Here is a 72,089-nt window from a genome sequence, read left to right as displayed (position 1 = left end):
TGATAAGAAGGTGAGATAAAAAATTAAAATATTATATAAATAAAATAAATTTTTTAAAATTTTGGCTAATTATAACAAAAAAAAATTTTGTTATCAAACTTTTTTCAAAATCTAAATATATTATTTTTATATGTAATATCATTAATGATTAAAATTATTTAATTATATTTATTGTGCAACTTTAATTCCTCGACCCGACTATTACGATATCATTAAATAGTGTTGGTCAAAATTTTAATGGGATGATTTGATATGAATATATTTGAATATATATATAAAAGAGTAATTATTCAAATCAGTTCTCAAAAATTTTAAAAGTAGATATTTTAGTTCTAAAAAAAATTAATATATAGATTAATTTCTAAGATTTTATTCTTATAGACAAATTAGTTTAATTTTTAATAAAGTAATTACCCAGATTAGTCTCGAAGATTTTAAAAGCAGATATTTTAGTTCCCAAAAAAATTAATACACAGATCAATTTCTAACGTTTTTCTTTGTCAGACATAACAATCCCCGTCCATTTTATTTTTACTATATGTCGACCTCTATTATTATTAACTTAGCTTTGTGCATGTGAATATGACGACAATAGTATATTAATACACTCTTTTCTTTTAGAAAAAAATAACGTAAATAATGATGCTTTGAAATCTAAATTAAAATATTTTTTAATACAAATTAAATATGTTTTTTTTAATAGGACATCTTTTGATTATATTGAATACAAAAATATCAAATAGTTCAATCGTAAATTTCTTGTAGAATAATCTCTAATAATTTTATTGAATATTATTATTATTATTATTATTATTATTATTATTATTATTATTATTGAGTGACTCTATATATTTTTTTTATATTATAAATACATACATAAGAATCTAATGAATAAATTTATCATTACTTTTATTAAAAAAATACATTTATGGTACAATATTATTGTGCAATTGATAATAATAATAATACTTTTTTTTGGACGAAAGACTGTTATGTCTGATAGAAAAAAACGTTAGGGATTGATCTGTATGTTAATTTTTTTGGGATTAAATGTTCGCTTTTAAAATTTTTGGGGACTGATATGGATAATTACTCTACAAAAAAATAAACCGAAAACTGATTTGTTTACCGAAGTAAAACCTTGAGAAATAAGACAAATTTACTAATTTTAACTAAATAAGATAAATTTTAATTATTTTTTACTAATTTTATTTGTTATTAAACATTTTCGATAAAAAAATAACTTTTGTTAAATAACCTAAAGAAAAAGTTTAAGTATCATCACTTTTATTAAAATTTGGCAAGCACTTAACTAATAAAAGAAAAGTGAGTAATTATATACCATTAAAAATATTAATAATAACTAATTAATGACTACTAATCACAAACTTGCTAACACTCCTCTAATCTAATTATGGAATATCCATCATATACAACTATATATAAGAACTCATACCAAACCCAACAATTGCAACAAAACTAAAACGTTGAAATTAACATATACACCATGGCTTGTCATTTCAATGGTAACAATGTGAGACCATATTCCTTGATTTTAACCTTAGTTTTTGCCTTCCTTTTATTTGATGCAACTTCCAATGCACAAAAAATTGTGAAAGTAGAAGAAATTTGCAAGCAAACTAAAATTTTTGCATATTGTTCAAATCTTCTAAACTCAATACCCGGTGGTGCAGCAAGAGCAGACGTTGATTCCTTAGCACACTACACAATTGAAGTGCTTCGTTCAAAGCTTAAAAACACAGTAAACCTTCTCAACTCTTTGATTGCAAAAGCCACTGATCCTAAGGCAAAAGAACTCTACAATTTTTGCTTAAAAGAATTCACTAGTGATGATGGTGCACTTGCTGAAATTGACCCCATGCAACGAAGTTTGAAAGCAAAAGATTATAATAGTGTGAGTTTGCATTTAAATGATCTTGTATGGGACAATGATTTATGTATGTCTCATGGAAAAGATAAATCATCAACATCTTCTCACCATTTCACTACAGAATTCAAGGATCCATCACCGCTTCCGCAATTCACTGAAGATATATTCAAAGTTCTTCAGATAATTACGATCATATCTAATTACTGGTTCAAAATTTATTAGTTGACTAAATAATAAATTAATGCTTTATGTATTACTACCATAATAAATGTAAGAATAATAAATTTTCTATGTAAACACCTGGTGTTGCTAAGATCATTGATATATATAAAATATGGACTTTACCTATTATATATCATATTAAGATACGAATTTCGAAAATTTTTCTCAGTATAAGAAAAATCATTCAGACTTTTAAAAATGTGACATTTAATATTAGGTTACAAAAATGTGATGAATTCAAATTTAGGTTAAGTACCATGCATATTATGTCGCATTTTTTACACAATTTAAAATATAATAGAACTAGCTAGATAGATATAGTGTTGAGTTCTACAAGCAATAAATAGTTTAAATACAAATAACACTACATTTTTATGTAGTGTTTTGCTTAAAAAATTATTAATTAAATAGTAGGTTTTTTTACTAAATAAAATAAAAAAATTATTATTTCCCCAAACATGATTTTAATTTTGAACTTTAATTCCCTAAATACAATTTTTTTTTGGACAAGTTCGCCGTCTATAAAAATTAGCAAGTTTGTCTTATCCCCGGCAAACTCTATAAATTTTACAGTTCGTCGGGAGTGCGGCAAACTTGCTCTAAAAGAAATTGTATTTGAAAAATTAAAGTTGAAAAATGGGGTTTGAGAAAATAATTTTTTTATTTTATTTCAGAAAAAAAAAACCTTAAATACTAGTATTAAAAATAAATAAAGTTAGATCTAGAAATAGGTAAATGTAGAGTTTAAATACTTTTTTTTTCATTATATTATCTACTAGAGATGCATATATAATTTGATAACATGGGTGGTAGTCTCTATGATGATCATTTTTAAGAATAAGGTGTGCATTGCACTTTCTTTTCTGAGATTTGGAAAAAAATCAATAATATCTTCACAGTTTTCTCAAGAACTAGGATCCAACAACGCTTGAAGACACAGTTCAAAGTTTATAAGAAAACGACCACCGTAGCTGAATACCTTTCCACCATACTAAAGATTGTAGATTCTCTCCTTGCAATCGGTTATCCATTTCAAGAAGTTGACCATATCTAACTAATCTTGAACAGTCTCACAAAAGAATATCAAGGATATATTACTTTAATGATGTCTTAAATGATCAATTTTATATTTTAAAAGAGTAAACTATTATTTTTGCCCATGAAAGTTGAGCATGCTGACTAATCTATCCACGGAAGAAAGAAATTATCTAATGTACCTATTACTAATGACATCCGTAGGACGAAACTAATTAATCGTTATTCCGACATTGATTTCGTTAGTGACGCTTCCTACGTAGCACATCACGGCATTACGTGGTCTGGGGGCTTCTTACGTGGCCTGCTAAGTTGTTTGACCGTTATAATGAACCCTAAACCCCAAAATTTTTCAAATTCAAAACTTCTTTTATCCCAAACACGAACCTTAGCCTTAGATTGACAAAATTCTTGAAAAATATACCAATGTCGAGGCGAATACTCTTTACTCCACCTTTGAATGGGAGCTGTAGTGTATCTGGAAGCTCAATTTCAAAGCGGGTGCATAATAGGAAGTTCAATGGCAGGTACTTCTGTGGTTTGGGGGTGACGCTGTTGCAGTCGGGGACGGCGATGAATCCTGGAAGGTGGTTTGTCCATTGTCTCAATTGGAAGGTAAACCCGTTGTACACTCTGTATGGACGGCGATGAATGTGTGTCTGATCTAATTTTTTTGCCATTGATAGACCTCAGACTGCAGCTTCTTTGTATGGGTAGACGAAATCGAAGATCGGTGGGAGGGTTTGAAGAGAGGACTGCCAGAAAGAAAGATGCACGAAGATGTTCTCGAGGCTGAGGCTGAAGTGAATTGAAGACGCTCATGAAGTTAGGGAAGATTGAAGTTAGAATTAACAGACTTAGGTTGTGGCTTGTGATTATGTCAATGGTGGTGGTGTGTAACCTTGTGTGCCTTGTGTATCTGATTTTCAGTAGGTTTTGAGTTTGAGAAGTTGTTAGGCTATGATCATGACAAAAATAACCATGCTCGATTCAGAGTTTGATATTTGTGCACATTACAAATCCAAAAAATGTCAAATGTAGTCTTACAAAATATATAACTTGCAAAAAATATCCATTACTAGTTGGTATTTTTGTTTTATTTGTATGGTATTTGGTGGACGAAATTGTGATCACATCAATGTAGTATTCTTTGTTGTTGTATGGAATCATTATTATGGCACTTATGTGTGGACACAACTCCGTTCAACTAACCAGCAAGTGTACTGGGTCGTCCAAGTAATAAACCTTACGCGAGTAAGGGTCGATCCCACAGAGATTGTTGGTATGAAGCAAGCTATGGTCACCTTGTAACTCTCAGTTAGGCAGATTAAATAGTTTTGGTTTTCAAAAATTAATAATAAAAATAAAATAAAAAGGATAGAAATACTTATGTAAATCAAGAGTGGGAATTTCAGATAGGCGTATGGAGATGCTGTGCTCCTCTTGAAACTCTACTTCACTACTCGCTCTTCCAATTCTTCTTACTCCTTTCCATGGCAAGCTGTATGTAGGGCATCACCATCATCAATGGCTACTTTTAATCCTCTCGGGAAAATAGTCCTATGCGCTGTCACTGCACGGCTAATCGTCTGGAGGCATCACCCTTGTTGATAGCTACATCCCATCCTCTCAGTGAAAATGGTCCAAATGCTCTGTCACAGCACGGCTAATCATCTGTCGGTTCTCAATCAGGTTGGAATAGAATCCATTGATTCTTTTGCGTTTGTCACTAACGCCCAGCCTTCAGGAGTTTGAAGCTCGTCACAGTCATTCAATACTGGAATCCTACTCGGAATACCACAGACAAGGTTAGACTTTCCGGATTCCCGGGATCCTACTCGGAATACCACAGACAAGGTTAGACTTTCCGGATCCCCATGAATGCCGCCATCTATCTAGCTTATACCACGAAGATTCTGTTGGGGAATCTAAGAGATATGCGCCCGGCCTAGAGTAGAACGGAAGTGGTTGTCAATCACGCGCGTTCATAAGTGAGAATGATGATGAGTGTCACGGATCATCACATTCATCAAAGTGTTGTGCAACATATATCTTGGAATAAAAATAAAAGAGAATTGAATAGAAAGTAATAGTAATTATATTGAAACTTGAGGTACAGCAGAGCTCCACACCCTTAATCTATGGTGTGCAGAAACTCCACTGTTGAAAATACATAAGTGAAAGGTTCAGGCATGGCCGAATGGCCAGCCCCCATGATCTGAGAACTAAACGTCCCAAGATGTCTAATACACTAGTAAAAAGTCCTATTTATAATAAAGTAGCTACTAGGGTTTACATGAGTAAGTAATTGATGCATAAATCCACTTTCGGGGCCCACTTGGTGTATGCTTGGGCTGAGCTTGATCTATCCACGAGCTGAGGCTTTTCTTGGAGTTGAACTCCAAGCCATAACGTGTTTTGGGCGTTCAACTCTGGATCATGACGTTTTTCTGGCGTTTAACTCCAGACAGCAGCATGTATTTGGCGTTCAACGCTAAGTTACGTCGTCAATTTCCGAATAAAGTATGGACTATTATATATTGCTGGAAAGCTCTGGATGTCTACTTTCCAACTCCGTTGAGAGCGCGCCAATTGGAGTTCTGTAGCTCCAGAAAATCCATTTCGAGTGCAGGGAGGTCAGATTCCAACAGCATCAGCAGTCCTTTTGTCAGCCTTTTTCAGAGTTTTGCTCAAGTCCCTCAATTTCAGCCAGAAATTACCTAAAATCACAGAAAAAACACACAAACTCATAGTAAAGTTCAGAAATGTGAATTTAACATAAAAACTAATGAAAACATCCCTAAAAGTAGCTTGAACTTACTAAAAACTACCTAAAAACAATGCCAAAAAGCGTATAAATTATCCGCTCATCACAACACCAAACTTAAATTGTTGCTTGTCCCCAAGCAACTGAAAATCAAATAGGATAAAAAGAAGAGAATATACTATAAATTCCAAAATATCAATGAATATTACTTATAATTAGATGAGCGGGACTTGTAGCTTTTTGCTTCTGAACAGTTTTGGCATCTCACTTTTTCCTTTGAAGTTTTGAATGATTGGCTTCTCTAGAAACTTAGAATTTCGGATAGTGTTATTGACTTTCCTAGTTAAGCATGTTGATTCTTGAACACAGCTACTTATGAGTCTTGGCCGTGGCCCTAAGCACTTTGTTTTCCAGTATTACCACCGGATACATAAATGCCACAGACACATAACTGGGTGAACCTTTTCAGATTGTGACTCAGCTTTGCTAGAGTCCCCAGTTAGTGGTGTCCAGAGCTCTTAAGCACACTCTTTTTGCTTTGGATCACGACTTTAACCACTCAGTCTCAAGCTTTTCACTTGGACCTTCATGACACAAGCACATGGTTAGGGACAGCTTGGTTTAGCCGCTTAGGCCTGGATTTTATTTCCTTGGGCCCTCCTATCCATTGATGCTCAAAGCCTTGGATCCTTTTTACCCTTGCCTTTTGGTTTTAAGGGCTATTGGCTTTTTCTGCTTGCTTTTTCTTTTTCTTTCTATTTTTTTTCGCCATTTTTTTTTAGAAAGCTTTCTTTTTCACTGCTTTTTCTTGCTTCAAGAATCAATTTCATGATTTTTCAGATCATCAATAACATTTCTCTTTGTTCATCATTCTTTCAAGAGCCAACAATTTTAACATTCATAAACAACAAGATCAAAAGACATATGCACTGTTCAAGCATTCATTCAGAAAACAAAAAGTATTGTCACCACATCAATATAATTAAATTAAATTCAAGGATGAATTTGAAATTCATGTACTTCTTGTTCTTTTGAATTAAAACATTTTTCATTTAAGAGAGGTGAAGGATTAATGGAATTTATTCATAGCTTTAAGGCATAGTTACTACATATTAATGATCATGAAATAAAGACACAAAACATAAATAAACACAACATTAAAAACCGAAAACAGAAAGAAATAAAGAACAAGGAATGAATCCACCTTTAGTGGCGTCTTCTTCTTGAAGGACCAACAATGTCCTTAAGCTCTTCTATGTCCCTTCCTTGCCTTTGTTGCTCCTCCCTCATTGCTCTTTGATCTTCTCTTATTTCTTGGAGAATGATGGAGTGCTCATGATGTTCCACCCTTAATTGTCCCACATTGTGGTTCAAATCTTCTAAGGAAGTGTTGAGTTGCTCCCAATAGTTGTTGGGAAGAAAATGCATCCCTTGAAGCATCTCAGGGATTTCTTGATGATGAGCTTCCTCATGCATCTCTTGAGAACCGTGAAGGGTCTCTCTTGCTTGCTCCATCCTCTTCTTGGTGATGGGCTTATCCTCTTCAATGAGGATATCTCCTTCTATGATGACTCCAGCTGAGTAACACAGATGGCAAATAAGGTGAGGAAAAGCTAGCCTTGCCATGGGTGAGGGCTTGTCGGCTATTTTGTAGATTTTATTGGAGATGACCTCATGAACTTCTACTTCCTCTCCTATCATGATGCCATGAATCATGATGGCCCGATCCACAGTAACTTCAGATCGGTTGCTAGTAGGAATGATGGAGCGTTGAATAAACTCCAACCATCCTCTAGTCACAGGCTTGAGGTCCAGTCTTCTTAGTTGGACTGGCTTGCCTTTGGAGTCTCTCTTCCATTGAGCTCCTTCCACACATATGTCCATAAGGACTTGGTCCAACCTTTGATTAAAGTTGACCCTTCTAGTGTAGGGGTGTTCATCTCCTTGCATCATGGGCAAGTGAAACGCTAACCTCACATTTTCCGGACTAAAATCTAAGTATTTTCCCCGAACCATTGTGAGATAATTCTTTGGACTCGGGTTCATACTTTGATCATGGTTCCTAGTGATCCATGTATTGGCATAGAACTCTTGAACCATTAAGATTCTGACTTGCTGCATGGGGTTGGTTAGGACTTCCCAACCTCTTCTTCGGATTTCATGTCGGATATCCGGATACTCATTTTTCTTGAGCTTGAAAGGGACCTCAGGGATCACCTTCTTCTTTGCCACAACATCATAGAAGTGGTCTTAATGGCTCTTGGAGATGAATCTTTCCATCTCCCATGACTCGGAGGTGGAAGCTTTTGTCTTCGCTTTTCCTTTTCTAGAGGATACTCCGGCCTTAGGTGCCATTGATGGTAATGGAAAAACAAAAAGCTTATGCTTTTACCACACCAAACTTAAAATATTGCTCGTCCTCGAGCAAAAAAAGAAAGAAGAGAAGAAGAAGAAGAAGAAGAGAATATGGTAGAGAGGGAGAGATGTAGGTTCGGCTAAGTGGGAGAAGAGGGGTTTGTGTTGTGTGAAAATAAAGTAGAATGGAAGGGTATTTATAGGGAGAGGGGGTAGTGTGTATTCGGCTATTTAGGGTGGGAATGGGTGGGAAAATGTTTTTGAATTTTTGAAGGTAGGTGGGGTTTATGGGGAAGAGGGGATGGATGTGAGTGGTGAAGGGGGTGATTGGGAAGAGGAATTGAGGTGATTGGTGAAGGGTTTTGGGAAGTGTGACATGGGGAAGAGTAATCACAAAAACTAGGATTAGGAGGTAAGGTGGGAATATGGTAGGTGGGGATCCTGTGGGATCCACAGATCCTGAGGTGATCCTATGGGGTCCACAGGTTCTGAGGTGTCAAGGAATTCCATCCTTGCACCAAATAGGCATGTAAAATGCCTTGGTACACCATTCTGGCGTTTAAATGCCCATTGGTGCACGTTCTGGGCGTTCAACGCCCATGTAAAGCATGTTTCTGGCGTTGAACGCCAGTTTCATGCTTGTTACTGGCGTTCAGCGCCAGCTTTTCTTCTCTGGGCACATTCCTGGCGTTCAGCGCCAGAATGTTGCTTGTTTCTGGCGTTCAGCGCCAGAATGGTGCTCTGTTCTGGCGTTGAACGCCGGCCAGATGCATCTTACTGGCGTTGAACGCCAGCCTGTGCGTCCTCCAGGGTGTGAATTTTTTCTTCTGCTGTTTTTGATTCTGTTTTTAATTTTTATGATTTTTTTGTGACTCCTCATGATCATGTACCTAATAAAACACAAAATAACAATAAAATAAAAATTAGATAAATAAAATTGGGTTGCCTCCCAACAAGCGCTTCTTTAATGTCAATAGCTTGACAGTGGCTCTCATGGAGCCACAAGGTGATCAGGTCAATGTTGTATAGTCCCAACACCAAACTTAGAGTTTGGATATGGGATCTTAACACCAAACTTAGAGTTTGGTTGTGGCCTCCCAACACCAAACTTAGAGTTTGACTGTGGGGGCTCTTCTTGACTCTGAACTGAGAGAAGCTCTTCATGCTTACTCTCTTTTGTCACAGAGGGATGGCCATGTGCCTTAAACACAAGGTATTCCCCATTCAATTGAAGGACTAATTCACCTCTGTTGACATCTATCACAGCTTCTGCTGTGGCTAGGAAAGGTCTTCCAAGGATAATGCAATCATCCTCTTCCTTCCTAGTGTCTAAGATTATGAAATCAGCAGGAATGTAAAGGCCTTCAACCTTTACTAGTACGTCCTCTACTAATCCATAAGCTTGTCTTAATGACTTGTCTGCCAATTGTAATGAGAACAAGGCAGGTTGTACCTCAATGATCCCCAGCTTCTCCATTACAGAGAGTGGCATAAGATTTATCCCTGACCCCAGATCACACAGAGCTTTTGCAAAGGTCATGGTGCCTATGGTACAAGGTATTAAAAACTTGCCAGGATCTTGTTTCTTTTGAGGTAAAGTTTGCTGAATCCAGGTATCTAGTTCATTAATGAGCAAGGGAGGTTTACTTTCCCAAGTCTCATTACCAAACAACTTGGCATTCAGCTTCATGATAGCTCCTAAATATTGAGCAACTTGCTCTCCAGTCACATCTTCATCCTCTTCAGAGAAAGAATAGTCTTCAGAGCTCATGAATGGCAGAAGGAGATTTAATGGAATCTCTATGGTCTATATATGAGCCTCAGATTCCTTTGGATTCTTAATAGGAAACTCCTTCTTGCTTGAGGGACGTCCCAGGAGGTCTTCCTCACTAGGATTTTCGTCCTCCTCCTCCCTTGTGCATTCAGCCACATTGATCACATCAATGGCCTTGCACTCTCCTTTTGGATTCTCTTCTATATTACCTGGGAGAATACTGGGAGGAGTTTCAATGACTTTCTTACTCAGCTGGCCCACTTGTGCCTCCAAATTTCTAATGGAGGATCTTGTTTCATTCATGAAACTGAAAGTGGCCTTTGACAGATCAGAGACTATATTGGCTAAATTAGAAGTGTTTTGTTCAGAATTCTCTGTCTGTTGCTGAGAAGATGACGGATATGACTTGCTATTGTTCAGCCTATTACGTCCACCATTGTTAAAGCCTTGTTGAGCCTTTTGTTGATCCTTCCATGAGAAATTTGGATGATTTCTCCATGATGAGTTATAGGTGTTTCCATAAGGTTCACCCATGTAATTAACCTCTGCCATGGCAGGGTTCTCAGGATCATAAGCTTCTTCAGAAGCTGCCTCTCTAGTACTGTTGGATGCATGTTACCATCCATTCAGATTTTGAGAGATCATGTTGACCTGTTGAGTCAACACTTTGTTCTGAGCCAATATGGCATTCAGAGCATCAATTTCAAGAACTCCTTTCTTCTGAGGTATCCCATTATTCACGGAATTCCTCTCAGAAGTGTACATGAATTGGTTGTTTGCAACCATATCAATGAGTTCTTGAGCCTCTTCAGGCGTTTTCTTTAGGTGAATAGATCCACCTGCAGAATGGTCCAATGACATTTTCGAAAATTCAGAGAGACCATAATAGAATATATCTAATATGGTCCATTCTGAAAACATGTCAGATGGACATCTTTTGGTCAGCTGCTTGTATCTTTCCCAAGCTTCATAGAAGGATTCACCATCTTTTTGTTTGAAGGTTTGAACATCCACTCTCAGCTTGCTCAGCTTTTGAGGAGGAAAGAATTTATCCAAGAAGGCAGTGACCAGCTTATCCCAGGAGTCCAGGCTATCCTTGGGTTGTGAATCTAACCATATTCTAGCTCTGTCTCTTACAGCAAAAGGGAAAAGCATGAGTCTGTAGACTTCAGGATCAACTCCATTCGTCTTTACAGTCTCACAGATCTGCAAGAATTCAGTTAAAAACTGATAAGGATCTTCAGATGGAAGTCCATAAAACTTGCAGTTTTGTTGCATTAAGGCAACTAGCTGAGGTTTCAGCTCAAAGTTATTGGCTCCAATGGCAGGAATGGAGATGCTTCTTCCATCAAACTTGGACGTTGGCTTTGTGAAGTCACCAAGCATTCTCCTTGCATTATTATTATTTTCGGCTGCCATCTCCTTCTCTTGTTCGAAAATTTCTAAAAGGTTGTTTCTGGATTGTTGTAATTTAGTTTCTCTTAATTTTCTCTTCAGAGTCCTTTTAGGTTCTGGATCAATTTCAACAAGAGTGCCTTTTTCCCTGTTCCTGCTCATATGAAAGAGAAGAGAACAAGAAAAGAAAGAGGAATCCTCTATGTCACAGTATAGAGATTCCTTAATGTTAGTAGAAAAAGAAAGGGGAGAAGAATCCAAACACAAGGGATATAATGAGTTCGGATTTTTAGATGAAGAGAGGTGAAGAGAAGTGTTAGTAATTAAATAATTAAATAGAAGAAGAAAAGAGAAGGAAGATTTCGAAAATAATTTTGAAAAAGGATTAGTAATTGATGAGTTTGGAAAACTCTAAATTAATATTTGTGATGACTAAACATTATTAATTTGATTAATTGCAAAATTAATCTTTGATCTAATATTGATTAATTTAATTTTGTAATGCAGGTTTGCTTGGGCTGAAAAATTAAATAACATGTTGCAAGCCCAATGGAATAATGTTATCTCAGCTTTGTTGAATATTTCCCACACTATGAGGCTGAATTATTTTTCTGGGCCAGCATTACTTTTTTTATTATATAAGCCCAAATTTGTTTTATGCATGCTCCAAATCTTATAAGGAAAGCAAATGCTTATATTTGGGCCAAGAATAACCCTTATTACAATCAAGCCCAAAATTATTAATGTTTCCATGCAACAACCGAATCCATGAAGCAAATAAAGTAACTAAATGCTTCCAACGGATTCCACTTCATTATATTGAAGGATTTCAAACTCAATTAATGCATTGGAAACATAAGAAAGAGAGAGAAAGATTGATTTGATGGCAGCCATAATGATACACGCCACTCTAAGCTAGGGAAGTGGAATTTTTAATTTCATTTCATCATTGTCCATTAGTTTGAGTTCAAATTTCTCTCTTCTCTCTCTCACATTTGCCTCTCTCTTCGGTTAATACTCAGGAAACCATGGAAGCTACTTGGTGCTACCTAAAGAAAAGAAAAGCAAGGTTGAAGACCATCAAGTTGATGGCACGAAAAAGAAAAAGAAAAGTATGCTGTGGCTAAGATCTGCATCACTTATGGTAAGATTTGGTGATGAGATCCTGGCTTCTTCATACCCAAAAAAGAATGAAGAAGATTCGGCCAGCAGAAGGATCTTGGAGGCGTGACTTGTCTTCGTTTCTGATCAACCACCACAGGGAGTAGCTAGAGTGGCGAAGAGATGGTTGAAGGCAGAAGTTGAAGCAGATGAAGTCATCATCAACATGAAGCATCAAGGGCCAGAAATCCATCTTGGAGAGGAAGCCAAGGATGGAGCGCTCGGATTGATGAAGAGTGGTGACCAAGGAAGGACTAGAGGTATTTGCATGTTGGTTTTTGCATGAGCTACCTCTTCTCTCTGTATGGCCGAACCGGTTTTTGTTGAAGGAAAGGAAGCTGAGCTTGGGTTTGTGTGTCAAACCGTGAAGGCTTCACTTCTCTATAAAAGAGGTGAACAGTCATGGTTTGATTCAAGGAAAAGAAGTAAGATTTGAGAGTGCAAGGCACAGAGTTCTCAGAGCTACCTAAGCTAGCAGTTCTTCTTCTCCTTCAATGTTTTCTGTTTTGTATTTTTCTGTTTAATTTTGTCATGTCTTGAGTCTCATGGAAAAAGGCAAACTGTGAGGTTTGTAAGAAAAAGCCATAGAGCGGAAAAAGGCAGAGAGTGCAAAATTAAAAGAAAAAGCCATAGATGTCTTAGAGTTCCTTTGTACATCTGTGTTGTGTTTCATGATTCTGTGGGAATCCCCTTGTAAGTTGGGTTAGCACTTTACAAGTTGTAATCTGGATGATTATAGTGAAATTCCATCATTGTTGTGATGGAGACTGGATGTAGGCTGCACTGCACTTAGCAGCTGAACCAGGATATATCTGGGTGTTATCTTCTCTCTCTCTCTCCTACTTCAATTCTGTTCTTATTATTCAGGATGCAACATCAAAAATGTCTCATGCCAAGTGACGAGACAAAATGAAAATGTCTCGTGACTAGGGACGAGATAAAACAGAAAAGTCTCATCTAAAGTTCAGCAAGTGTCAGCAAACAAAAAAGGGGCTAAGATTCAACCCCCCCTTCTCTTAGCCACTGAAACCATCAATTGGTATCAGAGCTTGGTCTCAAAGAGATCAAGCTTTGCAGCTTGGAGTAAAGATCCTAATGGCGGAAAACAGTGGCGCAAATGTGGTGTCTTATAATCTGACAGAAGGACAATCAAGCAACAGACCTCCTCTTTTCAATGGGAAAAATTATACCTATTGGAAGGAGAGGATGAAGATATTTGTACAAGCTGTAGATTACAGACTTTGGAAGATCATCTTGGAAGGTCCTAAATTTCCGACTACCACAAATGCTCAAGGAGTAACCTCCCTTAAACCAGAAGCAAGCTGGACTGAGGAAGATAGGAAGAAGGTGGAGTTAAATGCCAAGGCAACCAATCTGCTCAATTGTGCTATCAGCTTTGAGGAGTACCGATGAGTATCACGATGCACAACGGCAAAGGAAATCTGGGATAAGTTGCAAATCACTCATGAAGGAACCACCATTGTAAAAAAGACTCGGACAGACATGTTAAACAGGGAATATGAAATGTTTACAATGAAGGAAGGAGAGTCCATTAATGAACTGTTCGAACGGTTCAATGCCATCACTATTGGCTTAGATGCTCTTGGAATCACACATTCAGAATCTGTGCTAGTGAGAAGAGTGTTGAGGTGTCTCACAAAAGAGTGGGAAACAAAAGCTCTAATTATCTCTGATAGTAGCAACTTAGATTCCATGACTCTTGATGATTTGAGAGGAAACTTACTTGCTTTTGAAAACTCCTATTTGAAAAAGGATTCAAAAAAGAAAGGAATTGCATTTTCTTCTGTGACTAACCCTCTGGATGATGAATCCAGTGATAACTCTTCTGAAAATGAGTTTGTGTTGTTTGCAAAAAAATTCAGGAAAATGGCAAAGCTCAAAGGCAAAGTCGACAGTTCCAGGAGGACGAAGAAAGATCTTAGCAAGGTAACCTGTTTCAATTGCAAGGAAATGGGGCATTTCAAATCTGACTGTCCCAAGTTGAAGAAGGAAGAAAAGCCGAAAAAAGGAAAGAAGAAAGGACTAATGGCTTCATGGGAAGATTTAGAAAATGACTCAGATGATGATGATGAAAAATCAGAAACCAAGTCCCAACAGTGTCTTATGGCAGATCATGTACATCAGGTAGTCTTTCATAACCCTGACACTGAAGATCTTCATCTTATGATAGACCACCTTTCTGAAAAAATAAGATGCTTTCTTCTAGAAAATCAAGAACTTGAACAACAAGTCACCATTCTTCAAGCTGAAAACAGTTTTCTAAAAGAAAAAGTGAGAGAGGCCGAAATCGCTTGTGATCTCGTTGAAGAGAATAAGCAGTTAAAAGCCCAAATTAAAAGTTGTGAAAGTGACCATTCAGTTCTTGCATATGTAAATTGTTTTAAGCAAAATGAAGAGTTGCTTAAAGAGGTTAACAGACTTAAAGAAGACTTAGCCAAGTTCACTCAAAGTTCTGAAAATTTGAATCAAATCTTGGCTAGTCAAAAACCTCTTTATGATAAAGCTGGGTTGGGCTTTTATAAATCTGAAAAATCACATTTTGAAAACATTGCTTCATCTTCAAATGATGCAAAGTATCAAGACCCAACTAGCTTCAACAAAACAGCAACTCCAAGATTTTGTAGACTATGCAATCGAAATGGACACTTTCCCATCCAATGTTTCTTTGGTGAAAGAATGATTGGTGACAAAGTCTGTAAAGTTGTTTTTGATTACAATGGCTTAGGACATAGAAGATGGTTTAACGTTAAAGGATCCAAAAAGATTTGGATACCTAAGGGTTCTTAAGCATTGTTTTGCAGGTGTGCCTAGCATCCAAAAGAAAAGAGAACACATGGTACATGGATAGCGGATGCTCTAGGCATATGACCGGAAAGACAGCCTTCTTCATAAAGCTTGATGAATATGATGGAGGATTTGTCACATTCGGTGATGATGCTAAAGGAAAAATAGTTGCTGTTGGGAAAGTGGGTAAAAATCTCTCATCTTGCATAAATGATGTCCTTCTTGTACATGGATTGAAACATAACTTGCTTAGTGTTAGTCAATTGTGTGATTTGGGTTTTGAAGTTATTTTCAAGAAACTTGTTTGTCTAGTAGTTTGTGAAAAAACTGGGGATGTTCTTTTTGAAGCTAAAAGATGTAATAATGTGTATGGATTAACTCTTGAGGATTTAAAGGAACAAAATGTAACATGCTTCACCTCTCTTGAATCTGAAAAATGGCTTTGGCATATAAAGTTGGGTCATGCTAGCATGTACCAAATTTCTAAGCTAGTTAAAAAGAATTTGGTTAGAGGAATTCCCAATATCAAGTTTGATAAGGATCTTACTTGTGATGCTTGCCAATTGGGCAAACAAGTAAAATCCTCTTTTAAATCAAAAGGTGGAATATCAACCAAAAGGCCATTGGAAATGTTACATATTGATCTTTTTGGTCCTACTAGAACTCAAAGTTTAGGAGGTAAATACTATGGTCTTGTGGTGGTTGATGATTACTCTAGATTTGGTTGGGTACTTTTCCTTGCTCATAAGAATGATGCATTTTATGCCTTCTCCACCCTTTGTAAGAAAATTCAAAATGAAAAGGATTTGAAAATTGCCCATTTGAGAAGTGATCACGGAAGAGAATTTGAAAATCAAGATTTTGAAAAATTCTGTGATGATTTAGGGATTTCTCATAATTTTTCGTGCCCTAGAACACCCCAACAAAATGGGGTGGTTGAAAGAAGGAATCGAAGCCTTCAAGAAATGACTAGGGCCATGCTATGTGATAATGAAATTCCCAAATTTTTATGGGCTGAAGCTGTAAACACAGCATGTTATATTTTGAATAGAACAATCATTAGAAAAGGGTTAAAGAAAACTCCTTATGAGCTATGGAAAGGAACCCCACCAAATCTTAAGTATTTTTATGTTTTTGGATGTAAATGCTTTGTACTTAACAATAAAGAAAATCTTGGAAAATTTGATCCAAAATCCTATGAAGGAATGTTTGTTGGATATTCCACCACAAGCAAGGCCTATAGAGTTTATCTCAAAGAACATAGGACCATAGAGGAATCCATACATGTTACCTTTTGTGATTCTAACTTAATTCCCAGTGCTGTAAAGGATAATGAATCAGATTGTGAAGAGGATGGAATAAGTAAAGGAAATTCCAAAACTGTGGAAAATGAAGAATCTGTCAGCCCTGTTTTATCTCGTCAGATTGAAGGAGAAACTTCCATTTTGTCTCCTGAGCAGACACGAGAAACTGAAACAGTGAGACCATCAGAAGATCATCAAAGCTCAACACCTGTCCGAAAACCTAGAGAATGGAAGTCCATGAGGGGCTATCCTCATGATTTCATCATTGGTGATCCCTCTCAAGGTGTAACTACAAGATCCTCCACCAAAAGGCAAACCGAACCTAGCAACTTTGCTCTCTTGTCTCAAATGGAGCCCAACAATGTCAAACAAGCTCTTGAAGACCCATCATGGGTCAAGGCTATGCAAGAGGAGCTTGCACAATTTGACAAGAATAAGGTTTGGACTTTAGTACCTCATCCGGATGGTAAGAAGGTAACGGGTACTAAGTGGGTATTCAAAAATAAACTTGGTGAGGATGGACAAGTTGTTCGTAACAAGGCTAGATTAGTGGCCCAAGGTTACGATCAAGAAGATGGAATAGATTTTGATGAGTCTTTTGCTCCGGTAGCTAGAATGGAAGCAATTAGGTTGCTTCTTGCCTATGCTGCCCATAAAGGTTTCAAAATGTTTCAAATGGATGTTAAATGTGCTTTCCTTAATGGCTTTATTGATAGAGAAGTGTATGTGGCTCAACCCCCCCGGTTTTGAACATAAAGATTTTTCTAATCATGTGTTTAAACTATCAAAGGCTCTTTATGGTCTTAGACAAGCTCCAAGAGCTTGGTATGAACGGCTTAGTGCCTTCTTGTTAGAAAATCATTTTCAAAGGGGAACCACCGACACTACTTTGTTCATTAAAGTTTCTAACGATGACATTCTTCTTGTTCAAGTTTATGTGGATGATATTGTGTTTGGATCAGCCAATGAGACCTTGTGTGAAGAGTTTGGAAAACTCATGACTAGTGAGTTTGAAATGAGTTTAATGGGAGAGCTAACTTTCTTTCTTGGCCTCCAAATTAAACAAACTCCTAGTGGTACATTTATTCACCAAGGCAAGTATGCAAAAGAATTGATAAAGAAATTTGGTTTAGAAAATTCCAAATCAATGGGAACACCAATGCATCCTAATACTAAACTTGATAAAGATGATGATGGCCTAGATGTGGATGAGACACGGTATAGAGGAATGATCGGTTCACTAATGTATCTTACATCCTCTAGACCGGATATTGTTCAAAGTGTGGGTGTATGTTCAAGATTTCAATCTCACCCAAAAGAATCCCATTTAACGGCTGTTAAACGCATCATTAGGTATATTAAGGGAACATGTGATTATGGTTTATGGTATCTAAAATCTGATGATTTTTGTGCAGTAGGGTTTTGTGATGCAGATTATGCGGGAGATCGAGTGGATAGAAGAAGTACTTCGGGCATGTGTTGCTTCCTTGGAAGCTCACTCAACATGTGGTCAAGCAAGAAACAAGCCACAGTGGCTCTATCCACAGCTGAAGCTGAATATATATCCGCATCTGCTTGTTGTTCGCAATTAATTTGGTTAAAAACTCAATTGGAGGATTACAAATTAAAGATCAATAGCATACCCTTATTTTGTGATAACATGAGTGCAATAAATATTTCAAAAAATCCTGTTTTGCACTCAAGAACAAAGCACATTGAAATTAAATATCATTTCATTAGGGAACATGTGCAAAAGGGTACTATTGATATTCAATTTGTAAAATCTGAAGAACAACTTGCTGATATTTTTACAAAACCCCTCTGTGAAGATAGATTCTGTTTGTTAAGAAAAAGTTTGGGAATGATTGATTTTAAAACTGTTGAAAATTTGTGAATTTTTGATACTGTCCAGTTTTATCTCGTAGGAAGGGACAAGATAAAAACAAGACGTGATGGAGGAGCTATCATTAAGGGGGAGGCTGCGCAGACTTAGCTTCAAATGGGCCCCACATAATCCAGTTTGACCCCTCATTGACTTTTTAATGACTCCTCACTTTATGATGATCAAATCTTTTGAGTGTCATATCATATCTCATTGGAAGTAGTTAATGTCAAATCAAATCTTTCTCTCTCCAACTAATCCCTTGATTCAAGGAACCTTCTTTTCAAATTCTTGGGAAACCGCCTTTGGTAATAACCGCACATAATGATCATTAACCACTCCCATCATTCTCTCTCCAATCAACATTTAATGCTCCCTTAACCTCCCTCCAATTCTCACCTTCGGCCAACCTTTCTTCTTCCACCACCATTGTCTCACTCCATAATGAAAAAGAAAACCGCTTCAAAAAAAAGTGGAAGAATCAATCTCTCTCAAAAACCGTTCACCCCACAAACACACACTCATATTCACATTCACTCTACATCCTCCTCCTCTCCCTCTCAATCTGCCAAACCAACATCCACCATGAGAAAGAAGATTGCCCATAAGAGTTCCGGCCGTGGCAAAAATAAGGAGCCCAGTGTTGATGAAGAGTCGTCTCAGACATCACCCGTTCCATCTCCACCACAGCGATCACCCAAGAAGGCAACACCACACACATCAGGAAAAAGCTCTCAGAAGCCCAAAGGTTTCGTGTTGCATGAAACCAGGGAACCAGCGAATCTTGAGTCACTGGAGTTCAAGAACAGGTTTCACAAGCCTCATTCTCATTTTGATCCATCCAGATTTCTGACATGTGCATTTTATGAATTTCATCAAGAAATTCTGGAAAAGCGGCATATTTGTCTTTCCTACCTGGTGAATCTTGATTATCTGTCAACAAAAGGAATTATCTTGCAACCTCTGTTTGATAACCTCAAGTGGACCCCTCTGCTACACATTCACAAAATGGTCTACCCAAAACTGGTTCGGCAATTTTATGCGAACCTCAGAATGATTGATGGTGCTCTCCATTCTTATGTGAAGCGTGTGCATATGGTTCTGAACTCAGAAACCCTGGGTGCTGCCCTCGGGTACACGGACGAGGGACCAAAAGCATACATGAATGACAAATGGGATGATCATGTTGGGATCGGTTACAAACAGGTTCTCAGCCATATTTGTGCAAACATGTCTGGATTAGATGGCACGGTCCCTACTCATAAAGCTCTTGGACCAACAAATTCATTGCTGCATCGCATCATTACCCACATTTTAACTCCACAGAGTGGTTCTCACAATAGGGTAACTGTATCTGATTCTTTAATCATTTTTGCCCTTGTTACTTCTACTCCTATTTCATTTGCTTATCTTATGATCAGACATATGTGGGACTGTGTAAGAAGTACCAAAAAGGCAAATCTGCCTTATGGAATGTTTCTCACGTGTGTTTTTGAGTACTATAAGGTAGATTTAACCAATGAGTCTGTGGAAAACAAAACTTCCATGATCAAAGGTGGTGGTGCGGTAAAAGGGACAAAAAGCAAGAAACCGATGCCTATGGACAGTGATCTAGAAAGCCAGTTTGAATCTTCTAAGGCAACTGAGTCATCAAGGGAAATCCTCACTGAATTCTCTAACATGTCCACTCTCATGATTCAATTCCATAGAGCTGCTCGAAAGCAAGCCTATGAAAATGAACGTGCCTGGGGCAGATGCAAAGAGCGAGTGGGTATGATGTTGGAAAATCTGGAAAAAGATCTGGGCGCTGGCAGTGAGGAAGATGCTGCAGATTCTGATTACAATCTGTCTGATGATTAGTATTTATTTTATTTCACTTGATATTGGCTTAAGTAGGCTCAATCTTTCTTTTTTTTTGTTTTTTGTATGAGCGTAACTTCAAACTCCCTGCTCTGTGATATTGTTGAACACTCATGATTAGTCTGCTGTCTTATTATTATGTTCATGCTATGGTATCCTTCATATTTTGTGCAGGTTTCCCCCCATGATGACAAAAGGGGGAGGAAAATATGTTTCCAAAATTGAAAATGGAAACAAAGAAAAACAGGGGATGAGAAGAATAGGAACAGAGATGAAATTTTCAAACTTGAAAATTCATGATCTCTCTTGTTCAAAAGATGCATGTTAGTTGATGATATTATTTGCATTGTTCCAACTGAATCTGGCTTATCATGTTTTGATTACTTTGATTTGGCATCTGGTTTACAGCTATGCTTGATTTTTATGCCCTGCTGATTGGTTAATTATTAATAGCCTTATTGTCTTGAAAATGTATTTTTGGCAGTTCCTCTAAAATTGTATAAAGCATCAAAAACTGCCTTATTCTGCTTTAAAAATATTTTCCTTATGTTATTTTGCTCTGATATATTGAAAAGGAAAATGTTTGGATTTTTGTTGAAGTTATTGAGCAGAAAATCAATTATGATAACAAATAAGTTTTTTTTGATTATCACCAAACTCTGCTCATAGATCAAGCATTCAACATTTTTCAAATAAATATGTTGAATAACATTGTTATTTTGAAGCTTGATTAAATTGTTACAGGTTTTATGCTTCCCTTGGTATAGTAGCACATATTGAGGGGGAGCCATGTAACACTTTGAAAGGGAAGAAATTCAATTCTCAAAGGGAGTACTTGTACTCTAATATTTAATCTCTTTCCATTTCAATTTTAATAATGTTTGTCATCAAGGGGGAGATTGATGAGTTTGGAAAACTCTAAATTAATATTTGTGATGACTAAACATTATTAATTTGATTAATTACAAAATTAATCTTTGATCTAATATTGATTAATTTAATTTTGTAATGCAGGTTTGCTTGGGCTGAAAAATTAAATAACATGTTGCAAGCCCAATGGAATAATGTTATCTCAGCTTTGTTGAATATTTCCCACACTATGAGGCTGAATTATTTTTCTGGGCCAGCATTACTTTTTTTATTATATAAGCCCAAATTTGTTTTATGCATGCTCCAAATCTTATAAGGAAAGCAAATGCTTATATTTGGGCCAAGAATAACCCTTATTACAATCAAGCCCAAAATTATTAATGTTTCCATGCAACAACCGAATCCATGAAGCAAATAAAGTAACTAAATGCTTCCAACGGATTCCACTTCATTATATTGAAGGATTTCAAACTCAATTAATGCATTGGAAACATAAGAAAGAGAGAGAAAGATTGATTTGATGGCAGCCATAATGATACACGCCACTCTAAGCTAGGGAAGTGGAATTTTTAATTTCATTTCATCATTGTCCATTAGTTTGAGTTCAAATTTCTCTCTCTTCTCTCTCTCACATTTGCCTCTCTCTTCGGTTAATACTCAGGAAACCATGGAAGCTACTTGGTGCTACCTAAAGAAAAGAAAAGCAAGGTTGAAGACCATCAAGTTGATGGCACGAAAAAGAAAAAGAAAAGTATGCTGTGGCTAAGATCTGCATCACTTATGGTAAGATTTGGTGATGAGATCCTGGCTTCTTCATACCCAAAAAAGAATGAAGAAGATTCGGCCAGCAGAAGGATCTTGGAGGCGTGACTTGTCTTCGTTTCTGATCAACCACCACAGGGAGTAGCTAGAGTGGCGAAGAGATGGTTGAAGGCAGAAGTTGAAGCAGATGAAGTCATCATCAACATGAAGCATCAAGGGCCAGAAATCCATCTTGGAGAGGAAGCCAAGGATGGAGCGCTCGGATTGATGAAGAGTGGTGACCAAGGAAGGACTAGAGGTATTTGCATGTTGGTTTTTGCATGAGCTACCTCTTCTCTCTGTATGGCCGAACCGGTTTTTGTTGAAGGAAAGGAAGCTGAGCTTGGGTTTGTGTGTCAAACCGTGAAGGCTTCACTTCTCTATAAAAGAGGTGAACAGTCATGGTTTGATTCAAGGAAAAGAAGTAAGATTTGAGAGTGCAAGGCACAGAGTTCTCAGAGCTACCTAAGCTAGCAGTTCTTCTTCTCCTTCAATGTTTTCTGTTTTGTATTTTTCTGTTTAATTTTGTCATGTCTTGAGTCTCATGGAAAAAGGCAAACTGTGAGGTTTGTAAGAAAAAGCCATAGAGCGGAAAAAGGCAGAGAGTGCAAAATTAAAAGAAAAAGCCATAGATGTCTTAGAGTTCCTTTGTACATCTGTGTTGTGTTTCATGATTCTGTGGGAATCCCCTTGTAAGTTGGGTTAGCACTTTACAAGTTGTAATCTGGATGATTATAGTGAAATTCCATCATTGTTGTGATGGAGACTGGATGTAGGTTGCACTGCACTTAGCAGCTGAACCAGGATATATCTGGGTGTTATCTTCTCTCTCTCTCTCTCCTACTTCAATTCTGTTCTTATTATTCAGGATGCAACATCAAAAATGTCTCATGCCAAGTGACGAGACAAAATGAAAATGTCTCGTGACTAGGGACGAGATAAAACAGAAAAGTCTCATCTAAAGTTCAGCAAGTGTCAGCAAGCAAAAAAGGGGCTAAGATTCAACCCCCCCTTCTCTTAGCCACTGAAACCATCAGTAATTTTTGAAAATTAAATATAAAATAGGATTAAAATTAAAATTTAAAACAATTAAAAAGAATTTTTGAAAAAGGGATGAGATATTTTCGAAAATTAGAGAGGGAAAAGTAGTTAGGTGGTTTTGAAAGAGATAAGAAACAAACAAGAAGTTAGTTAGTTGATTGAAAAAGATTTGAAATCAAAATTGAAAAAGATAAGAAGATAAGAGGTTAGATAAGATATTTTGAAATCAAATTTTGAAAAAGATAAAACTTTGAAAAAGATAAGGTAAGAGATAAAAAGATTTTATTTTTAAAATGACTTGACTAACAAGAAACTACAAGATAAGATTCTAGAACTTAAAGATTGAACCTTTCTTAACAAGAAAGTAACAAACTTCAAATTTTTGAACCAATCACATTAATTGTTAGCTAATTTTCGAAAATATGATATAAAGATAAGAAAAAGATTTTGAAAATATTTTGAAAAAGATTTTTGAAATTTTTGAAAATTATAAAAAAAATGAAAAAGATATGATTTTTGAAAAAAGATTTTAAAAAAGATAAGATTTTTAAAATTGAAATTTTGACTTGACTTGTAAGAAACAACTAATTTTTAAAAATTTTTGACCAAGTCAACCCAAAATTTCGAAAATTTGGAGGGAAATAAGGAAAAGATATTTTTTTGATTTTTGAATTTTTAATGATGAGAGAGAAAAACAACAAAAATACTCAATGCATGAAATTTTTAGATCAAAACAATGAATGCATGCAAGAATGATATGAATGTCAAGATGAACACCAAGAACACTTTGAAGATTATGATGAGCATCAAGAACATATTTTTGAAAAATTTTTAATGCAAAGAAAACATGCAAGACACCAAACTTAGAAATCTTTAATGCATAGAAAATATGAATGCAAAGATGCACATGAAAAACAAGAAAAGACATAAGACAAGAAAATATCAAGATCAAACAAGAAGACTTACCAAGAACAACTTGAAGATCATGAAGAACACTATGAATGCATGAAATTTTCGAAAAATGCAAGAAAAATTTTTAAAGCATGCAATTGACACCAAACTTAAAAATTGACTCAAGACTCAAACAAGAACACAAAATATTTTTGGTTTTTATGATTTTATGATTTTTTTGTATTTTTATAAATTTTTTTCGAAAATATTTTTGGAAAAACGAAAAAGAAAAGAAAAATTTTGAAAAAGTTTTTGAAAAGAAAATTACCTAATCTGAGCAACAAGATGAACCGTCAGTTGTCCATACTCGAACAATCCCCGGCAACGGCGCCAAAAACTTGGTGTTGTTGCCGGATTAAAACTTGGCACCATTGTGGTCTGGAAACAATTGTGAAATTGTTGTTCGAAATTGATTGTTCCCCGGCAACGGCGCCAAAAACTTGGTGGACGAAATTGTGATCACATCAATGTAGTATTCTTTGTTGTTGTATGGAATCATTATTATGGCACTTATGTGTGGACACAACTCCGTTCAACTAACCAGCAAGTGTACTGGGTCGTCCAAGTAATAAACCTTACGCGAGTAAGGGTCGATCCCACAGAGATTGTTGGTATGAAGCAAGCTATGGTCACCTTGTAACTCTCAGTTAGGCAGATTAAATAGTTTTGGTTTTCGAAAATTAATAATAAAAAGAAAATAAAAAGGATAGAAATACTTATGTAAATCAAGAGTGGGAATTTCAGATAGGCGTATGGAGATGCTGTGCTCCTCTTGAAACTCTACTTCACTACTCGCTCTTCCAATTCTTCTTACTCCTTTCCATGGCAAGCTGTATGTAGAGCATCACCATCATCAATGGCTACTTTTAATCCTCTCGGGAAAATGGTCCTATGCGCTGTCACTGCACGGCTAATCGTCTGGAGGCATCACCCTTGTTGATAGCTACATCCCATCCTCTCAGTGAAAATGGTCCAAATGCTCTGTCACAGCACGGCTAATCATCTGTCGGTCCTCAATCAGGTTGGAATAGAATCCATTGATTCTTTTGCGTTTGTCACTAACGCCCAGCCTTCAGGAGTTTGAAGCTCGTCACAGTCATTCAATACCGGAATCCTACTCGGAATACCACAGACAAGGTTAGACTTTCCGGATTCCCGGAATCCTACTCGGAATACCACAGACAAGGTTAGACTTTTCGGATCCCCATGAATGCCGCCATCTATCTAGCTTATACCACGAAGATTCTGTTGGGGAATCTAAGAGATATGCGCCCGGCCTAGAGTAGAACGGAAGTGGTTGTCAATCACGCGCGTTCATAAGTGAGAATGATGATGAGTGTCATGGATCATCACATTCATCAAAGTGTTGTGCAACGTATATCTTGGAATAAGAATAAAAGAGAATTGAATAGAAAGTAATAGTAATTGTATTGAAACTTGAGGTACAGCAGAGCTCCACACCCTTAATCTATGGTGTGCAGAAACTCCACTGTTGAAAATACATAAGTGAAAGGTTCAGGCATGGCCGAATGGCCAGCCCCATGATCTGAGAACTAAACGTCCCAAGATGTCTAATACACTAGTAAAAAGTCCTATTTATAATAAACTAGCTACTAGGGTTTACATGAGTAAGTAATTGATGCATAAATCCACTTCCGGGGCCCACTTGGTGTATGCTTGGGCTGAGCTTGATCTATCCACGAGCTGAGGCTTTTCTTGGAGTTGAACTCCAAGCCATAACGTGTTTTGGGCGTTCAACTCCGGATCATGACGTTTTTCTGGCGTTTAACTCCAGACAGCAGCATGTACTTGGCGTTCAACGCCAAGTTACGTTGTCAATTTCCGAATAAATTATGAACTATTATATATTGCTGGAAAGCTCTGGATGTCTACTTTCCAACACCGTTAAGAGCGCGCCAATTGGAGTGCAGAGAGGTCAGATTCCAACAGCATCAGCAGTCCTTTTGTCAGCCTTTTTCAGAGTTTTGCTCAAGTCCCTCAATTTCAGCCAGAAATTACCTGAAATCACAGAAAAAACACACAAACTCATAGTAAAGTCCAGAAATGTGAATTTAACATAAAAACTAATGAAAACATCCCTAAAAGTAGCTTGAACTTACTAAAAATTACCTAAAAACAATGCCAAAAAGCGTATAAATTATCCGCTCATCAGTATTCTAAAATAACATGAAAGAGAGGCCACATAACCTGCTATGTACGTAGTAACGGAGTTACTGAAACATTCAACTTATAAGTATGAGTATCAACTACGATTATGAATCCATACCGAAAACCAAAACATAAGCAATATAGGATAAAAGTATGTGACATATCCAACAATTTTAACATAAACTACAGATCCAACAAAATAACATAATATAAACACGCTTGCTTCATGGATTTGGAGTAGAGTTGCTGCTTCCGCTTGATCCTTCTTTCAAGTGGGCAGTTGTTGACCCCTTTTTTGCTGGTGGATGGAAGACTGGCTGCGGCCACCTAGTTGAGCTTGATCCTCTAATTGCGGGAGTTGGCATAAAATCCACGAACCTTGAAGTAGTGTCCTGAGAGGCAGCTTGCATGGTTTGAGGTGTCACAATAGAGAGGCACATGAGAAGTTGGAGGTGATGGACTAACTAATGATGAAGCATTTGGTGTTGGTGGCCTGACAATAATCTGAGCACATGGTGGTTGCTGAGTAGTTGGTGGTGGTCTTTTCAGATTCTTCCTCTTCTTAGGGGATCTTTTTGCAGTTGGTGGCCTAACTGAAGGAGGCATTACTGGATCAGAAGCAGATTGAGAAACTGGAGGAGTTTTATGCCACAGTTGGTACATATGAGTGTCATAATTAACCCCAACTTATAAAATGAAGTTCTAAAAGAAACTACTAGACAGAGTCGAGGGTTGAGATGCTGCTGCTTCAGCTGCTTCAACAGCTTCCAAAGTTTTCTCCCAAAACATCTCTTCTAGTCTTGCTGCCTCCTCTTCATCATCCACAGCAGCTCCACCAGCAAAAAGGAGTTGACTTAAAGAAGGACCTCCAGCACTCCCAGCCATTGTCTCATTCTTCTTGGAACAGCTACGACTATTGTGTCCAGTCTGCAATACAGATGTCATGAATTTAAATCTGGACATTCAACATACAAATAATGTAAGGGTGTGAAGTATGGTATACCTTTAGGCAATACTTGTAGGTGATATGGCCATATTTTCTGGGAGCCCTATGAAGATCTGGGGTGGATTCTTTTGGTTCGTCGTTCTTTTTGTCTCTTTTCAACTTTAATCTCCCAATTTGTTTCTTGTATACTGGGGGCAGCATGGGAGGTAGTTAAACATGCTGCCAATATTATTGACTTGGAACAGGTTGGATAACAAACTGGTATGTGCTATTATATGTCCCCATAGAGAGCCAGTTATGTGCATATTTCTCTGGTCTCCTATTTTGGTATGCAAGGGTAGCACATGCATGCCTGCAGGGCAACCAGTCAGTTGCCAAAATTTGCAAGGCAACCTATTCGCTTGAGGAAATGCTACTTGCTGACTCTCTTCATCATCACTTACAACAAAATCCAACTCTTCCTACTCATAATAGTGCATACCTGCACCTGTCTCTGACATATCTTCACCCTCCACAGATATAAAAATTGAAGGATGTTTATTGGGATCGTGGTTAAGTATGAAGGTTTGGCCTGATGGAGGAGGCCTCACTGTTGATTGTCTCTTCCTCTTCTTTTGACTCCCACCACCAACTTTTAGATTTACTTCTGGTTCGGGCTATGAACTGCTGGATTGACCCCCTTCACAGGGTATCTCCTCCTCATTTTGGATGCTACGCTCCTGAGAGTCCGGTTCATTGCAAGGCTGTGGAATGTATTGTGTAAAAACCTCAACAGATTCTGTATTGCCTTTATCAAGCGTGGGAGCAACTGACTCTACAGAAATTGAATTTTGGTGTCCAATTTCTTCACTTGCCCAAGGTACATGTGATGGTTGAGGGTGTGGAGGAGTCTTCTCCAAAGGTTACGACGGTATAGAGGGGGTTGACATGTAGGTAAATTGGGTTGGGTAGGTGCATTTGGGGGCTGAATAGTACTTGGTGGCTCTTAGAATGTTACTTTTGGTAATTGTGTGGGTACATTTGGGGATCACTAGTTATTTTTTGTTCTTGTGTGCTTTTTGTGGTAAGTTGGATATCTTTGTCCAGCACATCATCTTGTGTTTAGGCATCTGGTCTAGGCATGCCAGGGTCCTTGTCGTGCAAATTACCTCCTTCTATTTCACTCAACTTCAACAGTCTCTTTCCCTTCTTCTTTGGAGTTGGGGTTCTCCTAGCACAGTGTTTGGGTCTGTGCTTAACTGGGGTCCTAGTAGCAGTTAAAATAACATCTAGTTCAGGATCATTGTTTTCTTCTGCGAACTCAAGAAGGTTAACTGGATGCTTAGTGAACACCTCGACTCTCCTCCCATTAGCAATGGCTGCTTCGTACATGGTCACCACATCCATGTCAAGTCTAAGTAACTTCAACCCACCATCCAACTCCTTCCCAGGTTCTAGCCCGTAAAACTCGCTCACATCAGTGTACCCTATATCCTTTACTAAGTCATTTATGAAAAACTTATTTAAGGTCCACATTCACTCATTCAATCTCTGTTTTCTCACCCCCAACATATGCCAGTTTTCCATCATCACCCTTTTCAAACTTTTTTCTGTGACTAATAACCAATGTAATGTGGATGGTAGCCATATGTTAACAGACATATACAGAAAACAAAACCAATTCACAACCACATCATAGCCATGCAAACAAACCCTAATCAAAATCCTATATCCACAACCATGCATCCAAAATCCAAAAATTGATAACAAAGAGATCAAAGGTTACTACTTATCTATGGATGATAGCGCGCACTTCCAACAGGTGAGACGTTCCACACCAACAAGTAACCTCTCTTCAATATAGATATTATCGTCGGTAGCTAACCCACACAAATGGGATTTGACATTTTTTTTTAGTGAAGAAGAACAATTTGCTTCTCCTAGAGCTCTCACATCTGTTTTGTAAAACGCGCGAACAGGTATACGTTTGCTAATTTGATTTCTAATTTCTCTTTTTTTTTTTAAAAAATTAACCACCAATTATATTTTAAAACAAAATAAATTACATTATCCACATAAGAAGTCCCCAGGCCACGTAACGCCGTGATGTGCCACATAGAGAGCGTCACTAACGGAGTCAACACCGGAATAACGATTGGTTAATTTTGTTCTACGGATGTCATTATTGATGGGTACATTAGGTAATTTCTTTCTTCCGTAAATAGATTTGTCAGCGTTCTCAACTTTTATGGGTAGAAATGATAGTTTACTCATTTAAAAAGGTTGAATTTTATAGTTCAAATTCTTCGAAATTAGCAGTTTGAGATTTAAATTAAATTAGACTTTCAAATAAATTATTGTATTACTATTTATTATCATTTATTTTTTATAGATAATATTTTAATAATAGCTAAAATTGTAAACATACTAGTGTGTATCAGTGCAATGCACAAAAGAAAATTGTATTTATGTCTGAAATATTTTAAAAATGATTTTTTATGAGCATATTTAATTATATAAAATAAATTTATATTTTTTGTCATTTATACCATTGCTAAACAATAATATAAAATAAAATATTTATAAAATACTTAAATTTTTAATAAGAAAGTCTAGTATATATAATAAATAAATATCTCAGTGTTTATAAGAAAATATACGAATATATTTTTTTATAAATAACTACTACTTCAGCTTATAATATGTGTACTTGACACTCCTACGACACCATATCTATAAAAAAAAATTTAAAGAAATAAAGAATATAAATAAAAGTCTAAATAATATTTCATTAAATGTATATATTAAACTTAAGGTTAGAAGATAATATATAATAGCGATGAGAATGGCTAAGCAAGAATATAAAAATTTAATTTAAAAGTTATGTAATTTTAAAGGTTATAACCTGTCAACATATCATAGGCTTAAATATATTAATTATGTTAAGTGTATATTAAAATTAATTATAAAATATATATTAAAAATAAATTAAATTATATATATTTATATATAAATACATGATGACTGATTTTTAGTGTGTATATATTATTTTTATATAATTTAATTCTTTAGTTTAACAACAATAATTATGTTTGATTATTATATAATTCATATAGTTTGTTAAAAATAAATAATTTTAATATGCATTTTTATTTAATTGATTCTCTCTATATGTAATATTTAATTATCTATCTATTATAATAATTATGTGATATCCATAAACATTTTCAATGTAGTTGTAAGTCAATAACGTTTGATCATAAATAATACACATAATAAGTACAATAAAAAATTCAATAATAAATTAAAAAATTAATAATTATAAATATTTTTTATAAATTATTAAAATTTTTTATTATAAATTATAAATAATTATTTATTAACTAATTTAATCAAAATATATTTTCAGTAAATAAAATATATGTAATTAATTATTAATTAATCTTATCAATATATTTTTCATAAATAATACACATAATTTATATAATTGGTTTAAAAAATATTTAATATATATTTTTATTTGGTTGATTCTTTTTTTAAATAAAATATATATTTTTTAATGTATATTTTATATTTTAATATATATTTTACACAAATAATTATTTAATTATTATTTTTTATATACACATGTCATAATTGTTTGTTATTTTTATCAAACAAATACTATATCAATGCAATATTTTTGTCTTTTTCGTATTTTATGATTATTTTTATCAATATATGAAGTCAGTTATAGTTTGTGAAACACAAAGTTATATCAAAACAAAAAAAAAAGTCATCAAATCAGTAGTCATATACTTTATATATAAATGCGTGTATTCTTTTAGATATGTTCCAAATATTAAAATATATTTTATACGAATAATTAATTTAGTGATTGAACTTTTTTGCACACATTACGTGATTATTTTTATAATATATCTCTAATCTTATTTTATAGTAATAATTTCTGAAAAATGAAAAAATTTGCTAAAATAATTTAAAATATCTCTTATTTTATTTAGTGGATACTATTATAAAGATTTTATAATTGTTTTTATATGAAGATAATTTTTTTTATTATTAGATTATGAATTGTATGGTTTGATTTTGATGTGTTACAAAAGTGTTATTTTTCTTAAAGTGTTGCTAAACAAACAAAATACATTTTTAACACAAGAATTTTTATAAGAAGATGTTTTTAGTATCTTCATTTGAGTAGGTGCTATTTTATTTAGCATTCATTTTGTTTTGACTGTTTTAACCATAGCTATCAAATCTGGCTCGACCAAAACAGTTTGACCGAAAACTCAGTCATTTAGCCGAGTCGAATCACTTATTGAACCAGACAAGCATGAGACCCGGTGGAAAATGGTTCGATCTGACCGGTTATTACAACCCGGCCCGGGTTGTGTTTTTTTTTTTTAACCTGCAAACGGCATTGTTAGGATGCCTCTCCCCCCTATTAAAATTTAGTCTGAATGGAACCCCCACCCCCAACCTCATCTCTCTTCTCTCTTGACACTCCACGGCTTCACTCATGGCCTCACCCTTACCACGTCACTCTCTCGTCTCTCCCCTCACCTCGTCAGTCATCACTCTCTCGTCTCTCCCCTCACCTCGTCAGTCGTCACTCTCAGTCTCTCACAGCCTCACCTCGTCACTCTCTCGGTCTCGCACTCATAAGCTCGTCGTTGCGGTCTTGTGCTCCTGCATTTGCTTCGTTGATGGCAGAAGCAGACGGAACCAGTCAAGCAGCATCTGCTCCGTTGGGTGGTGGTCGTCGTCGTCGTCGTCTTCTTATTTTGTTGCGGTCTCATAACCGGTCAACCGGGTGAGCTCCGTTTGAATTTTTGACCCTGTTCTTTCATTGGTTTAGTGTCAAATTTGAATAAATTAGAATTATTGTTGAATTTGAGCAGATTTTGATTAAAATTATTGTTGAATCTGGTGGTTGTTGTTGTTGTATTTGATTTTTCATAATTGTTGCTGAACCTAAGCAAATTTTTTGTTGCTAGATAACATCATTGGATTGAATTTTGTTGCTGGATATCAGAGTTGAATACTTAAACAAATTAGAATTGTTGTTTAACCTAAGCAAATTTTAATTAGAATTGTTGTTGAATCTGGTGATTATTGCTGTGTATTTGATTTTTTACAATTGCTGAACCTGAGCATATTTTTTTGTTGCTGGATAACATCATTGGATTAAATTTTGTTGCTGGATAACAAAATTGAATACTTGAATAAATTAGAATTGTTGTTGAATCTGAGCAAATTTTAATTATAATTTTTGTTGAATCTAGTGGTTGTTGCTGCTGTATTTGACTTTTTACAATTGTTGCTGAACCTGAGCAATTCTTTTTGTTGTTGGATAACATCATTAGATTGAATTTTGTTGCTGAATAATAGAGGTGAATACTTGAATAATTGAATTTGTTGTTGATTATCAAACATCACTATCTTAGAATCAAGCATCATCAGCAAAGACTTGTATTTTAAAAATATGTAATCTTTTGATCGCCCTTATTTATTTAAATTGAGATAATATTTTATATTAGAGATTAATTTATTATAAATTAATTTATTATGTCTAAGAACTGATATTAGATTATTAATATTTATAAAGATTTGTATTTTAAGTTTTAAAATATTATTTTAATTTTATTTATATAATTTTATATTTTTTTAATTATGACCAGGTTAAAATTGACTATCACTAGACTAAACTACATTTTATTATCTATTAACACTTTATATTTTAATATATTACATAATCATATATTATATTTTTTAATTAATATATAATCTAAAAAATTCCATCAAATATTACTTTTATATTTATTTAATTTTTATTTTTATTTTATACTCACTCTTTATAAATTAAAATTTTTTTAATTATTGTAAAATTTTGTGCTTGGAGAGATTCGAACTTTCATCAATCTCTGTCAGGTGAGTCTAAAGGTGAAGGGTGAAAAACTTGGAGAAAGGAGTGAGAGAGAGAGATAAACAGAGGAGGGAGTTCCAGTGAAGAAGAAGAAGCTGTTGGTGAATTGGAATTTGGAGAAAGAGAAAATTGGAGAAGATGAAAGTTGTGTTTTTTCATCATCAATTTCTGCATCACATGCTTATCTTTATATAGTTACATAAGAGCTAATTAACTTAATCTGCCTAACCAACTTTGCTAGCTGGCAATTCTAACTGACTAATGCTAACAGCAGTAACTAACTAATTCTAAGTCTACTAATGCTAACAGCAGCAACCAATTATATCACGTTACAGCCTCCCTCAAACTAGGACTATGAATATCTAAAAGGCCTAGTTTGAAAATGTTGCTTGAGAAGGGACCAGGGGCTAAGGCCTTGGCAAGGAAGTCAGCCAACTGGTTCGATGAAGAAACCGGCATTAGGTGTGTGAGACCTGAGAGATGCTGGTTTCGAGTAGTGTGGCAATCAACCTCGATGTGCTTAGTTCTCTCGTGGAAGATAGGATTGGTGGCTATGTGGATGGCTGGTCTATTGTAGCAGAAAAGTGTGATGGGCTCTGTCAGTGGCATGCCCAAATCATTCATGATGTAAGATAGCCATTGAGCTTGGCATGTTGCCAGGGCAAGAGCTCTGTACTCAGCTTCTGAGGACGACCTCGCAACAGTGTTCTGTTTCTTGCTTTTCCAACTGATGAGCAACTTTCCAATGTAGAAGCAATGGCCAATGATAGATTTTCTGAAATCTGCACACGTTGTCCAGTCTGCATTCGAGAACTCTGTGAGTTTAAGATCATTGGCAGCCAGGAAGAACAAACCAACTGAGAGACATCCTTTTAAGTATCGCAGCACCCTGTGAGCACCTTGCAGGTGTACATCTGTGGGACAATCAATGAACTGACTGAGTTTTCCCATTGCGTAAGCTAAATCTGGCCTTGTGTTGGTCAAGTACAAGAGCCTGCCAACTAGTTGTCTGTATGGGGCTCTATCCTCTAATGCAGTGCCGCTTTCCCTTGACAATTTTGATGTAGAGGTGTAATCCATTGGAGTGCTAGCTGGCTTGCACTCTAAGAAGCCAAAGTCCTTGAGGATGTCTAGGGCATACTTGCGTTGACAAAGATAGATCCCATTTGACGAGCGGGCCACTTCCATGCCTAGGAAGTACTTCAAGTCCCCCAAATCCTTAATTTTGAATTTTTGATCAAGTAGCTGCTTGATTGAATTAATCTCAGCGAGGTCATTACCCATCAAAACCAAGTCGTCCACGTAAACCATGATGATGGTAACCCCCTGAGCTGTGATTTTGGTGTACAAGGAATGATCTGATTTTGATTTGGAGAAACCAGCCGAACTCAATGTCTCAGTCAATTTCAGATTCCACTGCCTACTAGCTTGCCGCAGGCCGTAGAGCGATTTGCGCAATTTACACACTGAGTTTGCTTCCAGTTCAGATTGTTGAAGCCCTGGCGGAAGCCTCATATAGACCTCTTCATGTAGGTCGCCATGCAAGAAAGCAGTATTCACGTCCAGCTGCCTGATGTGCCATTGTTTTGCAGCGGCCAAGGCCAAAACCATTCTCAAAGTTGACATTTGAACCACTGGGCTAAATGTGTCAATGAAGTCGACACCTTCAATTTGTGTGAAGCCCTTTGCAACCAACCTGGCTTTGTATCTTTCGATGGTTCTGTCAGGGAGGAATTTAATCCTGAATACCCACTTGCAGCCTATAGCTTTCTTGCCATGAGGGAGTGTTATGATTTGCCAAGTTTGATTTTTCTTTAGAGCCTCAATTTCGCTTTGTATAGCTTCTCTCCAGCAAGGGTGAGCAGCAGCTTCCTCATAGTTACTAGGTACAACGTTTGTTGAAACAGCCAAAGAAAAAACCTCGTGTTTTGGATTGAGTGCATCATAGAAAATATGCTGCGAAATAGGGTACCTGCAAAGAGGATGAGTGGAACCAGAAACTGAATTGTTCACTTTACAATGATAGTCTTTGAGATAGGCTGGCAACCTTTTAATTCTTGTAGATTTTCTAAGTTCAAGTGGCTGTGGATTTTGATGTGATGCATGTGATGTGAGATTTTTTGTTTGTTCAACAGTGTGTGCTGAACGTGCAGGTTCATTTAGGGTGTGATCAACAAATTCAGAATGCAAATTTGATGGTGTTTGAAGATTTTGATGGTTTTGATGATGGGTAGGTGGAACATGAGTTTGAGGCATGTGTGGTTGATGCGAACTAAGAGCAAATGAGTCAGTGTATTGAGAATCATAAGTGAATGGATCAAAGTTGCAATTTTGCTGTGAAACTGCATTGTCATTATGCAGATTAGAATCATCATGGGCACAATATGGAAAGTGATTTTCATAGAAAATGACATCCCTAGATGTGAAATTTCTTTTGGTTTTCATATCAATGAGTGTGAATCCTTTCGTTCCTTCTTTAAAATCGAGAAAAGCACATTTTTGTGCTCTTGGGTCCAATTTAGTTCTTCCATTTGAAAGAGTTGATGCATAGGCGAGACACTCAAAAACCTTTAAATTGGACAGGTTAGGTGTTTGGTTGAAAAGAAGTTCAAAAGGTGATTTGTCTTTGAGAAATTGACTTGGCAATATATTGATGATATGCACAGCATGCTTTACAGCAAAATTTCAAAAACATTTAGGCATAGATGAGTGAAATAGCAATGCTCTAGCCACCCCCAAAACGTGTTGGTGTTTTCTCTCCACTATCCCATTTTGCTGTGGAGTTTCAACACATGAAGTATGGTGCACAATGCCTTGTGATGCATAAAATGATTGCATAGTGAACTCAGGACCATTGTCCGTTCTTAGACACTTGACAGTGCGATTGAATTGAGTTTGAACAAATTTTATAAAAGTTTTAACTAAGTTTGAGGTTTCTGACTTTGCTTTCATACAAAAAATCTAGGTGTATCTGCTTTTATCATCAACTATGATCAAAAAATATTTGTGAGCATTAATGGAGGGGACTGAAATTGGTCCCCAGATATCAAGATGCAGCAAATAAAAACAAGCATCAGATTCAGAATTGCTATAAGAGAAAGGTAAGCGTTTTTGCTTTGCTAAATGACATGAGTTACATGGGTTTATTTGCTCATTACAATCAATGAAGGGATGAGTTTTCTGCATCACATGCAATCTATTTTGAGGGATATGACCTAATCTAGAATGCCAAAGAGCATTTATTTGAACTGATGATGCAGTGCAAGTTGCAGTGCCATTATTGGTGAAAAGTGATGCTGTGAAAGTGAGCGGCAACTTTGCTAAATTATGCATGCTATGATTATTGTGTGTTACAGAAACAGAATTAAAAGGTTGGCTATCCATTGTATAGAGACCGTCAACACATTTAGCTACTCCAATCCTCTTCAAAGTAGCTTGGTCTTGAATCTCACAGATTTTATCATCAATTAACATTTGACACTTCAATCCAGTCAATTTTGAAACAGAAATCAATTTGAATTCAAAAGTTGGGATGAATAGCACATTTGAAAGAAATAATTGATTAGAAAATCTAATGGTGCCAATGATGCTACTTGTCGTGTGGTTGCCATCAAGCATTCTAACAATTATAGGCTTTACTTGGCAGTGTGAATAATAGTCATTCATGTCAAAAGTGACATGATCAGTGGCCCCTGTGTCTATGACCCAGAGGGGGAATTTTGTAGTAACAAAGGATGAAATATTGCTACTATATTTTAAAACAACAATTTTACCTTGATTCATGAAAGTAGCATTTGGAGGGTGTTGAACCTGGGTTGTGACTTGAGGTTGCTGTTGAGCCTCTTGTCCTTTGAGAAACTTGATAATTGCTTCCTTTTGGAGTGAATTGAGATCATAACTCGGCTCCTCACTAGCTTCCTTATGGCAATTGCCCAGACTGACTTGGCTGAGATAATCATTTCTCTTCTCAGCATGTGGTTCAGCAGTAGTGAAATTAATGCTGCCAGTTTGTCGTTGCCTTAGATGGGGTGGCAAGCCATGCTTTTTGTAGCATGTATCAATGGTGTGTCCTGATTTGTCACAGAATGTGCGTTGCATTCTGGTACCTCTGCCTCTACCATTGCCTTAGTGTCTTCCTCTGCCTCTGTCTCTCCCTCTATTTCTGTCATCAGTTGGTTGATAAGGAGGTATTGCTTTGTTAAAGAAAATCTTTGAATCTTGGCAATCATTGAATTGTCTTTCCTGTTGTGTCAACATGGAGAAGGCAGTGTCTATATCAGGCATGGGAGTCATCAACATTAGTTGCGATCTAACAACAGTATACTGGTCATTGAGACCTCTCAAAAATCTTGTTGTGTAATCCTCTCTTCTGAATTCTCGCATCACACTCAGTCCACATGTGCACGATTGTTCACAATGAGTGCACTCTGGAATTGGCCTGAAATTGTTCAAGTCTTTCCAAATTGATTGTAGCTTCGTGTAGTAAGCAGTTATAGTGGCATCTCCTTGCCTGAGTTGGAAGTGCTCTTCTTGCAACTTAGCAACTCTGAACTTGTCACCTTGATAGTACCTCCGTTTCAGTTCTTTCCACAAGTCTGAAGCGTTGTTGTTTCAAATTACACTTTCTGAGATTTCTGGACTGAGGGATACAGTTATTCATGACACCAGATAGGTGTTGCACTTTTCCCAGGCTTCAAACAGTGGATCGAGTTCATCCGGTTTCACAATGGATCCATCGATGAATTTTAACTTGTTCTTTAATTTCAGAGCTAAAAGCATGCCTCAGCTCCACGAACTATAATTGCTTGCATTCAATTTAACAGGTATGAGAGGATTACCCGGACTTTCACTTGGATGGATGAAATAGGGGCTCGCTGGATCTTGCATCAGATTTACAGTAGTTCTTGCCACATGAGCTTGAATCGCAGATATCTGATTCAGAAAATTTGCAATTGATTGTGCGTCCATAGGAAAGGCTGGATTCGCAGCAGTTGTCATCATCGATTGATCAGTTGTCATCGTCAATTAAGGAATTGATGTAGATTCAGGAAATTGAGAAATTGAAAAGTATTAGGTTTTAACAGCTTCCAAGCGAAAGCAAGAAGAAAAAAAAGGAAGGTAATCGATGAATCCAGTTTGATTTCAGATTCAGATCTTTCACCCTTGGTCTCGTTGATCGGAGTTACAATCTCTCCTCCACGCTCACCGCACCATGTGAAATTTCGTGCTTGGAGAGATTCGAACTCTCACCAATCTCTGTCAGGTGAGTCCAAAGGTGAAGGGTGAAGAACTTGGAGAAAGGAGTGAGAGAGAGAAATGAACAGATGAGGGAGTTCCAGTGAAGAAGAAGAAGCTGTTGGTGAATTGGAATTTGGAGAAAAAGAAAATTGGAGAAGATGAAAGTTGTGTTTTTTCATCATCAGTTTCTGCATCACATGCTTATCTTTATATAGTTACATAAGAGCTATTTAACTTAATCTGTCTAACCAACTTTGCTAGCTGGCAATTCTAACTGACTAATGCTAACAGCAGTAACTAACTAATTCTAAGTCTACTAATGCTAACAGCAGCAACCAATTATATCACGTTATAATTATATAAATTTATTAAAATAAATATTAAACTTTATTAAAACTTTGTAAATTAAAAAGTAAATATTTTAAAATTAGTTTATTTTTATTTTATATTCATTTTTTATAAATGAACCATTTTTTTATAAAATTAATAAAATAAATATTAAACTTTGTTAAACATCTGTACATTAAAAAAGTAAATATTAAATTTTATTAAATGTCAATAAATTGAAAAAATTAAATATCGATGATTAATTATTTTTTATTTTGTAGTTAATCTTTTTAAATTAATTACTTTTTTAATTATACAAAATTATTAAAAACATTAAACTTTTTTAAATATTTGTAAATTAAAAGGGTAAATATTTTATTTTAATAATTTTGTACAATTAAAAAATAATTAATTTAAGAAAAATGAATATAAAATAAAAATAAAAATGAAATAAATATAAATATAATATTTAATTAAATATTTTAGATTATATATATATTAATTAAAAAATATATAATATATAGTTATGCAATATATTAAGAAAAACGTATTTAATTATGTGTTATTAAAATGATATTTTTTTAGTTAATAGCATACGTGGCATATTTTTAAAGGTATTTTTATTTATTTTATTTGATTTATTTTAATTATTTATTTATTTATTTGATTTAATTATAATAAATATTAAATTATTTAATATTTTATTTGACCATATTAATTAAAACTAATAAATTATATTAATTATTTGATTTGACTGAAATAAATGAATTAATTTTGTTTTAAGTTGCATTAATTTTTTTGTATTATGTATTTTGATCAATAATTTTTAAAAGTGTTATAATTTTTATATGATGTATTTATAAATAAATTTATTTATTTAACTTATTTTTTTGAACCAAACAATTATAATTTATTATTATATTAATTATTTGATTTAATTAATTTAAATATATGTTATGTGATTTAATTTATTGTTATATTAATATTTGAGTCATTGTTTATAAAACATTCCTCTTCATATCTATCTTTAATATTAAATATTCTTATTTTAAATTTCAGATGTTTATTTATTGTTTATATTTTGTATTTTAATATCAAATCTAATATTTTTATTAATATTTTTTTACAATTTATTGTCTAATAGTTATGTGATCACCATTAATTATATAGTCATAGATGTTTCTTCAATTTATTAAAAAAAATAATACAATTTCATCCCTTCCTTTTTATTTTACCTATTTTATTGTTTTATGACTTATTTATTATAAAAAAAATAATATATAGTAGTAGAGAATCTCATTTTTTATTAATTATTCTTTTATTCAGTAATACTTTTTTTTATGATGTATTATTTCTATTCTTTAATTTTTCTAAACTATAAAATATTATTATTATTTGTTATTTTACTCCATCTCTTTTATTTCTTTTAATTTATTTTGTTCCTATTTATTTAAATTTAAATTATTTTTATTAAAAATTTATTATTTTTATTTCAAACAAGTTAATTTATCATAATTCTTCACATATTGAATTTTGTCAATGTTTAAATTATATTCCTTACGTGCTTAATTTTATTTCTAATTTCTAATTTGAGGATTGAATGATAAAATAATAGCAAAGAAGGCTCTTATGCATCTCTTTCTTCATCATTTTTGTTTATCTCTTTTTTTGTAGGGATCATGTGTAATACTTATATATAAATTGTATCATATATTTTTTTAGTAAAATTTTTATTATTTTTTAAATAAGAAAAAATATTGTAAAAGATCAATAAATTTTTCATTGTTGCGATAAGATATTATACATTTATTTTACTTTTAACAATTTTAATAAGTATTTAAACTAACAAAAATATAAAATTATTTCTAGGTATAGATACAACTACTTCAATTTAGGAATAAACAAAATTTATTAGTAAGTTTCTATAAATAGTAATGACATTGGTCATATTAGTTTGACTCAAAAAAATGAATATGATTCTAATTAAAGGACAAATTTTATCTCATACTTACTCAAATCAATTTTAACATAGAAATACGAGAGTTTAAAAATTTTATTCTTGAATTATGAGAAAAATGTCTACAAATTCAACAACGAATGTTTTTTAAAAAAATGTTTAAAAAGATAAAATTTTAATGTTTTTTAAATAATTATAAGAATATTTTAACTATTTTTAATTTTTTAATTATATAAAATATTTAAATTAATTTTTTTAATAAATAATAATATATATTATTTTTAAACTTATTTAAAAAATACATAGTTACGTAATGGTATTTAATGGTATTTAAGTATGTCTAAATATGTATAAAAAATATTTCTTTATTTTTTCGTCAAGAAATGGTTAAACATAAAAGAATACGTGTATTAAATAAATATCAAATAAATGTCATATTTAAAATGTGTTCGACCTAAATACAATAACTCAGCAAAATATTTAGAATCTATTAACAATGATATTTATTTGTCAACTGACAAAATAAAACAAAATAATAAATATAAAAATTATATACATGTAAAATTAATAACTAAAGATTATTAAATAATAATTTAATTAATTCAGTTAAATTCTTAAGGATTTTCCCATTATAACTTCAAGCGAACGCAATTAGAGGTGAGCGTTTTAACTTTTAAAAGAGACGAAAGTGAGTGAAGACAGAAGAGCAATGATGGTTCCCATGCCCCCCACGAATACTGTACAATACGTACCAGCCCACTGATGATTACAACGAATACAATTGAGAAATGAAGCCCATACAAGATGGCTTGGCAGTTGGCACCAGTGTCAGAAATACAAAGAATATTCCGAAATTCCACAATTCTCCTCTTCAACGAATATTCTAATTCCGGAACCCAAACCCAAACCCAGCGTCCCTTTTTTTTTTTAGTTTCCTCAAATCCATTCCGTTCCACTCTCTTTCAATTCCCCTCGTCATAACAGAAACAACCACTCAGCGTTCTCCTTCATTCATCCTCTTAATTCAACACAAAACGGTGTCGTTTTGAAAAGGGGAATATCATATCATGAAGTTCTGGAAGATTCTCAACAACCAGATCGAGCAAACGCTTCCTGATTGGCGCGACAAGTTTCTTTCCTACAAGGATTTGAAGAAACAGTTGAAGCTCATCGCGCCCGCCAAGGACGCCGATAACAACCCTCCCACGAAGCGGCCCAGGTTGGACGGAGACGGCGCCGCCGAAGATGGGGAACAAGAGGAGGTGGCGAAGGAGGTCAACGACTTCTTGAAGCTGTTGGAATTGGAGATTGAGAAGTTCAACGCTTTTTTCGTTGAGAAGGAGGAAGAGTACATCATCAAATGGAAGGTATCCGATCTTGATCTCTATGCATATTGTGTTTATTTTCCATCTCTAAAATTTAGGATATAATAGTGTATGTTGTGATGTTGTCGCTTTCAATTATAAAATCAAATCATTGATTGAAGAGTAATAACTAAATAAGTCCTTAGGATGTTTTAGTTGGACACTTTTGTCCCAAATCTTATTAGACATATCAGTTCCCCACTTCATATTCTCCCCATTGGAGACCGTGAGGGTTAGCTCGCCTATATAGCCGTTAAGTGTCACGATGTCACAATGGGGACAAATCAGTTCATATTTCTGGGGGGAATAATCCGAGAATTTTAAAACAAAATTTTAGGCACCTACTTATCTTTTTCTCTTTAAATGACGGGGACTGATTTGACTGACGGGAATGGAGGTTGATTTGTCTGTCCACGTTGCACTTAACGGCCACATAGGCACAGTTAGCCTCTAACCATCCACGTAGGCATGTGCAGTTAGCCTGAAGAATTTGGGATGGGGGCTTATATGTCTAATGGAGTAAAAGTTTGGAGCTTATAATTTAAGTCATTGATAGTTCAACGACAGTTTTCTCTTGAGAGAAATATTGTTTATGATGTGCTTGAATATCCAAACTTGTTTCACACTAGTTCTTGTTACAATTGGCAAAGCTAGTGTCTAGTGATGTGAAAGGAGTTTCAACACTTCAAAGATTGAATTGTTATTTGATCTGAATCAAGTGCTAAATTGGGAGCAAGGTTGATTTTTCAGCCACCTTATTGCTAGTTTACTCCAATTTGCATCCCAGGATTGCTTTAATAACTAAATTTTAAGACCAGTGAAATTTAACATGGTAATAATTAATCTTGGTGTTTGTGGATGCTTTTTGTTGTTTAGCTTTTGTAATTCTTGGAGGGTGTGGGTTATAGGTTTGATTTTCCGTAATGAAATTTACATTTTGTTTACCATAAATTCCTTGCACACAAGGCATGTTATTAGATAGGCAGAAACTGTTCAGAAAAATGTTATGAGCTGGATTAGACATATTTTAAAGATCTTTTGTTTGTGTTTGTGATTCAGGAGTTGCAAGACAGGGTTGCCAAGGCCAAGGATTCAAATGTAGAATTGATGTCTGTAGGGAGGGAAATAGTGGATTTTCATGGAGAGATGGTTTTGTTAGAGAACTATAGCGCACTTAACTACACGGGTATTTTTCATGAGTTTAACTGTTTAGGTGATGGATTCTGTTTGTCATCTTTGAACCGGTGAACTGTAGTATAATAGTATTAACATGTGATAGATGACATAAAATGGCATGCAGGTCCTTGGAAATAGATTTACCTATATGATTTACTCTTCAAGTTATTCAAATCAGTCTCTGCCAGATAATGGAAGGACCCGCAAGAAATAAGCTTAAATGATTTAACGACTAATCACCAAATATTAAATTTGATTCATGGACTACTTGCTATTGAGTTTTCTTTTAAGGAATTAGAACCCTAGTTTACTTTATATGTAGGCATATGAATCAGAGGGAGGAAAATCATAGGTTGTGCACTATTGATTCTTGGATACTTCTATTGGGGAGCTGTTGAAAACCAATTGTTTCAATCCATGAGGAACTAAAAACTATTGATATATTGCATTGTTGATTTACTATCCATTTTCTTTTCTAATTTTTAGTTTTTTTTTTTCCTTTGTTCTTAATGACTGAATGAAAGACTGCAATTTGAATTTGTCTTCTACTTCATACACTTGTGATGATGACTATCTCAGTGGCTCTCAGATCTTGTGACTAATTGGCACCTAAGTAGGAGTGAATGAACCCAAAATGAATAAGTAATATCAGATGTAGATAACAGAACACAGTATGACTACTTGGCAGAGGGGTAGTTATACTTTGAGGAAATGAAAACTTTGAACCTTTTATGAAATTTGATCAATGTATAAAGGGAATTTCTCAGGGTTAGGAGGGATATTGAAGATAAATGCTTAAAATGATTGGTTTCTTTTCTTTCAAATCTGATTTCCCCTTGTATGTATAGGTTTGGTGAAGATAATAAAGAAATATGATAAACGAACTGGTGCACTAGTTCGCTTACCTTTCATCCAAGACGTCTTGAACCAACCTTTCTTCAAAGTTGATGTGCTTAACAAGATTGTAAAGGAGTGTGAAGTGATGCTAAGCATCCTTTTCCCCAGAAACAGGCCTCCAGGATCATCGTTATCAATTAACGAGGATTATACGGAAGAAGGGTGCACCTCCATAACTACCAATGAAAGTAAAGCATCGCTAGCTCAGGTCCCTAAAGAGCTTGCTGAGATTGAAAACATGGAGAACACATACATCAAACTAACTTCGTCAGCACTGCAAACATTGGAGCAGATTAGGGGTGGAAGCTCAACTGTAAGTATATACTCATTACCGCCTCTCGGTAGCAAGGCTCTGGAAGAGGAGATTGAAGGCAAATAACTGTCTCTCAAGGAGCGAGCAGCCTAGTAGTTTCTGTGAATAAAAAGCAAGATAGTAGGCTGTCTTTCTGCTCTAAACCATGCAGAGGCAAGCATAGATCAGGGCAATAACACTAGATAGCCGCTGACTTTCCATCTCTTTTCTTCTTTCCTGTTCAACAATGCCATTTTGTGTTGTGAATCAAGGGTGATTGGATGGAAATCTTGGCCTTTTTTCGTGGAGCAATATCTGATGGTAGATGGATTATAATGCAGCCTGATTACTTTTTCCCACTTAATGCAAAATTTTTCTGAGGCTTTTTAGGTTTTATGGACTGCTTAGCTGGTTAACTAAACTTTTTGGCACTTGTAGCTAATATCAATGTGTTAACAATTTGTCAGCATATTGTAGATATTCATGAGAATATTAGAGATGGATGAAAAGACATGAATATAATTTTGTACTGCATACTAATATATGGTATTGTTTTGTGGAGAAATTATTTGGTGTGCATCGGTAGCTACCTTACAAGCAAGGTCAGAAGAAAAATGCTCATATTCATTTGTTGCTGTAATAGATGATGCCAGCATCTGAATGCAACAAATATAAGCTGCTAGGTTTTTCTCCAGTTAGCACAACATTCAGAAGCAACCAAATGAGAACTTTTTTTTATTTCCAAAGTTAGGAATGTAACTCGAACCTGAAAAACCTCTAGGTGAAGATGAGAAAACTATGCCATTTGAGCTATAGCTCATTGGCAACCAAATGAGAACTTGGTGACCTGTTTTGTTCAATTGTAATTATATGTAGAGATGGTAACATACTTAATAATCGCCTATGAAAATTGGGATCTAAGATCTAATAGGTGAAAGGAATAACTCCATGAATAAATAGTCTCTTTTTTCCTATATTTCTTCAGCTCATATAGTCACATACCCCCTTTTAAGGATTTATTATAATTATTATTTTCTCAAAGTAAACTGATTTTACATATGAATATTGTTGTGAGAAGTTTATAGTGTTCTACACTATATTTTTAAAACAGAATAAAATTGATTTCTAAAGAAAAATAAAAATAAAAATATCAATTTTCTTTCCCTTTTTAGTACATAAATACTTTCTTGTTCAAAATGTTTACACTATGAGCAACCCTTTTGTGTAAAACAACTGAAGCAAAATTTATCATGTTTCAAATAAACCAGCTAAAGGGATAAAATAAAGGATAATTCATCCATTATTATATATCCATTTTTCCTCTTTCTTTTTCGATGAAATAAAGGATAATTCATCCATCTCATGCTTCTCTTATGATGTTAGACACATATGTTGCTTCATTATCTTCTTGTAACCTTTTTCATTGTGTCTGTCATAATGTTATGATGTTAATGTAATTTTGTGGCAAGATATTAGAATTTTGCCATGGTAGTAGCGGATTTGTGAGAAACCAACAAACATGGTTTTTAGCAAGTGTTTATTAAACCTTAATCTAAATTTACTTTTCCGAATTCGAACAAAGAAAAACTATATCCAGAGTGTTAAGATCAAAGTTATATTATGGTGAGAAAATTAATAGTAATAATTGATATGCTCATAGGGAGAGTCAGAGTTACAGAATTTTAAAATAAATGGGGAAAAAAATGATGGTTCAAGTAGCCAGGCCCACTAGGCCATATTGGACCAAAGGAACTGCAGCCTGTTATCCCTCCACTGTTGGGAGTAGGAAGTGTTCGCTGCTCTGTGAAACCAGCCTCACGCTTTGCCTTCCATTTTAGGAACCAAGAAGCCCGAGCCTTCGCCCAAACCACGTGGCCCAACTCTCAACTTGGAGTGGGCAGGCCAGCAAAGAGCATCCTGAGACCCAACCCAGCTAGCCACAGAACTTGTTCCATCATTTTATTGCCCCCACTTGGGTCACAAGTTGACGTTACTCAACTCGGCGAGCAATGTAACTTGTAAAAGTTATTATAGATACTGAAAATATTCAACTTTTCCCCGATGTGATACTTCTAGAGCATTTCAAATCTTTTTATAGGTTGAACAAAGAATATTTTATTTTGGGACAACAGAAACTATAACTAGTTTGTGATTGTAGCTTAGGTAAATACTGAGTACTGAAGTATGAATTTTAGCTTAAACATTACAATGCACGTTTATACTTTATAGTATTGTTGTTCAGCATATTAGAATATTGAATTTTAGCTTAAACATTACAATGCACGATTAAGATTTTCCTGCTTTGATATTTGGAATTTGATCGCAGTAGTAACTAAGCCCAAACTCAATTGTTGAGTAAAATTTACAATCCTAAAAGGAAACTAGTATAGAGAAAAGGAATTTCCCCCTTATGGGTACTTGGGTAGTGATAATGATTAATCTGCCAAGCGCTTATACAAACTTGTATAGAAATGACTGCAAAAACATTCTAGAGCCATTGATCAATATAGTTTAGAGAGCTCTTTCTTACTTTCTATTAACCAACAACTATATGCAAAACTACTCTCTTTTATAAACAAAACATCAAGGAAGACTTGAACGGAAAGCATTTATACATCACAAATTTACAATTTAGGAGAATTATTACCATTGATAGAACCTAGATGAAGATGATTCCTTCAAGAACAATTGGAAATAACCACATTTTTCATATATCAGGCTATAGAAAACATAATTGTTAACACCTAGATTCATATAAGCGCCTGTAGCTCAGTGGATAGAGCGTCTGTTTCCTAAGCAGAAAGTCGTAGGTTCGACCCCTACCTGGCGCGTTTTTCTGAAAATTTACCTTTCTTTATTCTGTCAGTGCCAACCAACCATGCTTCGATATTTTTCAACCTTAAATACCACAACACAATTTACATGACCAACCTTTACAAGATCTACTACTAAAATATTTTGGCCAACCATAAACACCAAGAATGTAGCTTAATATAAAAAAATCATGCACGCTAATCCTTATGTTCCTTTTGTCTAGTATAAATAGAACCCCCCACTTCATCTGATCATAGTACCCCTCAACTCAAACCTTAAGCATCTAAAGACCTGTTTGTTTCTTTGTACCTAGTTTAAGAATTAAGATGTCCTTAGTAGCAGAATCACCGGATTTTCTTCAAGTCTATTCTGATGGCACTGTGAAACGCTTTGCACCAGAAACTGCTCCACCATGTTTGGAACCATCCAATGATCCCAATGGATTCAGGTCCAAGGATGTGGTCATTGACCCATTAAAACCCATCACTGGAAGGCTCTTCCTTCCTCCTTCAGTTTCCTCCTCAGAGAAGCTTCCAGTGTTGGTTTATTTCCATGGTGGAGGCTTTTGCATTGGCTCCACCACTTGGCTTGGCTACCATGTTTTTCTTGGTGAATTCTCTGCCACTTCAAGGTCCATTGTTCTGTCTGTTGATTACCGTTTGGCTCCGGAGCACCGTCTTCCCACGGCTTATGAAGACTGCTACGCCGCAATTGAATGGCTTCGTGATCAAGTAAGCATCTATCTTGTAGTACAAGTAAACTCCCAAATTTCGTTCTTTAGTTAGTATTTAAAGAACAAAAGACATCATAATTGTTTTAATCTTTTTACATGTATAGAATAACAACAAATACAAGGTTAATTATAACGAGTAAAAACTCACATGCAGTTTTCTTGGTGTGAAATTAACAGTTGAGAATACTTTAAACTCAAAGTAAGAGGCTTGAATTATAAATCCTACAAATAACAATATATAACTTCGTTTATAAATTACATATGAAAAAAAATGAATGCAAAACTGGTATTGCTAGAAGATATATACTTTAAAGTATTTGTTGATGATAGGCAAGCACAGAACCATGGCTCCAACAAGCAGAGTTATCAAGAGTTTTCCTCTCTGGGGACAGTGCTGGAGCCAACATTGCACATCATGTTGCTGTGAAAACAATTCAGAAGTGGGTGTGCCCTGTGAAAATCAAAGGAATAATGCTAATACACCCTTACTTTGGTAGTGAGAAGAGAACTGAGAAGGAAATGGAAGATGGAGGTTCAGAAGATGTGAAGAGCAATGACATGTTCTGGAAGCTAAGCATACCGGAAGGCTCGAACCGCGACTACTTCGGCTGCAATTTCGAGAAAGCAAACTTGCCTGAGAGAATTTGGTCCAAGTTCCCAGCAATTGAGGTGCATGTTGCTGGTTTGGATTTCTTGAAGGAGAGGGGTGTGATGTATGCAGAGTTTGTGAAGAAGAATGGGGTGAAAGATGTGAAGCTTGTGGAGGCCAAGGGAGAGAAGCATATTTATCATGTGCTTGATCCTAAATCTGATGCAGCAAGGTTGCTTCAGAAACAGATGAGCCAGTTCATGAAGAGGTTTTAGCATCAACTATGATGAGTAATTGAGTATCAATGGAATATGTTTAAGCTTATTCTGAGAAATAATCCATAACAATAGTTGCACTAAAATAATGAGAGAGGTGTATTTTAAGCTTGTTATGTGGAGCTTATAATACACACAGATATTTATCTTATTTTCGTCTAGTTTTATGTTTGGTATAATTTTTAAAATCAAGTTGTTTACATGTAGCAGGATATTTGTTATATTTGTTATTGTTATCAATAAAAAAATTTATTCATAATAGCCAGATGATAAGTGAAAGTCAACTTATAAAAGCAGTATGACACTACTTTTAGTATCCGAGGAGTTGGAACAAAATATTCTTAAAATTGGTTTGAAATTAATTAAATTATAAATGAATTATTGTGTTTAATTATTTAAAATAAGAATTAATTCGGTTTAAAATTGATATAATCATTTTGTTTTATATTTATAATAAATATTTTTTTATCACCATCAATAATTATCATTAGATTGTCATCAAATTTATGTGGAATTGCATTTTTTTCGAAATATTTTTTATATTAATACCTAAAAGAAAAAAAATATTTTATATTTTTAATGAGCTAAATCATTTTTTACCCTTACTCAAATAACTCAGATGCACGACGTCATACCTCGAAACTAACTGTTAAATATTCAAAATTTCACCTAATCAAATAACCGTTTCTAGCACTTCTATAGCACTTGCGCACATCTCGGCCACTTTATACGCAGGTCAGTTACCATTAAGTTGCTTGAGCACATTTCGGTCATGGCATAATCAGGTCAATTATCGCTATACAACGATAAATAGATGGCAGTCGCAGCTATAGAGGGTATCGAATCATACCACTTTCAAGTGATAGTTTTAAGAATAACTCTCTGATATTAAGAACTGATTTGAGCGTTGAAATCTTTTTTGTAAATCTGGTGCACAGGTCAAACCACTGAGAAGCTTGTAATTGACACTAGGATCTTGAAGTTGAAGACTTTACTGGTGTTACTGAGCTATACCTCAGAGAACGATTCCGGACGAGAGCATTTAGCGCCCACCCCAAAAATAACCCCATGTTTTATTACCCTTTTCCTGTGCTCTTCTTTCTTTGCATAGTACTGAACCATGATAGACAACTCCATAGCTCCACCACCTCCTCCAACTAATGCTGAGCTTTTAGACATGAATGCTTTCCTATAGGCGGAGGTCCAGAGAATGGCCGACCTCTTGACAGCCAAACAAAATAATGACAAGGTGAATGATGAGTGCTAAAATGTTAATAATGGCAACCCTAATGAAGAACCCCAGTCCGAATCAAACGTGAAGTTGGGAGAAACACCTCATAAGACAGAAAAACAAAGAACAAGTCCCTTTTATGAAGAAATAATGAATTTTCAAATGCTAAAAAAATTTACACTTCCAACAACATTGACGCCCTATAAGGGGATCAGAGACCCCACAGTGCACGTCACTAAGTTTGAGTCCATGATTTCTTAACGGTGCCTCTGACCCTATCTTGTGTCGATCTTTTTCCACTTTCTTAGATGGAGCTGCTTTACTTTAGTTTTCAAATTTGCATGCAGGATCAATCTCCAATTTTGACGAGTTTGTCGGACTCTTTGTGAACAACTTTGCAGCGTCCAAAATCTACGTGCGAGATTCAGACTACCTAAGCACAATTAAGCAAAGACAACATGAAAGTTTGAAGGACTATATACAAGATTTGCAACAGCAGCAATGGAAATACCAAATCTTAATCCAGAAATCCATTTGCATACTTTGAAAAGCAAGCTCTGTCCTAGAAAATTTCAAGAGGCGACAGCAATAGCAAAGCCGAAAACACTGGCCGAGTTCAGAGATAAGGCAACCAATCAAATTGAAATTGAAGAATTAAGGGAGTCTAGGAGGATGGAGAAACCACTACCTCGCAGGGACAATGATAAGCAAAGCAGAATAAGCAACACCCGAGATGGCAAAAAACCATTCAAATTGACACCAAAACTCGACTCCTACATGCAGTTCAACACAAAAAAGGAGGATATAATAAAGGAAATCTTACATGCCAAAATCATTAAGCCTCCTAGCAGGGCTAGAACGTACCAGGACCAAAAGTATGTTGACAAGAATAAACATTGTGCATTTCATCAAAAGTTCGGGCATACGATTAACGAGTGTGTAGTAGAAAAGGACCTTTTGGAGTGACTGGCACGACAGGGATTACCGAATAAATATGTTAATGACCAAATACAGAGGGACACGGTGAACCTCCCCATAGCAGCAGATCAATCGAATTCAGCCACGGCTGCGAAAAATAATGTAAGATGGTTTACGTTGAATCCTCCTCCCCCAACAAGAAAAGTTATAAACTACATCTCAGAAGGATTTGCGTGCTGAGGAATTACAAGTTCAACCAGGAAAAGAAGTCACCGAACCATGCTAACTCTCACAAGGGAAGAAGCATAACAACATGACCTAGCTCGTTCTGTGCCAAGTATCACCTTCAACGAGTCCGATTTTCAATCTAAAAGCTAGAATCTGGATGACCCCGTGGTAATCTCTGTAACTATAGGGGAAGCCACAGTTCGAAAAGTGCTAATGGATCTAAGAAGTAGCGCTGATGTACTATTTTTGTTAACCTTTTAGAAGATGCAACTAAGCAAGAATACTATGTAGCCCTCATCTGGAGAATTAGTCGGCTTCTCTGGCGAAAGGGTCCTTATAACAGGTTATGTATGGTTAAGGACGACTTTAGAGGAATATCCCCATTCGAAAACCTTAGATATCTAATATCTAGTGGTTGATTGCGTCAGCCCTTATAACATTATATTAGGGCGCCCATCCTTAAACTCTTTTGATGCTATTATTTCTACAATTCATCTATGTATTAAGTTCCATGTGCAGGATAATATCATTGCAACAATACACTCCGATCACAAGGAGGCAAGATAGTGTTATAATGCAGGATTAAAGGCCCAACCATTAACCTTAGCTCTAATCCAGCAAATCAACTCGGTATATAACGCTAATGATATACCAACGTTAGCAGAGCTCAATCCAAGATCCGATAGAGAGGTCTGACTAACACCAACTGATGATCTTTGCCAGGTAAAATTAACTGACAATGAGTCACAATATACTAACATTGGCGATGCTCTGTCTACAGGTGAAATGCAAAGACTAATCACCTTGCTGCGAGCAAATGCCGACCTATTTGCATGGACCCCTACGGATATGCCCAAATGTCATATGTCATAGGCTTGCTCTAGACCCGAATGCCCAACTAATACGTCAGAAGAAATGGAACCTCAGAAGGGAAAGAAACAAAGCAACAATGCAAGAAACTCACAAACTGTTAAGTGCTGGCTTTGTTAGAGAAATTTGATTCACATCATGGCTAACGAATGTAGTCATGGTGAAAAAGAACTCAAGAAGTGGCACATGTGTGTAAATTTTACTAATTTGAACATAACTTGTCCAAAGGACCTCTACCCATTGTCGAGAATTGATAAGTTAGTTGATAGCACATCCGATTTCAAAGTGCTAAGCTTTATGGATGCCTATTCAGGCTACAATCAAATTCTAATGCACCTTGAAGACCAGGAGAAAACAACATTTATAACAGATCATGAAAATTTTTGCTACAAGGTGATACCTTTTGGCCTAAAAAATGTAGGCGCAACATATCAAAGACTAATGGACAAGATTTTTCAAAATCAAATAGGTAGAAACATGGAAGTATACATCGATGACATGTTTGTCACATCATAAAATGAACAGAACCATCACTTCAGCCTTGAGGAATTTTTCAACCAACTAAGACAGTACAACATGCGACTAAACCCGGAGAAGTACACCTTTGGAGTTCAACGGGAAAAATTCCTCGGATTCATGCTAACCTATAGGACGATTGAGGCAAATCCAGAAAAGTACCGAGCAATGATAGAAATGAAGTTGCCAAACAATGTCAAGCAAGTACAACAATTAACTAGACACCTAGCAGCTCTATCACGTTTCTTACCCACGGCAGCAGCAAAGTCATATCATTTTTTCAATAGCTTACGAAAGAATAGGAGCTTCACATGGACGGATGCATGCAAATAGGCATTCACCGATTTCAAAGGCATTCTCGCTTCCCCACTCATATTACACAAGCCTGTTCATGGTAATCAATTTTATTTATATCTTTCAGTTTCCACTTATGCTATTAGCTCTGCCCTTGTCACAGAAATAGGCAGGGAGCAACATCAAGTCCATTTTGTTAGCAAACTACTGTAGAACACAAAAACTCGATAACTAACTATCGAGAAACTAGTATTCGCCCTGATCATCACATCATGACGACTCCGTCATTACTTCCAGAGTCAAGATATCATAGTTTGAACCAACCAGCTGCTGCGCCAAATACTAACACCACCAGACCTAACAGACCAGCTAATCAAATGGTCAATAGAACTATCAAAATATGACATCTTGTATCAATAAAAAAGGGCACTTAAGTCTCAGATTTTGGCCAACTTCATCGCTGAATTTGCTGCATCAGACGATGTCTTCCCGGTATGGGAACTGTACATTGACGAAGCCTCCAATGAAGACAGATGTGGAGCTGGAATCATTCTTAGAGACAAGACTGGAGTATATGCCGAGCAGTCCTTCACATTCCTGTTCAAAATAAGCAATAACCAATCCAAGTATGAAGCCCTTTTAGCCAATCTATGCTTGGCTAGAGAAACAAGCATTCAGCACCTTAAAGTCTACTGTGATTCATTGTTAGTCATTCAACAGGTAAGCGGTAACTTCCAGGTAAGAGACCCCCTTTTAGAGAAATATTTAAACATTGCAAAAAATTTAATTCAAACTTTCAATATTTTGAGATCACTCATATACCTCAAGAAAATAATAATAGGACAGATATTTTATTTAAATTAGCCACCTCTTGAATTCTGGATACCACGCCAGCTTTATCATAACTAACACTTGGGGAACCAAGGATACGTGGTATCCATGTTTTTGCCTTGTCACAAACAACAGATAGGAGAACACCCTATGTGGACTACTTGAAATCAATAAACATCCCTACATCTGAAAGGAACCAAAGTTGTTCAAGAAAAGGGCGAGCCATTTCACCTTGATTGGGGACGACCTATATAAGAGAGGATTGTCCAAACCATTGTTAAATGTCTTGGAGCCGAGGAGTCCAACCTCGCAATGTCAGAAGTACACAAAGGGATTTGTGGAGCACACATTGAAGGACGTAGCATAGTGGCAAAACTTCTACAAGTGGGCTACTTTTGGCCTTCACTCAAAAATAATTGCATGAAAAGAAGTACAACACTGCGACAATTGCCAAAAATACACACTAGCAATCCACACTCCCGCCAAACTATTACATGTGTCCAAGGTAGGATGGCCTTTTCATAGGTGGAGGCTTGACATCTTCGGACCTTTTCCAATATCTAGAAGTCAAGTAAAATTTTTACTCGTTGTAATTGATTACTTTACAAGATGGATAGAGGCACAACCACTAGCTAGAATCACCTCGAATGAGGTACAATCTTTCATATGGAAATTTATCATATGTAGATATGGGTTACCAAATGACATTATTACTGATAATGGTAGCAATTTACTGATAAGAAGATAGCGTATTTTCTACAGAATCTCAATATTAAACATCACTTCTCCACTGTATAACACCTACAAACTAATGGGCTCACGGAGGCTGCTAACAAAATTATTTTGCAGGCCTTATGAAAGAAATTAACAGAAGCCAAAGGACAATGGTCCAATCTCATTCCGAAAATCTTGTGGAGTTATAACACCATACCACATTCAACAACAAAGGAAACACCATTCCGACTAATTTATAGAGCAGATTTAATAGTCCCAATGGAAATTTCACAAGGTTTGCTAAGAACTGAGCTCTCAAGTAGCGAGGTTAACAAACAAGCAAGGCAAGCCGAGCTAGACACCTTAGACGAGGAACACAACTTGGCCAAACTAAGGCAACAAGCAATGCAGATTGTCATAAGACAAAAATACAACAAAAGAGTGCGACCGAGGACACTACAACAAGGAGAACTCATCATACGAAAGATAGAAGATGTTTGGAAGCCTCCAGGGCAAGGAAAGCTTGCTGCCACATGGGAAGGACCATTCAAAATATCAAAAGTACATAGACAAGGAGCATATTCTCTACAAACGATAACAGGGAATCAGGGACTGAGCTTCCAAATATATGGAACATATCTTCATTACATTTTTATTCTATGTAAAAGCTGAAGCTGAAAGGTACTCCTTTTTCTACCACCGAGGTTTTTCCCATAAAAAAAACAAGGTTTTTTCTCGAAGAGGTTTTAATGAGGCTGATCACTTTGCACCTTCCGCGTCGGAAGGTTTTGCCAAAACATCCAAATCAATATTCACTACCTTTTCATATTTCTATCTACCCAATAGCACTAGCAAATACAAAATATGTAGATAACACAAAATAGCATTCATCAAACAAACATACGAGTTTAACAAAACATGAGTGTCCAAACACCATATCAACCATCCAAATATACAAAATATCGAAGTTTATCAAAACTATAAACAGTTAATATTACAAAACCAAACTACTAAGAAGTCAATCATCTTTCTGAACAAATTCCACATTATCACCCTCTGCTTCACCACCAGCTTCATCGTCTACAAGCTTGCCATTGACCACCATCTTAGTAACGTCAAGGCTCACGATGTCAAAATCATGAGAAAATGCTATCACCTAACTAACAGCTCGGTCAAAGCCCGCCGCAAACATCTCTAGCATCTCGTTTTCAAGTTCATGCACCCGAGAAGTCAGTTTCCCTTTCTCATTATCATCATCTTTGATTTGACCCTACAAAACCGAGATCTGATCATGTAACTTTGACATCTCTCCCACCTTATTTTTCATTTTAGTCGTCGTATCAATGACGACTTCATCTCGCTCCTTCAGAGACCTCTCTAGGTCCAACACCTTGTTGGTCTCTTTCTTCTCTTTCACCCCAATAAACTCAGTAGTTTGTCCCATACAAAGCATCCTAGCGTCAAACACTTGAAACATGATCAAACATCCCAATTAGGAAAAAACATTAAATAACTCAAACTATTCAAATATTCTTCTTACCTGCATATATTGTCCTATAGCCTCTTTGCCAACCTCTTTTAGCATCCTCACATCTGTCGAATGTTGTGCAACCTTCTCGGCCAACTCAGGCAATGGAAATCGTCCATTCCAAATAGACTAGCATACACACCTCTAGCAATACCATAAAGTCGCAACTACTTCCTTAATTCATTATCTTCCCCAAAGGCCAAGTCGGCAGTAGAAAAGACCTCAAGGGAATTTTCTGAATCTATTTTTCTCTTCAACGAACGAGCACTAGACTGTGCAGCATCCACCCCCATGTCCTTCCTGACACCAACAACAGAAATTTCTTTGTCATTTTTCTTTTCTTGGTCCAAAAAATACCTCATCCGCGTTGACGATAAGCTCAGAACTTTTTCACCTGCAACAAACAAACAATGTAAGTCCGAGATATAGGTCTCCCATAAAACAAAACTCTCATCCTATGTCCAAAGATTACCTATATACGTTTTCAAAGCCTCTTTATCATTTTTAACCTTTAACATATCAGAAATGGACAATAATTTTTCTAATGAAAAGCATTCTATCAAAAACTCCAGAATCAAACACTCCTCCTCCTCCATCCTTAGAGCATCTAAAATTTGCATCGGCTTAGGACACCAATAAAGAGAGAAATTTTTCACTAATTTATCATCTAAGTAAAAGGGATATTTAGTTTCTGATGAGCGGATGATTTGTATACTTTTTGGCATTGTTTTTAGTATGTTTTTGATATGATCTAGTTAGTTTTTAGTATATTTCTATTAGTTTTTAGTTAAAATTCACTTTTCTGGACTTTACTATGAGTTTGTGTGTTTTTCTGTGATTTCAGGTATTTTCTGGCTGAAATTGAGGGACCTGAGCAAAAATCTGATCCAGAGACCAAAAAGGACTGCAGATGCTGTTGGATTCTGACCTCCCTGCACTCGAAGCGAATTTTCTGGAGCTACAGAAGCCCAATTGGCGCGCTCTCAACGGCGTTGGAAAGTAGACATCCTGGGCTTTCCAGCAATATATGATAGTTCATACTTTGCCCAAGATTTGATGGCCCAAACCGGCGTTCAAAGTCACCTCAAGAAATCCCAGCGTTAAACGCTGGAACTGGCACCCAAATGGGAGTTAAACGCCCAAACTGGCACCAAGGCTGGCGTTTAACTCCAAGAAGAGTCTCTACACGAAATTTGCTTCATTGCTCAGCCCAAGCACACACCAAGTGGGCCCGGAAGAGGATTTTTATGTCATTTACTCATTTCTGTACACCTTAGGCTACTAGTTTCTTATAAGTAAGACCTGTTGCTATTGTATTAGAAATCTTGGGATTATTTTAGATCCTTTGATCACTTTGGGGAGGCTGGCCTCACGGCCATGCCTAGACCTTGTTCTTATGTATTTTCAACGGTGGAGTTTCTACACACCATAGATTAAGGTGTGGAGCTCTGCTGTACCTTGAGTATTAATGCAATTACTATAGTTCTTCTATTCAATTCCGCTTGTTCTTTTACCAAGATATCACTTGTTCTTCAACTTGATGAAGGTGATGATTGACACTCATCATCATTCTCACCTATGAACAAGGTGACTGACAACCACTCTTGTTCTACAAGCATTTGAGGCTTAGTGAATATCTCTTGGATTCCGGATTGCACGATGCATGGTTGATCGCCTGACAACCGAGTGCTCGCCTGACAAACGAGCCAGCCATTCCGTGAGATCAGAGTCTTCGTGGTATAGGCAAGAACTGATGGCAGCATTCAAGAGAATCCGGAAGGTCTAACCTTGTCTGTGGTATTCTGAGTAGGATTCAATGATTGAATGACTGTGACGTGCTTCAAACCTGTAACCTATTGGGCGTTAGTGACAGACGCAAAAGAGTTATTCTATTCCGGGGGAGGGAACCAAACCGGTGATTGGCAGCACTGTGACAGAGTGTGTGCATTAGCTTTCACTGCGCGGATGGGAGGTAGCTGCTGACAACAGTGAAACCTTACACGAGCTTGCCATGGGAAGGAGTAAGAAAGGATTGGATGAAGACATTAGGAAAATTACTTGGACGACCCAGTGCACTTGCTGGTTAGTTGTGCGAAGTTGTGTAATGCCATGGTATTGAGCCACCAAGTTCTTGGAGCCATTACCGGGGATTAATTGAGTTGTGAAAAAGTATTGTTCACAATTTCGCGCACCAAGTTTTTGGCGCCGTTGCCGGGGATTGTTCAAGTTTTGAGCAAGCTTTTGGTAACATCAGTGCCAAGATCCGGCAACAACATCAAATTTTTGGTGTTATTGCCCGGGATTGTTTAGGCTGGACAACTGACGGTTCATCTTGTTGCTTAGATTAGGTATTATTTTATTTTTTTTTCGAAATTCTTGAAGATGAATTCTAGAGTTTCATGATGATTTGTTGAAATCTGGCTGGCTGAGAAGCCATGTCTAATCTCATTGGACCGAGGTTTCAACTTATCACCACAAGAACTTGTTGATTTCTTATCAATCTTGCTTTTGGAGCAGTGATTTGCTAAGGCTTGGCTGGCCTCTGGCCATGTCTAGTGTTTTGGACCGAAGCTTTCTTTGAAAGCTTGGCTGGCTGTGAAGCCATGTCTAATTCCTGGACCGGAGTCTTAGACTAGCATTGCACTGATTCCTGGAATTCTCATTAAGAATTTTGATACCTTTTCCCACTTAATTTTCGAAAAACACAAAAAAAAAAATTTACAAAATCATAAAAAGACCAAAAATATTTGATGTTTCTTGCTTAAGTTTAGTGTCTCATCCTAAGTTTGGTGTCAAATGCATGTTTTTGTTATAATTTTCGAATCCATGCATATATTTCTTTGTTTTGATCTTTGAATTCTATGACTTGAAGTATTTTGTGTGTCTCATATAGTGTCAGTAGTATACAAACTGCTAGTTTGGTGTCTTGCATGCATTGTTAATTGATTCCTTTTGCATTTTGATTATTAAAAATCCAAAAATATTTTAATTTGTGTCTTTTCAAGTCAATGATACAAAGAATTGAAGATTCAGAACATACTGCAGAGGAATTACACAGAAAAAGCTGAGCATTCAAAAATGCCCAGTGAAGAAGGCAGACTGGCGTTTAAACGCCAGCCAGGGCACCTGGTTGGGCGTTTAACGCCCAAAGAGGTAGCATTTTGGGCGTTAAACGCCAGAATGTATACCATTCTGGGCGTTTAACGCCAGGATGGTACTAGGGGGAAGATTCTGTTTTCAAAATCAATTTTTTTCAAGTTTTCAAAGTTTTTCAAAATCAAATCTTTCTCAAATCAAATCTTTTCAATCAAATGTTTTCAAAATTAATTTCTTTCCTTTTTCAAAGATACTTACTAACAATTAATGATTTGATTCAAAATTTCAAGATTGTTACCTTTTCTGTTGAGAAAGGTTTAATGTTTGAATCATATCTTTTCTTGTTAGGCAAGTCATTAATTTTTAAAATCATATCTTCTCAAATTGTTTTCAAATCATATCTTTTAAAATTGTTTTCAAATCATATCTTTTAAAATTGTTTTCAAATCATATCTTCTCAATCACATCTTTTTAAAACCATAACTTTTCAATTAAATCTTTTTAACCACATCTTTTTCAAAATAGTTTCAATCAAATCTTTTTAATTTCTAATTCAAAATCTTTTTCAAAAATCACTTGATTTCTTTTTCACTTTTAATTTTCGAAAATTATCAATCAAATTTTCAAAATGTTTTCAAAATCTTTTAAATGAATTTTCGAAAATTTTCTTTCCTCCTTCCCACATCCTTCTATTTATGGAGTACCACTCCTTCTGAATGCACAATTCGAACCTTATCTAACTAAAGTTCGAATTCTTCTTCTCCTTCTTCTTTCTATTTCTCTTTTCCTCTGACATTTCAAGGAATCTCTATACTGTGACATAGAGGATTCCACATTTTCTTTTTCTCTTCTCTTTCACATGAGCAGGAGCAGAGACAAAGGCATTCTTGTTGAAGCTGATCCTGAACCTGAGAGGACCTTGAAGAGAAAGCTAAGAGAAGCCAAAGCACAACTCTCTTTAGAGCACCTGACCGAATTCTTCAAGGAAGAAGAACAAATGGCAGCCGAAAACAACAACAATGCCAACAATGCAAGGAAGGTGCTTGGTGACTTTACTGCACCTACTCCTGATTTCTATGGGAGAAGCATCTCTATCCCTGCCATTGGAGCAAACAACTTTGAGCTTAAGCCTCAATTAGTTTTTCTAATGCAACAGAATTGCAAGTTCCATGGACTTCCAATGGAAGATCCTCATCAGTTCTTAGCTGAATTCTTGCAAATCTGTGACACAGTCAAGACTAATGGGGTTAACCCTGAGGTCTATAGACTGATGCTATTCCCTTTTGCTGTAAGAGACAGGGCTAGAATATGGTTGGATTCTCAACCTAGAGAAAGCCTGGACTCTTGGGAAAAGCTAGTCAATGCCTTCTTGGCAAAGTTCTTTCCACCACAAAGATGGAGTAAGCTTAGAGTGGAAGTCCAAACCTTCAGACAGAAGGATGGAGAATCCCTCTATGAAGCTTGGGAAAGATACAAACAATTAATCAGAAGATGTCCTTCAGACATGCTTTCTGAATGGAGCATCATAGGTATTTTCTATGATGGTCTCTCTGAACTATCCAAGATGTCTTTGGATAGCTCTGCTGGAGGATCTCTTCATCTGAAGAAGACGCCTACTGAGGCTCAAGAACTGATTGAAATGGTTGCAAATAACCAATTCATGTACACTTCTGAAAGGAATCCTGTGAACAATGGGACTAGTCAGAAGAAAGGAGTTCTTGAAATTGACACTCTGAATGCCATATTGGCTCAGAACAAAATATTGACTCAACAAGTCAATCTAATTTCTCAAAGTCTGTCTGGAATGCAAAATGCACCAAGCAGTACTAAGGATGCTTCATCTGAGGAAGAAGCTTATGATCCTGAGAACCCTTCAATGGAAGAGGTAAATTACCTGGGAGAACCCTATGGTAACACCTATAATTCTTCATGGAGAAATCACCCAAATCTCTCATGGAAGAATCAAGAGAGACCTCAACAAGGTTTCAATAATAATGGTGGAAGAAACAGGTTTAACAATGGTAAACCTTTTCCATCATCTTCTCAGCAACAGACAGAGAGCTCTAAGCAGAATACTTCTGACTTAGCAACAATGGTCTCTGATCTAATCAAAACCACTCAAAGTTTCATGACTGAAACTAGATCCTCCATTAGGAATTTGGAAGGACAAGTGGGTCAGCTGAGCAAGAAAATTACTGAACTTCCCCCAAGCACTCTCCCAAGTAACACTGAAGAAAATCCAAAAGGAGAGTGCAAAGCCATAAATATGGCCGAATTCTGGGAGGAAGAAGAGGCAGTGAACGCCACTGAGGAAGGCCTCACTGGACGTCCACTGGCCTCCAATGAGTTCCCCAATGAGGAACCTTGGGAATCTGAGGCTCAAATTGAGACCATAGAGATTCCCTTGGACTTACTACTGCCTTTCATGAGCTCTGATGAGTATTCTTCCTCTGAAGAGGAGGAGTATGTCACTGAGGAGCAAGTTGCTAAATACCTTGGAGCAATCATGAAGCTGAATGACAAGTTATTTGGAAATGAGACTTGGGAGGATGAACCCCCTTTGCTCACCAAAGAACTGGATAACTTGTCTAGGCAGCAATTGCCTCAAAAGAGGCAGGATCCTGGGAAGTTTTCTATACCTTGTACCATAGGCACCATGACCTTCAAGAAGGCCTTGTGTGACTTGGGGTCAAGTATAAACCTCATGCCCTCTCTGTAATGGAGAAATTAGGGATCTTTGAGGTGCAAGCTGCAAAAATCTCACTAGAGATGGCAGACAACTCAAGAAAACAAGCCTATGGACTTGTAGAGGATGTTCTGGTTAAGGTTGAAGACCATTACATTCCTACTGATTTCATAGTCCTAGAGACTGGGAAGTGCATGGATGAATCCATCATCCTTGGCAGACCCTTCCTAGCCACAGCAAAGGCTGTGATTGATGTTGATAGAGGAGAGTTGATCATTCAAGTGAATGAAGAATCCTTGGTGTTTAAGGCCCAAGGATATCCCTCTGTCATCATGGACAAGAAGCATGAAGAGCTTCTCTCAAAACAGAGCCAAACAGAGCCCCCACAGTCAGACTCTAAGTTTGGTGTTGGGAGGCCACAATCAAACTCTAAGTTTGGTGTTGGGAAGTTCCAACACGGTTCTGAGCATCTCTGAGGCTCCATGAGAGTCCTCTGTCAAGCTAATGACAGTAAAGAAGCGCTTGTTGGGAGGCAACCCAATGTTTTATAATTAATTATTTTCTTTTATTATTTTATCTTTTTTGTAGGTTGATGATCATAAGAAGTCACAAAACAATGAAAAAAGCAAAACAAAATGAAAAACAGGAAAAAAACAGCACACCCTGGAGGAAGATGCTGCTGGCGTTCAAACGCCAGTCAGCCTAGCAGTTGGGCGTTAACGCCCAGTCTGGCACCCTTCTGGGCGTTTAACGCCAGAAAGGGGCACCAGACTGGCGTTAAACGCCAGTAAAGGGCAAAAACCTGGCGTTAAATGCCAGGAATGGGCACCAGCCCGGCGTTTAACGCCAGAAAAGGCTCAAAACGTGGATTTTGATGCCATTTGGTGCAAGGATGCCTTTTCCTTGACACTACAGGATCTGTGGACCCCACAGGACCCTACCATCACTCTCTCTCTTCTTCCCCCATTCACCAATCACCTCAACCTCTTCCCCAAAAACCCTTCACCTATCAAATCCCATCTTTCTCTTCACCACTCACATCCATCCTTCATAAAACCCCACCAACCTCACCCTTCAAATTCAAACCACTTTCCCTCCCAAACCCACCCTCAAATGGCCGAACCTCATCCCCCCTCTTTCCTATATAACCCCTCTTTACCCCTTCATTTTCCCACTACCTAAACACCACTTCTCCCCCTCCTTGGCCGAATACACCACCATCTCCCTCTTCCTCATTTCTTCTTCTTCTACTCTCTTTCTTTCTTCTTTTGCTCGAGGACGAGCAAACATTTTAAGTTTGGTGTGGTGAAAGCGTTGCTTTTTCGTTTTTCCATAACCATTTATGGCATCCAAGGCCGGAGAAACCTCTAGAAAGAGGAAAGGGAAGGCAAAGGCTTCCACCTCCGAGTCATGGGAGATGGATAGATTCCTCTCAAGGGTGCATCAAGACCACTTCTATGAAGTTGTGGCCTTGAAGAAAGTGATCCCCGAAGTCCCCTTTTCACTCAAAAAGGGTGAATATCCGGAGATCCGCCATGAGATCCGAAGAAGAGGTTGGGAAGTACTTACCAACCCCATTCAACAAGTCGGAATATTGATGGTTCAAGAGTTCTATGCCAATGCATGGATCACCAAGAACCATGACCAAAGTGTGAACCCGGATCCAAAGAATTATCTTACTATGGTTCGGGGGAAATACTTGGATTTTAGTCCGGAAAGTGTGAGGGTGGCGTTCAACTTGCCTATGATGCAAGGAGATGAGCACCCTTACACTAGAAGGGTCAACTTTGATCAAAGGTTGGACCAAGTCCTCACAGTCATATGTGAAGAGGGCGCACAATGGAAGCAAGATTCAAGAGGAAAGTCGGTCCAATTGAGAAGGCATGACCTCAAACCCGTGGCTAGAGGATGGTTAGAGTTCATACAACGCTCAATCATTCCCACTAGCAACCGGTCCGAAGTTACCATAGACGGGCTATCATGATCCATAGCATCATGATTGGAGAAGAAATAGAGGTTCATGAGGTTATAGCCCAAGAACTCTATAGGGTGGCGGACAAGACCTCTACCTTGGCAAGGTTAGCCTTTCCTCACCTCATTTGTCACCTCTGTTATTCAGTGGGAGTTGACATAGAGGGAGACATCACCATTGATGAGGACAAGCCCATCACTAAGAAAAGGATGGAGTACACAAGAGATCTCACTCATCATGAGATCCCTGAGATTCCTCAAGGGAATTTTCCTCCACAAGACTATTGGGGGCAACTAAACACCTCCCTAGGAGAGTTGAGTTCCAATATGGGACAACTAAGGGTGGAGCACCAAGAACACTCCATTCTCCTCCATGAAATTAGAGAAGAACAAAGAATCATGAGAGAGGAGCAACAAAGGCAAGGAAGAGACATTGAGGAGCTCAAACACTCCATAGGACCTTCAAAAGCAAGGAAGAGCCGCCATCACTGAGGTGGACCCATTCCTTGATTTCCTTGTTCTTTATTCCTTGTTTTTCGAATTTTGGTGCTTTATGTTATCCATGCTTGTGTCTTATGATCATTAGTGTCTTAGTGTCTATGCCTTAAAGTTATGAATGTCCTATGAATCCATCACCTTTCTTGAATAAAAATGTGCTTAATTGAAAAAGGAAGAATTGCATGAATTTTGAATTTTATAATAGTTTAATTATTTTGATGTGGTGGCAATATTTTTGTTCTCTGAATGTATGCTTAAACAGTGCATATGTATCCTTTCTTGAAAAATGTGCTTATTGAAAAAGGAAGAACGTTGAATTGAATTTATAATAGTTTAATTATTTTGATGTGGTGGCAATATTTTTGTTCTCTGAATGTATGCTTAAACTGCATATGTATCTTGAATTTGTGGTTCATGAATGTTGGCTCTTGAAAGAATGATAAAAAAGGAGACATGTTATTGAGGATCTGAAAAATCAATAAATGATTCTTGAAGCAGAAAAGCATTGCTATTCAAAAAAAAAAAAAAACCGAAAAAAAAGAGAAAACAAAAAAAAAAAATAATAATAAGAGTTGTGATCCAAGGCAATAAGAGTGTGCTTAAAACCCTGACACCTCTATTGGGGACTTCAGCAAAGCTAAGTCACAATCTGAAAAGGTTCACCCAATTATGTCTGTGGCATGTATGTATCCGTGGTAATACTGGAAAGACAAGTGCTTTGGCCACAGCCAAGACTCAATAATAGCTATGTTCAAGAATCATCATACTTTACTAGAGAATCATTAACACTATCTGGATTCTAAGTTCCTAAAGAAGCCAACCATTCTAAATTTCAAAGGATAGATTTGAGATGCCAAAGCTGTTCAGAGGCAAAAGTTAAAAGCCCCGCTCATCTATTAATACTGATCTTCAAGATTTTTGGAATTCATTGCATATTCTCTTCCTTTTATCTTATTTGATTTCAGTTGCTTGGGGACAAGCAACAATTTAAGTTTGGTGTTTGTGATGAGCGGATGATTTGTATACTTTTGGCATTGTTTTTAGTATTTTTTTATATGATCTAGTTAGTTTTTAGTATATTTTTATTAGTTTTTAGTTAAAATTCACTTTTCTGGACTTTACTATGAGTTTGTGTGTTTTTCTGTGATTTCAGGTATTTTCTGGCTGAAATTGAGGGACCTGAGCAAAAATCTGATCCAGAGACCAAAAAGGACTGCAGATGCTGTTGGATCTGACCTCCCTGCACTCGAAGCGAATTTTCTGGAGCTACAGAAGCCCAATTGGCGCGCTCTCAACGGCGTTGGAAAGTAGACATCCTGGGCTTTCCAGCAATATATGATAGTCCATACTTTGCCCAAGATTGATGGCCCAAACCGGCGTTCAAAGTCACCTCAAGAAATCCCAGCGTTAAACGCTGGAACTGGCACCCAAATGGGAGTTAAACGCCCAAACTGGCACCAAGGCTGGCGTTTAACTCCAAGAAGAGTCTCTACACGAAATTTGCTTCATTGCTCAGCCCAAGCACACCACCAAGTGGGCCCGGAAGAGAATTTTTATGTCATTTACTCATTTCTGTACACCTTAGGCTACTCTATTCAATTCCGCTTGTTCTTTTACCAAGATATATCACTTGTTCTTCAACTTGATGAAGGTGATGATTGACACTCATCATCATTCTCACCTATGAACAAGGTGACTGACAACCACTCTTGTTCTACAAGCATTTGAGGCTTAGTGAATATCTCTTGGATTCCGATTGCACGATGCATGGTTGATCGCCTGACAACCGAGTGCTCGCCTGACAAACGAGCCAGCCATTCCGTGAGATCAGAGTCTTCGTGGTATAGGCAAGAACTGATGGCAGCATTCAAGAGAATCCGGAAGGTCTAACCTTGTCTGTGGTATTCTGAGTAGGATTCAATGATTGAATGACTGTGACGTGCTTCAAACCTGTAACCTACTGGGCGTTAGTGACAGACGCAAAAGAGTTATTCTATTCCGGTAGGGGAGGGAACCAAACCGGTGATTGGCAGCACTGTGACAGAGTGTGTGCATTAGCTTTCACTGCGGGGATGGGAGGTAGCTGCTGACAACAGTGAAACCTTACACGAGCTTGCCATGGGAAGGAGTAAGAAAGGATTGGATGAAGACATTAGGAAAGCAGAGAGACGGAAGGGAAAGCATCTTCATACACTTGTCTGAAGCTCTTACACCAATGATATACATAAGTATCTCTATCTTTATCTTTATGTTATTTTCGTTCATCACCATATACATCTGAGTTTGCCTGACTAAGATTTACAAGATGACCATAGCTTGCTTCAATACTAACAATCTCCGTGGGATCGACCCTTACTCACGTAAGGTTTATTACTTGGACGACCCAGTGCACTTGCTGGTTAGTTGTGCGAAGTTGTGTAATGCCATGGTATTGAGCCACCAAGTTCTTGGAGCCATTACCGGGGATTAATTGAGTTGTGAAAAAGTATTGTTCACAATTTCGCGCACCAGTTTCCAATGACTGTACTTTTACAAACATTTTTTTGAAACTCTTAAAAGATGATTTGTATAAAACAAAGAGGGATTGTCCCGGGTAACTACTAAGGTTTATCCAGAGACCTCTACGCACCCCTTTTGATTGAAACAAAGAGAAAAAGACGTTTGGAGAGGGAGGAGTCTCCAAGAACTCCATCAGACATTCATAAGCTCGAAGAAAAGTTCACAAATTGGGATGTAGCTGTAAGGGAGCACAATTCAATTGTGTTAACACCTTACACTCAAAATTAGTAAATGGAAAATTAACATTCAACTCAGATAATATGCAAACATAAAAGTAAAAAAGTAAAAGTAAGCTTAATCACCCCTCTTTTTGCATACTTTCCCCTCACCACCACAGAGAAGGAACTCTACACCCATTAGCATACCAACCCTAACATAGTTACAAGCAGCAAATTCAAAAAAATTTTCATGTTGTGATTAAGGAAAGCACGACATTTAACATATACATGCACCCACACGTAAATGTCAACTTTTACTTCTACTATTTTGTCTTCTTTGTCTCTAGCCATGGTAAGAAAGGAGGAAGGAACAGACAAGGAAGCACAAAGACAACAACACTAACCTTTCGAAGTCATGTTTTCTTCACTTGGTAAAGTTTCGAGCCAGTTACCCAGGGCCTATTCCCAATGTGTGAATAGAGAAAGGGTAATACAAAAATTAATAAACCCACCATCACATGATCTGCACCATTTACACTATTAGCCGTCGGATGCAAAAAATTGTTCATTACTGTTAAAAATGAATGGCCTTGATTCACTTGGGATAATCGAACGGCCGCAATTATTACATTAAATGAATTAAAAAGCGCAAACCTTTGACATTCCCTTGAAAAAACCAAGCGTGTCATGCATTAAAACGATGGCGTATTGAGCTTGGGGGCTATTAGGACGAGCTTACAAGATTCTGAGATATAAGCGTTGTGACAAAGTTCAACTTGCTTATAAAAAAACAAGTCAAGCTTGGGGATTATGATCCGTACCCGAATAACTCAGATACCTGACGTCATACCTCGGAATTAACTTTTAAATATTCAAAACTTCACCTAATCAAATAAGCGTTTCTAGCACCTTTATAGCACTCACACACATCCAGGCTGCTTCATACGTAGGTTGGTTACCATTAATCTGCTTGAACACATTTCGGTCACGATATACACAAGTTGGTTATCACTATGCAACGATAAATAGACGGCAGTTGTAGCTATAGAAGGCATCGAATTATACTACTTTTAAATGATAGTTTTAAGAATAACTCTCTGATATTAATAATTGACTTGAACATTGAAGTCTTTTCCACAAGTATGGTGTAGGGGTTAAACCTCTGAAGAACTTATAATTGATACTAAGATATGGGAGTTGAAGACTTTACTGACTGAGTTATACTTTGGATAGCAATTTCGAATAGGAACAATTTCCATAGAAAAAATATTTTAGAATAAAAAATTAGTAAAATAATAAAGTTGATTAAATTAATAAAGATATTGAATTCGTAACTTTCGTTATTTTTAAGAAAACCTCCACACTTTTCAATGGTGTTGCCCTCCATCCTCTGGCGCGACGTTCGATTGTCTTCTCGTGGAAGTCGCAGCAAAGGAGAATGTCACTATAAAAGTTACCATTAAAGATTAAAACAAGAAAATAATAATACATATTTATTATCTGTGATTAATGTAATCTAGATTCTAGAACATAGTCAACATACACTACATACATAATCTCTACTTCAAATCCTTCCCACGTGAGGCATAAGACTGTTGAAAACTTGAAACGGTTGTATATAATGTTAGAAAAGAGAGAGAGAGTAATAGGAAAAAGGTTTGTAAGTATTCAAATTGTATAGAATAATACAATATAAAAGAAAATTTATAGGTGCTAAGAGAATCGAAATAATAAAGACGTAATATCCTATAATAAATATTCAGATATGTTAAATAATACTAATTGATCTAATTGATCCTAATTATACTCTAACATCCCTCCTCAAACTCAAGTGACAACTTGAGTTTGAAACTTATTTGAAACAACTAAATTAAAAATGCATGAACTGATAGAATGGGTGCAGACGGCACTGCCTGAAGAAAGCGCAGACAGAACTGCTGGAAGGAAGCGCAGACGGAACTGCCGAAAGGAAGCGCAGACGGAACTGCCACAAAGAAGCGTAGACGGAACTGCCACAAGGAAACGCAAACGAAACTGTCACAAGAAAACGCTGATGGAACTGCTGGAAGAGAACGCAGACGAAACTGCCGAAAAACTGCTGAAAAGATGGCGAACTGCCGGAAAACTGCTGAAAAGTGATGAAGTGCAAAAAGATGACAAACTATCGAAAGCTGATGAAAAATATATAGTTTCTTCATGAGAATAAGTAGTGGATGAGCTAATCAGTGAGGTTAGAAAAGATCAAAGCATTGACAAAAGAGAAGGAAAAAAATGACACGAAAAAAAAAACATGAAAAGTATGGTGATTTTACGAGAAGAAAATTAACTTAACCTCCTCAAGGAGGATACCATGGCTCTGATACTATGTTAGAAAAGAGAGAGGGAGTAATAGGAAAAAGGTTTGTGAGTATTCAAATTGTATAGAATGATACAATATAAAAGGAAATTTATAGGTACTAAGAGAATCGAAATAATAAAGATGTAATATCCTATAATAAATATTCAGATATGTTAAATAATGCTAATTGATCTAATTAATTCTAATTATATTCTAACACCTAATAACTAGTTGTTTATTATATATTAATAGAGTAACACGATATAAATTTAGATATTCTCAATTTTAATTTTTTATTTAAAAAGTTAAGTGTAATTTTTTATTTTTAAATATTTTTTATATTTTTTTGTCTCATTTATAAAATAAATAATAAAAAATTACACTTTATCTTCTAAAATAAAATCTAAAATTTAAAAGATTCAAATTCACGCTATATATAGTCACTAATTCAGATTATAGAAGTCTTGAAAAAATGACACAAATTATGATTCTGTGACCTTAATTTTCCTTTTCCGTATTAATGCTTCGTTTACCTAAATTTTTTTAATAAATAATCTGCCGCCTTAAATGTTTTTTGCAATTTTTATTAAAGGTGGAGATTTGCATATTTTATAAAATTAATAATTAAAAATTATTAAATAATTTAATATATTTAAATAAATTATTATTTAATAGTTTTTAGTTATTAATTTCACACGAATATAAATATATACATGAGTTTTTATTTTTGAAAAAAGATCTCTAAAGTGATAATACTAGTTAAATGGTAAAGTAATGCTTTAATTATTTTTGAATTTATAATATTTATTATTTGTAAGTTTCATTATCTTAATCCAAAGATAATTAATGATATACTTTTTTTTCTAAAGTGACAATATAACTTTAGAAAAATTAAATTTTTTATTTCTATATATTAAAATATTTTTTAATGGTAAAAGAAAAGGAAAAAAACCTTTAAAGTACATCACATTGCAAAGAGAAAGAGGCCGATTTTAACAATTTAACTAAGCAACCTTCTAATGGTAAATTTAATCGTTAAATTCTTTCTATCACATTATTAGATACTTACTAATGAAAAGTGGATGTGAATGCCAATATCATGAAATGTTTCATGCAATTGATTCGTACAACCCATTTTTTCTGCCCTTTTCTATAAGGTAGATTAATCATTTGGTGTTTTATTTTCTACAATATTATTAATAAAAAATTGAAAAAAGTTAAAAAAATTTTAAGATCTAAATCGGTTGGTTTACCCATAAATATCTGCAGAGTTCAAGAAGATCTCTGATACCATAATAAAAAATAAAAAAATATATAACAAAGCATTATTTAATTTTGTGTACTTTTTATGTATTCTTTTAACTTTTTATTAATTATCCTTAACAAAACCATCAGTTTTGACTATTGAAACATCAAATTATTCCTTTACCGTAGGAACTAATTATTATATTTATTATTATAACTTACTAAACTCTAATTTTTCTAGAAGCGATTCCACCCAATTTTTGTATGGCTGCCCGACAACATATAAGAAAGTGGAACAGAGAAAAAGAAAGATGCGACAAATAGAATTAATGTTTTCACTTGCAAAAACTTGGTCTATGTGCGATAAAATAGTTTAACATTAATTTTATATTTTTATTCGTGAATAAATTTGTTAAGACTAAATTTTTATGAATAAAAATGATTCTATATAAGCCTAATGCATAATTGTATGACCCAATTCGACAATTCCGTAGTCCATAGGGTCCAAGCTCGAAAAGAACAATAAATCATTCTAAGATTTATATATATACATACATACATTAATTAATTAATACAGAAAAAGGTAATAATATACAAACAACACTATTCTATACCAAATAGAAAGAAAGAAAAGACAGAGCATCTTAAAAATCATCATTGCCGTCGTGGTTGTCGTCAATTTCCGGCGTTACTTATCGGAAGGGTAGCCACTCGGAACCGGCGGGGTTGTGGATGTGGAGCTAAGAGGACAATAAAATCATAGTAGTAGTAGCTGCCTTCTCCGCCGCTCCTTGTGGCGGCTGGAGCAGGACATCGCTGTTACTATGCTCTTGAATATTCTAATCTTGACTCGGCCCCTTCTCGCGGCAACATCTGTGTGTCTCTGATGGTGGTGGTTATTCGTTTGGCATCTGCATCGGCCATTGAAGCAAAAAACAGAAGAATTGAGCCGAGAAAGTGAACAAATGGTGGTTGAAGAAGGTGGAATTCAGAATGTTAGTGAGTGAGATAGTTATAGAGTTAGATATAATTTACTGTTTAGTTTTCAGAGGAATTAATTAACTTTCTCAGGTTTACAAAGGGTGTATGGTATATAAACTAGTGAGGCCCAAGTAATGATTCATTTTAGTAATACATTACTCTTCCCCTGTTTTCTCTCTATTCTCTTTTATGCTTCTTGGTACAACCTTGATATGGTATCAAGAGCCTGAATTCTCATAAATTTTTTCTTCTTCTTCTTCCTTTGTTCTTCAAATATCTGTATTTGTTTTTCTTCATCATTTTTCATCAATGGCGTTAGTTCTTGCTGACAATTCTAACAAAGCTTCACTGGTTCCTCTAATTGATAAATTGGGGAAAAACAATTTTTCTACTTGGTCTCAACAAGTTCTTCTCACCATTGAGTTTCTTGAGTTGCAAGATCATCTCGACGGATTCCCTTCAAGATTCAGTACTAATGTCGAAAAAGGCACAAACACTGAATCATAAACTTTCAAGGAATGAAAGAAGAAGGATCTTGCCCTTCTCAATTAGCTTCTTGCCTCAATTTCCGACTTGTTTAAGAACAAAATTGTTCAATGCACCTAGTTTCATAAGGCATGGATCATCATTC

At 36.0% G+C, this 72,089-nt stretch overlaps 2 protein-coding genes and 3 non-coding genes across 5 annotated transcripts; 4 read left to right on the top strand and 1 right to left on the bottom strand.

Moving 5' to 3' along the window:
- The first annotated feature begins 10,963 nt into the window (after positions 1 to 10,963).
- Positions 10,964 to 11,067, top strand: LOC130938163 (small nucleolar RNA R71). The gene has a single exon (XR_009069339.1). It is a non-coding gene; the product is annotated as a small nucleolar RNA R71 (small nucleolar RNA).
- Positions 11,068 to 41,377: 30,310 nt separating this feature from the next.
- LOC130935780 (SPX domain-containing protein 2-like) lies at positions 41,378 to 45,123 on the top strand. The gene is made up of 3 exons (XM_057865667.1): positions 41,378 to 42,023; positions 43,080 to 43,206; positions 44,045 to 45,123. The coding sequence occupies exons 1-3, from the start codon at positions 41,724 to 41,726 to the stop codon at positions 44,470 to 44,472; spliced, it is 855 nt and encodes a 284-aa protein (XP_057721650.1). The 5' UTR covers positions 41,378 to 41,723; the 3' UTR covers positions 44,473 to 45,123.
- Positions 45,124 to 47,143: 2,020 nt separating this feature from the next.
- On the top strand, positions 47,144 to 47,216 carry TRNAR-CCU (transfer RNA arginine (anticodon CCU)). The gene has a single exon. It is a non-coding gene; the product is annotated as a tRNA-Arg (tRNA).
- Positions 47,217 to 47,525: 309 nt separating this feature from the next.
- Positions 47,526 to 48,796, top strand: LOC130934801 (probable carboxylesterase 17). Its single transcript, XM_057864334.1, has 2 exons — positions 47,526 to 47,930; positions 48,263 to 48,796. Exons 1-2 carry the CDS (start codon positions 47,526 to 47,528, stop codon positions 48,794 to 48,796), a joined length of 939 nt encoding a protein of 312 aa, XP_057720317.1.
- An 11,628-nt stretch (positions 48,797 to 60,424) lies between these two features.
- LOC130938301 (small nucleolar RNA R71) lies at positions 60,425 to 60,532 on the bottom strand. The gene has a single exon (XR_009069472.1). It is a non-coding gene; the product is annotated as a small nucleolar RNA R71 (small nucleolar RNA).
- Positions 60,533 to 72,089: the final 11,557 nt, after the last annotated feature.

Source organism: Arachis stenosperma, chromosome 6 (assembly GCF_014773155.1).
Source record: "Arachis stenosperma cultivar V10309 chromosome 6, arast.V10309.gnm1.PFL2, whole genome shotgun sequence".
Taxonomy (NCBI): domain Eukaryota; kingdom Viridiplantae; phylum Streptophyta; class Magnoliopsida; order Fabales; family Fabaceae; genus Arachis; species Arachis stenosperma.
This window is presented reverse-complemented; position numbering and strand designations above follow the sequence as displayed.

Coding starts and splice junctions, on each gene's coding strand:
- LOC130934801 (XM_057864334.1), top strand. CDS start 47,526: ATGTCCTTAGTAGCAGAATCACCGGATTTTCTTCAAGTCTATTCTGAT. Junction 47,931..48,262: donor TTGAATGGCTTCGTGATCAA/GTAAGCATCTAT, acceptor TGTTGATGATAG/GCAAGCACAGAACCATGGCT.
- LOC130935780 (XM_057865667.1), top strand. CDS start 41,724: ATGAAGTTCTGGAAGATTCTCAACAACCAGATCGAGCAAACGCTTCCT. Junction 42,024..43,079: donor AGTACATCATCAAATGGAAG/GTATCCGATCTT, acceptor TTTGTGATTCAG/GAGTTGCAAGACAGGGTTGC. Junction 43,207..44,044: donor TAGCGCACTTAACTACACGG/GTATTTTTCATG, acceptor TTGTATGTATAG/GTTTGGTGAAGATAATAAAG.